Source organism: Opisthocomus hoazin, chromosome 6 (assembly GCF_030867145.1).
Source record: "Opisthocomus hoazin isolate bOpiHoa1 chromosome 6, bOpiHoa1.hap1, whole genome shotgun sequence".
Classification (NCBI taxonomy): domain Eukaryota; kingdom Metazoa; phylum Chordata; class Aves; order Opisthocomiformes; family Opisthocomidae; genus Opisthocomus; species Opisthocomus hoazin.
The window spans coordinates 44,722,767-44,786,649 of NC_134419.1; the positions used below are offsets into that span (position 1 = coordinate 44,722,767).

The window sequence follows — 63,883 nt, forward strand, 5'->3', positions numbered from 1 at the left end:
AGTGCCGGCAGCAGCCTTTCTGTCTCTTCACTTCTGGCAGCAGCGTGCTGCTGGGTTGTGGCCATGTGCAGCACATGCCACCTCCACAGCCTGCACGTCCATCGCCTGGAAAGGGAAGGACAAAGGGAGTTTGGGTGGGGGAGACAGGAAGAACTGGTGAATCTGGAGCTTTGTCTGTGCTGATGGAGTTGGGGGAGCGTGGACCTGTCTGCCACGCCAGTGGAGGGAAGGCTCCACCAGCACAGCTCAGAGTTTCCTACAGATCCCAGAAGACTATTTGATCTTTTGTTTCGACTCTCCCATCTAAAGCAGTTTACAATATTTCTCACGGTACTTTGGAGAGGGTTAGGTCACAGCTTGGGCTAGATTTTACCATGTTCTCTGTCTTGGAGGTTAAGATTTTATATGCTGTCAGCAGAAAGCAGAGGGCACTGAGGGACTACTGATGCCTGGAAAGGGACACCTGGTCAGTCCCCGAGCAGCCTGCGCTCCATCAGGGCTGTATTCCAGAGGAGAGGAACCCCGGCTCCCATCCCCGCTGCACAGCCGTCCTGCATCGGGAAATGGGGCACTGCCTCTGCTAATGCTCTCTCAGAGCAATGAAGAACAGACTTAGCTGGGGGAATTTACATCTGTTGCTGCAGTGTTTTCCCTAGACGATCTTTTCTATCTGTATGATCCGGATATCTCCGTTTTTCTGCTACAAGGACTTGTGGCAAGAAAAGATCCGAGCGAAGTAATTGATCTCCTCTGCACCTCAGTCATGATGACCCACGTCCCTTGGTGTGCTCCATGAAAGGATCCCTGCAGGTGACCCAGCCACCACAAAAAAGGCACCCTTTCCTTGCTGCCTCTGCCTACCTGAGTGCACGCCGTGAAGTCGCGGGCCCTACAGCAGGTCTAGATCATGCTCCACGGCTAAGCAGTACGTAACTAAAGCTTCAAGTGTCCTGCTAACAGAGCGTCACCCAGGCGTAATCCGGGCCATGTCTCAAATTGACAAGGACAGGTTGGCCTCTGAAATAATCTCTTTAAATAGCAGCAGCCATCGCTCTCAAAGGCACCTACCCCCCCGCCAGCACCGGAGAGCTGCTTATGGCACGTCACCCACTCGTTCCCACCCCGGCATTGCAGGGCTGGCACTTCTGACAGGCAAGTGTGTCCCCTGCCCACAGCCTCCCAGCTTTGCTTTGCATCGGGAATTACAATGAATTTCGCAGTGCAGTTTATCTACTCCAGGGTGTTAAAAAACAGAAGTCCCAGGGTCCGCTCCAGGGAAGACGAAGACTACGATCCTTTCTGGCAAAGGTTGGAGAACATTGCTGTCTGACTTAGAGCTAGAGCACTCCTTCCTTCCCCTCCGGGGTCATGGTCAGCCCTTGGGGTCCACCCAGGGCCAGGCCCACGGACATGGCGACCCCTGGACCCTTCCTGCCTCCTTACGGTGTCGTAGTTGGAGTTTTGCTTCGCCTCGTTGTTTATTTAGTCGCTGTGCTGTATAGGTAATGCTTTCTTTTTCCTTTCCTTATTTTCTAAAAAAAAGAAGGAATTTGTTTGTAATTTTCCAATATCTCCCAGGATTCTGTGGGTATGAACTGCTCTTGTGGGAGTCATCCACTAGAAGCAGCAGAGATTTTGAACACTTTAAGTCTGTGGAGTTCTGCTTTTTCATTTCTTCATGAGTATGGTATTAGAAATAACACTAGACAGGCCGATGGACTGATGAAAATTTATGTTGGGATAGCCTGTATGCGTTCCTGTTATTACAGGTGTTCTGTGGTTGTTGTGGTGCCTATGGTCTTCCTGAATTCCTGTTTTCAGGCTTGGATGGTGGAGGGGGAATTTTGGAGACGTCTAATGCCCTTGTGTAGCGCCAGCTGGGGGCTGTGCACACATGTGGCACTGCTGGGTTTGCACAGTCTCGCTCTTCACCTTTTCCATCATTGTTTTCTCCCGCGGTTTTATTATCTGGACACCGCTTGCAAGATCACAACCTGGTGTTGCCAGGTGTGGTATAAACAAGGGGCAATTCTCATTTCCTGCATCCTGCCAATAGTCACAGGTGTTGGTAACACTTAAAACATAAACGGTTTCAGTGGCCTCAATGCTGTTAATAAACCCTCATGGGACACCAAAGGAGAAGACAAGACCCTAGTTCTGCATTGAAAAAAGGGCTTGCCCAAAGTCACACATGGTGTGAGGTGTTCTGCGGCAACTGAGAGTCTTAAATCAATCCTTTCATCGCAGGACTGCCCTTGACTCTGGTTTGGGTTATGCTGTTCATTCTTTATTATGGGTGGGTTGTGGAGATTTGTTAATCGCCAGAGAACCTCCAAACTCAGAATACATGTAACTTAGAGAGGAAAAAAGTTTAGGTACTTGCAGAGTTTTAACTGGCAAATGGTGCGGTGTTTGGTAGTGGTCGTTTGACATTGACATTGACATTCTTTATTATAGGTGGGTTGTGGAGATTTGTTAGTCACCAGAGAACCTCCAAACTCAGAATACATTTAACTTACAGAGGAAAAAAGGCTTAGGTACTTCCAGAGTTTTAACTGGCAAATGGTGTGGTGTTTGGTAGTCGTCATTTGACATTGACAGCTGTGAATGTCCTGTAAGCACGGCTTGGAGGGACACTTGGACCTTGTTGAAGCAGAGGTAACCAAGAGGGGCCACCTTCTGAGTTCTTGCTGTCAGATTACCTTTTCTCATGGTATCTGTTCAGCAGCTGACATCCAGTTGCCGTTGCCAGCAGTAAGCAATGACATTTCAGTGGAGCGCACAGAAGACTGGCAATATGAGCATAGACAAAGGCAGATACAGTACTAGGCTCAGGCTCTGGTAAATCTGACTTACTGAAAGTAAGATGATGTTTTATCAGAAGTGATAATGTAGCTTGGTTTCTTCCTGCATGAGCCTGAGCTTGCTTTGCGTTTGTTGCTGGCGTAAGATCCCACGGTTATGTCAGACCTATATAACGTGAGTGGAGTTATAAACGCCTGCTCAGTCTCAGGGCTTGGGTATTATGTACTTGACTGTGCTGGATGGTCACAGTACATACGTCCCCTAACATTTGTGTCATACAAGCTAGTAACTAAGCCCTGATCTCTTCGTCTAAGACACTCTGATAAGCAGCCCTGCTGCGAACTTCCTGCGAGAGTCTTAGACAAGTGACTTGATCTGTCTGTGCCCCAGTTTCTATCAATAAAGTGGAGCTACTCTTTAATGAATTTGTCTTTCTGTTCAGGGGAAGATGTGGATGATTCCTATGTGATTTAGGAAAAATCACTTTGCTCAGGCTTTGGGTATCTCAATGTCAGAGATGCATTTTAAATTTCCATCCTGTAATTGCCGCTAGTTGGAGTGACACAGTCCTCAAATGGGTATTCCTAAGTGCTAGTGTTGCACAAAATAATGGTAGTTTGAGAAAGTAATGTTCGAGCGCAGTATTGTCTTTGATCTGATATAACTGTATTGTCAAAGAGAGATCTCGCCTGTTCCTTGCCCGTGCCTGGGGAGTTTTCTTGTCACCCTGTAGTGCTGCAGAGGACACTTGGACACGATACAGTGCAGTAACCCAGCATTACCAGCAGTGAAGATGACATCTGTTGTGATGCTTCTCGCCACTTGTATCTCAGCAAGCCTCAATTTTTCTATCATTTTTCTTTCATAGAGACACGCTTGCACAAGCTGCTGTCAGATGCTTTTAAGAATCGCTGCTGTGGCAGCATTTGGATGTGTTTGGGGAGTGGAAAAAAAAAAAGCAGAAGAGGATTGGGTGGGGTTAGCAGGGATTTTGCGAAAGTAGGGGAGCTCACGGGGATTGACACTGCCAAAAGGAGTTGGGATGGAACAGAGTGTTTAGGAGCTGTTGGGAAAAGGGATTGCAACAAATTGGGAAGGTATCAGAGGGGTGTGGAAGGATCAGGCTTTGGGGAGGGTTGGAGGAGACGGGGCTGGGGATGTGGAATAAGAAGCATTAATGGAGCTGGGGAGGCTCTGGCTAAAAGAGGGATTTGGATGAGGGAAAAGGCCCTCTCTGTCATATCCTGGGATGATGACTTTGTCACTCCTTCGAGAGCAGATCCCAGCCCTAGTCACATCTCCATCATAAGCCAAGCAGGCTGCTACCTGCAGCAGGCTGCTTCCCTCTGCCTCACCCCTCCCAGTATATGACCCGTCTCTGCTCAGCACTTTGAGGACCGAGGTAAAGTGACTCTAAAGTCTTTTTTGTTGTTGTTGCAGTAAGTATTCTCAACTTGCAGGCATAAGATCTGAGCCCATTTATCCAGAAAGCAGATGACAAGTATGTCTAAAACATTACCTTGCCGATATCTGTTGCTTGGTGTGCTCCAGGAGGGTGTTCAGGGAGGCTGAAGATGGTGGCTGCATATAGACATGAGCTTAAGAAACCCCTACCCCCAAAAGATTAAAAAAGAATGAAACAATGCAAGTGTGTTGATGAGTTAATCACAGGCTAGCCCAAATTCCTTGGGATGGTTTGAAGGTTACTCAAGCTTAACACTAGCCAGTTCGCACTGTGCCACCATTCAGTCCAAGTTAGGCATTGGAGTTTGAAATTCTTGTCATGACATAGACCTCTAAGGATGCTAAAATGCAATACAGAACTTGTACCCTGCTGTTGGTCCCTCTTTCTGGTGTGTATCGTTGGGAAAGCAGATGACAGAAACTGCTGGGGAAATGACAAAGAAATGCTAAAATACTAAAATGTCTTTGTTTCCTTTTGTGGCACTTGAATTCCTATCCATGAAGCAGCACAGTAACTTTGGAAAACACATCCATAATTCCAGCTTCATTTCTGCCTCAAAATGCCTTGCTGTGGCTGATTTTGTAAGAGGTGTAAAAGCTGCCAAATGGGCCAAAGCTGCTGTTGAGTCCTCTGCAAATCAGAACGGCAACGCTGGGTGAGACCAGAGAGCTGTCTGTGTCTTCTGTGTAGTGGTGGCCAGTAGTAGGAGCTTGGAGAAAAGTAAAAGCTATGTAAGATGCTTTCTCTCCTACACTCTCATGGAGTCTTCCAAGTAAGTGTTGAAGGGCTTTCTGAATCGCAGATTTCTTCTTGAACAACGGGTTTATTGGTCGCTAGTAGACCTATCTCCATATAGTTGCACAATATTTTTAGGGATCCATTTATACCGTTGCCTTTCATAGCATTCTTTGGCAATGAGCTCTGTGAGCTAATTATTTTCATAAAAAGGGAACTTCTAGATTTTCTACCAGATACTTCCATATGATATACCCCTAACTTTTATAGTGGGAGAAACATTGACTAATCTGTCCCAGTTGGCAATTTCCTAGACATCTGTGACTTCGTAAATTTTTTGCTCTTTCAGTTATAGAGGCTGAAGACAATCCAATATATCAGTTTAAAATCTGTTTAGTCGGTTGCCACTTGGATTCTGAGGAAGCCAATCTGCATGTGCTTCATCTGACTGGGTCATATAATTGTCCCATCATTGCAAGATAACTGCATGGGCATTTCTTTCTCCCTGCAATGAAGGCAACTATTGTGGCCTTCAAGTATAGTAGGTGCTACTACTGTATTTTATCGTCCCCAAATTATTTTTGTTGCTTTTGTTAATTTTTTTGTGTATTGATATTACTATTTTTCCAAACTTGGTTTCCCCAGTGCTGAGTAACTTGATGAAAATTATCAGTATATTTAAAAAAACGAAACTATTCATTCCAAGTCATTGCTTTTTATCATTCTAAGAGTACATTTCAGCACACTCTCTCTTTGCATTGGCTTTAAGACCTCAAACTGTGTAAAGCTATCTGCTTAAACAAATGATATTTTTTCCAGTTCCTTAATTATTTATGGAATTTCTGTATATGGATCTTCTCTTTTATTTTTTTTTTGCAGTTATGCTGAGCAGCTGTTCTTGAAAAAGTAGGTTTATAAACTGCATTTTCGTGTTTGCTTTTACTAATCACTTTAGAGGTAAAATATCGTGATTTATAACCACATAACAAAGCTTGCCAGCTGGGTGTTTGTTTCATGGCTGGAAATAAACAGAGTTTTTTATGAAAACTTTCCTAGACAAACTCCAAAAAAGGAAAAGCAATCCATCTGAAAGGAGCAATGTTTTTTAATGATGGGTTTTGTGTTTATATTGGCGCAAATTTTCAACTGGTGGGCACAATCGCTAGAACAGGGGCCGTATTTTGTTACTGTGCATGAGAAGTCACGTGCTGTCTTTTTGCGAGCACTTGCATGCTTTGCTGCTTGCTTTGACTGTTCCTGCAAAAGGAATTTGTACTGAGGTGTTCCACGCCAAGCATGCGAGCTGGGAGGAGAGAAATGTATCTGACCCAAAAGGGTTATACGTTGCCTGTTTGTGATGGATTATCCAACCTCAACCCACTCTTTACCTTGGGAGTTTGAGGGCGCTCAGTGGGTCTGTGGCATACTCAGGTGGGTTCAACAGGGAAAAATAACATTTGATAAGGTAAATGAAAAATATGTACATAGGAGAATAAAAATTCATCTGAAATAAATATTTACAACACATACATATACAATAGAATGATGATATTCCTTTGATAACGAGGCTGCTGACCTTTCAGATGCAAACGAATGATAGTTTCCATATTAAATGTTGAGACGGTAATGTTTCAGACATACTTTAAACCTATTCCAAGCTTGAAAAGCCTACACATATTTTACAGCTGTTTGACATTTGTTCTTTTTTTCCGATAGTCATCAGGTGTTGTCTCCGTCAGGGTCGTGAGCAGATATTTACTGTTCATGAAAGCAGTGCTGCAGATCAAGGACTGAGCATGTGATTTACTTCCCTCCTTTGTTCTGCCAAAAAAAAAGGGAATCCAAGAGCAGGGCCAAAAATCAGTATCCCATCTTGGTCTTTCTGTTTGCAGATAAAAATATTTGATGGCACTAGTGTGGTTAGGCATTAGCCTGCTGTTTGTACTTCCTAGCGGAATCCTGGTTCATCAATGGACTTTTTGTGGTCATCTTTGGCTGGGTTTTTTATGGACTTTTTGTAGTTGTTTGCAACAGATGGAAGGAAAAAGTGTGAATTTATCTCCTATCTCAAATGCCAGTCAGTAAAAAAAATTTACTTAAATCACAAATTTTTGATCTACCTGTATATTTTACCCTACATATACCTTTTAACCCATTGCCAGTGTAAGAAAGATCATTCATTGCTAATGCTTGCTAAGCATTTTGGGTAATATGTTTAGAGATAAGGTGTATATGTTCTTCTTTTTTTTTTTTTGGAGTGGTTATGGGCTACTGTGATATGGAAAGTGGGTTTTTTGGGGAGGAGGTAGGGAGTGAACTCTTAACATTGATGTGGCCTCTTAGATGGTGATAGCTGCTGTTTATGCCAAGGGCTGTGCTGTAACAAGTTCACGGGGGGGACATGCTGATCTGATTCTCATCTTTGCGTTAAGCTAGCTAATGTGCATGAGAACTAGCACTGGAAGCTTAACATCCTCGTGTAGTGTTCCAACCCTCTAACCCCAAAGGAGCAGAAATGCAGAAAAGCATGGAATGGAGCTACTTGCTAAGTCATCCAACTTGAAGGCGGAATGCCTGCTGTTGGGGTGTATCAGCTTTAAGACGTGGTATTGGGAAAATATTTTAAATCACGTACATCAACATAAACCAGTGATAAATGTGTGTATACTTTACTGATTTATCTTAGAAAATTAGTGTTGATCTTGTTCATTTTGGAGAGAGAAAACCTTGCTACAAAAATTGTCCTTTTTTGTCTCCTGGGAGGATATACCAAACAATTGATGCCACCGGTATATTACGTGATTCAGATAACAAAACTTTTTGTGTTGCCCGGATTGCTATGTCAAGTCCTCAGTGGAACAATTGGAAGTGTAATGGGAAGCAGAGCTACTGGCAGAGATTACTGAAAGAATTGAAAGGTTTTCCAAACAAAACAGATGACACTGAAAAAAGTGGGGCAACTGCTCAAACGGCAGCTGTTTCTAAATATTTTAAAATTCTTTTTGGGAATGATTGCAATGCATATTACAGTGCTGATTGCTGCTGTAAAGCTAGGCCAATGTTTGTTTTAGCCAGCCATGCTGATGAATAACTGCATAACTTAAATACAAATTATTTGATGAAAAAGGTAAATATTTTTTGTTGGAGATGATGCTGAAATCTCTGACATAATTGAACACATATATTTTTTAGAAAACCTTTTCATCCAAATAGATTAATATTGAGTGCTTTGTGTAGAGGGACTTATACCATCTGTGTAAGCGTAACTACAGACAAGGGGTGGTATCAGCTCCTTTCCAAATCACTGGCCTTCCGCTTATTGCTCCTTTTTCCCCACGTTACTCTCTGAATTCCATGAACACCTAGAAATTTTGCATTCATTTGTTAGTAGGGCTGCAACATCCTACGCTACAGTACATTATCCGTTGTTAACTCCTGAACACTGTGGATCGTAGACTAAGGCCACTGAAGGTAGGAAAACTGGCAAATTTTTGTGGCAGTGTTGTCTGTCCAAAGTCTCATGGGGAAGGAGTTTTGCGTGGCATGACGGTGTCATCTTACCTACAGGTGTTTTTATCTATGAGGTGTAAACTTGCAGATCTGGAGATGTAGTTCTTTAGCTCTGTAGGAGGCTCTAACTGCTATCCTTTATTGAAGAAATTTCCTTCCCATCATGAGTCACTTGACAACTGTCAAGAGTATGCTCTGCAAGTATGCAAGAGCAGAGAAGTGGACATCCTGTGTACAACGTAATGGCATTTGTTACTGCTATTAATAGAGCTGGGGAATGCTCTGCAGCAGCTCTTTGCCTTTTTTTGAAAAACATGGAGTTGCATACAGCAAATACAATTCCAGTTATTCCAAAATTTCTGGAAGCACTGAACAGGGGTCATTGCTGATTGAGACTGACTACACACCAGGTTATCTGTGGCTTTTCTGAAAGCTGGTTGGTTACACTAGCTTTCAATCCACCTACAAGATAAGGTAATATGACACTACTAATTCAGTCTGCCTATTCGAGGCTTGCAAAGAGAAACCGAGATGTGCATCCTTCTTAAATGCTAAATATCAAGCCTTTAATTATCCTAACAAGTTTCTTTTATTTTTTTTTTAGGGATGAAAACAAAATAAACAAACAAGATGACCCAGCACTTTGTGATCTTCACTGTTGTAAGGAAGGGCCAATAAGAAATGGCCCTATTGGGCAGAAGCCACCTTCTATCAACCCTGAGAGACTGAAAGATTTTGGTGAGGAGGATTACCTGAACGGGGATGTGAAGACCTGGGAAATGAAGATAGTGAGCCGTAATGAGGAGTTACTTAGGGATGCCCTTTCCCGCATCCCTCAGTCAAGCAGTAGGACCAGCCTGTCAAGCTGCAACAAGCTGATTCGGTTTGAAGATATTAGTGCAGCAGCTTTTAAAATCCAGTGCGGTGTTCAGAAAACCCCCTGCATGGTACGGAGTTTATATGGCTTTGCATTCTTTCAGTATTCCTTTTATTTTCTTTGTAAAAGTTGATCAGAAATGAATGAAGAGTATGTGTGGGTTGCAGGAGGTGGATCTGTGTAAGATGACTGATGTTCATATGAGTTGTTGTAAACGGTCAATAATAATTTTCTTCTTACCTGTTTAACCTAAATCCTCAAAGATTGCGATGACCTGTAAATAAAGGATAAACCACATTAAGCATAGAGCTAATGCACTGTGGTATTATGCTCCCAGTGAAAAGCTCTTGCTACAAGGAACCTGAGCTGGAGACGGCGGAATGTCAGTGTTTAGGTAAGCAGTCATGTGGAAGGGCCCAGTGTGGAACCAGCCCTCATATTTGGGGAGTCTGGAGGCACAGACTTTCTTTCCCAGCTTAGCCAACCTGGCAAGGCTGGATATGTTCTGTAACCAGGTGGTTCTGCCATGTGTGTCTTCAACAAAACGAGGACATGAAGATACACACACAAACATACGCACCTATGGACCAGTCAAGGTATGAAAATGACCGAGACACTCATATAAATGTACAAGCATTTGCTAAAGCGTGAGAGAGGTACAGTGGCAAGATGTTTAATTAGTAGTATTTCTACTGTTTGGAGCTCTTCACGAAGGCTACTGTAGGCACTCTGTGGTGAACCTCCTCTTCTCCCTGCGGTGGGTGAGAAGAGCATCTTTGCCAAATGGCAATTCATAGCAGCAGCCCCAAATTGCTGTCTTGATGAAGCCCTCCCTGTTGCTGACCTGGGGCACCTCGCCAGCCTCACCGGCCATGGATTGTTTTTTTGGTCTGCACAGGGAGAGGACCTCAGTGTCTGAGCCACTGCTTGGGGTTAACAGTCCCAGGAGCAAAGCGGCTGGGTCTGCAAGGCACAGCACTTGTGCTGGTTCCCAGATGGTGCCAGAGACATCACAATTACTTTCAGTGGGTTTTTCTAGCTTAGAGTTCCCAAATTAAGGATAGCTGTGTTTTTTTGCAGCATACTACAGAAGAAGTGTGTCTCGTGACAAAGGGCATGACACAAGACCTTTTACAGCTGTAAGGTGGCACGAAAAACTTGCAGGGTAGTGTTGGCTGGAGTGCAGGGAGTCAAACTGGATGCCTTTTCCGCGCATATACTGCCTGTTCAGAGTGACTCGGGAGTAAACCATACTGCCAGCTGTACCTGGATTTCCTTTCCCAGAGGAAAAGTTGGCTTGCTCGGGAAGGCAGCGGGGGGAGTGAGCAGACACATGTGCAGCATGGGTGGTCGAGGGGGGCAGGGCAAAGAGAGGGAGCCTACCAAACCCTGCATGTTGCATCGTTTGTCACCAAGGCTGTCAGGCTTGAGAGCACAGACAGTGCTCTAGATGGGAGTGTCAATTTTCTGCTTTTGTGGAGAGACTGTCCCAGGAAGAGAAGGTTTGCATTTATGTTGCAGGCAGTGAGCACTACGGTCCTCTGTAGTTGACAGCTCTGGTCATATTTGTTAGATGGGTTGAAACTTGCTGTGCAAAGGCAGGTCTATGGGCAGGGAGAAGGAGTGAGTCGGGTTTAAACTTGCTGTGCAAAGGCAGGTCTATGGGCAGGGAGAAGGAGTGAGTCAGGGCTTCATTTGGAAAGCAGAACTAACTAGCTCCATACCCTTTGATAGCCTGGATCCTTCCTTCCCTGCAGCTCATGGCATCATGCACTTCTGCCGAGCTAGTAAAACCTCTCTCAGCCCCATCCCCCAAGCCATGTCCTTGCTCCCAACTCATCCTAATGCAGGAAAAGGCAAGACTGCACTACTGAGTCCATCTTCTGCTCCTTTTGCATCTGTGAGACTCAAGATGCGAAGATTTTGCTAAACTGATCGTGCTCCTTCTCACGAGTAGTTGAGCTCTCTTTAGCCAGTTCACACCATTTGTTCTCAGGCAGCTTTGTCCCTCAGCTTAAATAGTTCTTTTCTCTTGGGTGTTCCTGGAAGATTTATGCAACATGGTTTTATCACCTTTCTGCATTTACTGTGCCAAGTTAAACAGGCTAACTTTCTTTAATCTCTTTTTGTGAACTATCCTTTAGGAATGATCAGAATAGTGGGAAGCCTATATCCCCACTTGCTTCAGTGTAAAAATAGCCCATGACTTTTGCTACTCAAAGTAATGTTCCCGCAGAAGTCATTAGTATATGTTTCATGCACCGATTCAAAAGGAAAGTATTGAAAGCACAGAGTGGTGTCAAGAAAAGCACAGATAACCTTTATTTTAACTTATCGCTGGGAGACAAGAGCCCCTTTCAGGGACGTTTGTTTGGATTAAAAAAGTGAGCATGACCATATCCATGCAGTTCATTGAATGGAAGACCCTTTCAACCCAAACCATTCTGCGAAATTGGGCACTTGGTTTTGTTCCTGATGTAGGAACTTTAAGGGTTGCTTTGTGTTAGCTTTTTGGATGACAAATGGAGGGTGTGCTGTGTGATGTGCATTAGACACAATATCTGTAGTCCTTAGATAAGATCACGGTGACAAAAGGGAGAAGTTACAGGCTAGTTCAATGAGTCTTACAAGGTCACACATCAGGTCAGTATAGCTGCAAATAGCACAAACACCTCCTTTGTTAGAAGTAATTGCTATATTTAGGCTCCATGAAAAAAAGCCTTAGTTAAAGGAAGCAGAAAAGGATGACCTAAAGAGTTAAAATATTGAGCATCTAAATTACAGAAAAATAATAATAATCTAAAGTACACCACCTCTGTAATAACAAGTGACCTAATGACAAATATTCTTGAATGTACGGGACTTCGCGACTTTATAAAGTCACAGGATTCATCTCCTTAAATCCTTTTTCTCATTGTCCATGCTAGAATCCAAGATTCTCTACAAACGCAAAAATTACAAAACTGGTATGGTATGTGAAGAATCAGTGAAGTAGTGTTTCTTCTCTATGGTTCTTGTTCTGTTTTGCACAGGCATTCTCCATAAATTGGGCTGTTTAGGATAGAAACTATTATCCTATTAGTGTACTAAGCACTTTCCATTCTTTCAGTTCTGCAGCCCGATTTTCAGAGGAGCAACAAGTGGTAGCTCCTATTGCAGGGTTTTCAGAAGCAAAATAGAGAATCTGGCCCCACCTGTGGGTGAGGAACTTAACATACGCTTGTAAATCCACTAAAAAGCCTGGAAACATTCATCTGAAACATTTAGTTCGGTTGTATACCTGAAAGTATCTGTTTTGAATATATTTAGTTTATATAAATTTGCTTTGAAAGTCCCACAGTCTGAAAAATATATTGGTACGCATTACTATATACACTATATGCCATATACATGAGACAGACACTTTTTGAGGTAAATATTTCAACTATATTTTTATGCTGTTTTTTAATCTCTCTCTCTTTGTGGCTTATCATAAATGAGGGTTTGATCCCCTAAATCCCCAGGTCCTTGTTTGCCTTGGCAGCCAGTGGAAGAAATGGAGCCAATTACAGAATAGTGACATAGTAAGCTAGGGAACTGGAACCCACAGGCTTACTGCAACTCTATTTCATAAGTTATCTTGTTTAAAACTCTTGTTTTAGATAATATAGTAACAGGAAATTAATATGGTGATGTGTCCTGTGAGTGTCTTACTATAGAAATTTATAAAGGTTTGCCATTAAGAAAACCAAACAACAAAATCATGCACTTGGACACTGCATCATGTGTCCCAGCTTGCTAGTTCCTCTCAGTTCAGGCATCCTTTCTGTTCCAAACACCGAGCGTTTTCAAACAGCTGCTGCTTACGCTTGCAATCCTTGGAAATATTTTTTATTATTTCCATCATTCTTCAGATAAAAATATCATTACTAACGTTGTACTGGTCTTAGGATGCAAAATGAACAATATTCAGTAGTGAATCAGTGACAGAAACCATAACAGAGTCATAATGAGACTCAAAGAGGAATTTTTTGACTGCTTTTGCATCTATTAGTAGATGACTTTATTTTTTAGGTATTCAGTTCTCACAAGTGCTAGAATATCAGACCATAGGGTAATTTTTGAAATAATTGAAAATACTTATTTTAATATCTGTATTTGAACAGTAAGACCAAAACAAGTGCTATTTTCAGAATTCATAATGTCATGGGGTACATATTTCACTGCTTTGAATTTAAAAATGCCTTCCATAAACCAGAAGAAGCTGGTAGGTAACAACACACTGTCATGTATTTCTGAAGAAACAGATGATGAAATCTACTTTTTAGAGCTCATATGTAGATGAATGCATGCCTTGCCAGGGAGCTGATGGGGTGTGGAAGGTTTGTCTTAATTTTAGAAACATCCCTATAATACTATTTCTATACTCCAGTATTCTAGGCTATCCAAACAATATGGAATGGACATCTACCTAAAGAAAGAGTTCCTCCAGTACACGGGATCTGTGAAGGAACGAGGTGTACTTTACCTTCTGACATCATTGCCTCAGGTATAACAAAATGTTAACTTTCAAAAAGAAAGAGATTAGTTCTGCTTCACAAAAATGAAGTAGAATTAAAGATAATTTTACTTGTAACATCCATGGAATAGGAGTGTTTCTTGCCTTTTGAACCATTGTGCTGAACAACGTAGATAGGTCTGCTAGTATCTGAATGTAAAATACTTCTTTATTTGCGCTTGGCAGATCTGCTGGTGAAATGCTTAAAACTATTTGAAACAAAAGGCTGTCAAATGTAAGCATCAGTGTTTTCTGTGGCATTTGGATGAAAGTGTTTGTATGCGTATTATGGTTCTGACATGTTGAAACCACCAAACTTGAAGTGATGATGAAATTGAGTTTCAATGGGTGATGAGAAGGATCTAGATCACTGGTTGATTTTGTAATGAACTTCAGTATCAAGACATGAAAAGCTTGTTTATAAATTGCCATAGGAGGTTTTTGAGTCTCTGCAGCAATAATAATTATAATTGGCATGATACAGCAGCCCAGAAACAGTGATTACTCCTGCACTTTTGTAGTAATATGAATAAATCCTTCTATTAAAGGGAAACCTGAAATGAGATAATTTCACACAGGTAGGGAAGAGGGGCCAGATACTGGCTTTGAGGGGCCAGATATCGACTCTTCTGGGATCAGCTGGTGTTTTGCAGCTAATTCCAATGGAACAAGAATGGAACCTGGAGGAGTGCAGGAACAGGTCTTGTGATGTCTCAGATCTGTGTGTAACTCCTGAGATCACGCCAGACATGCACATACTGTATTGTAATATCATAATGTGATCTTCTAGTAGAGGAAAACGAGGAAGTCAGATCATTAGAATGATCCAGGTTCACATGGGACAACTTTGTGACACTATATTATGTGCAATAAGCAAACCTGTTTTTCAGGATCAGCAAAGAAAGGGGGTGATCGTGGCTTCGGACAGTAACTTTTCCATGGCTGTTGCTTACCATGCCTCAGAGCTCCGCGTTCCAGTGTTTGTCATCATGTCAACCAGCACATCTCCGGGCAGAGTGAAAATGTGCCGTGAGTATGGTGCCATGGTCATATCCTATGGCACTACGGCTAAGGATTCCCAGACGCACGCAAGAAGGCTGGCGCAGGAGAATGGTTACCTCTACCTCGAAGAGTAAGTGGAAAGTCAGGCTGATTAGAAAGCTTAGATTAGATACTTGCGCAGCTCTGTGAAAACAATTAGTTTCATTAAAATTTGATCGCAGGTCATCCAAATGTTCCCACTAGCTGGTGTATGGACAGTTACTGATTTCCAGGTACAATTCATGAATCTTTCTATAACAGTTGGGAATGGAAACCAAAATGAAACACTCTTCCTACAAATTAGGCAAAGTTGCTGGTTCAGAATTATACGGGCTAGTGTGATAATGGATGTATGCTAACTCTTGATGAAGCCAGCCAGAAAGCATCAAGGCTAGCATTCATTTTTGGTCTCTCTGTTTGGAGTAAAATGGGTAAAATCTAACCTTTAATGCAAAAGGTTCAGTGGCATAGGACAGGGCAAGAGAAGGTTAATGCTGTAAAATTTTTGCCTTTCTGGTGTGAGTGACGAAACTGTGATTCTGACTTGAAAAAAGGTGATGAAGAGGCTACTTCACACATATCTTTAAAGTAGCTAAGGGTGAGTGTAAATTTGTTTGAACTATTTGAGGTCATTGAACAAGCCGGATCTAATAAAAAAATGATTAGAATAAGATAAGACAGGCAAAAATATTTCAAACTGATCCATTTCCCTTTTTTTTTTTCCTTTTCTCTCTGCAGTCTCTTTAGCCTTTCCCTTTCCTTTTGGGTGTTTTTTTTTTCCCTTACCTTTTTTCAAGTAAGATTTCCAAAAGCGCATAGGCGTGAATCATTAGCATGAGGTAGCTGGTGGTCCCTCTGATGCACTGAGCTGGAATGTTATTCTCACTCCCCATCACTGCCTCTGTGCAGGCTTTATCCGCCACTTGGTGGTTGTACAGCACCTACTGCAGTGAGTGCCCATTCCCCTTCGGCTCCTAGGCACCACGGCATTCAACACAGTAATAATCAGTAATGTTGTTTGGAAAGTGGATCCCAGAATGAGCAGAATGGAGAAAGTCCTCACTTCTTTCCCAGTTGGTTTATTCGGAAGGCAGTATTAAAAATTGTACTTTTCAACTGCGCTGTTAGCTCTGCCGACAGCAAGTGACCCACAGGGCTGGTTGGTATGCCTTGTCCTTTGTCCCAGACCAAGACTTTCAAAGAAACCCAAGGAAATGAGGTGCACTGAATCCCACGGAATTTTAAACCCATTTAGGCTGACTTTGAAAACCACAGCTTTCCATAACTTCATGATTTCCAAATTTCTGTCAGACACTTTTCAACTGATGTGTTAACTCCCAGCTGACTTGCATCAGCTATCATGTTTGCACATAAGAACTAAATTATTGTATTGGAATTTCATGTTTAATCCTCTCCTCCTTCTCAAATAGTTATTTATCTTATGTAATGTAGATAAGCTCCAGGGACAACGGACTTGAAGGACTTCAGCATCTAGCATTGAGAAACTCTGAATGTACACATTGCCATTAATAATATCAAAGAATTTGGATTTATTTCAGGTTACAAGAAACAGGTATTTCAGGTTACAAGAAACAGAGTTATTCAGTCTGTTTCTATGTTTAATTAACCTCACAGATGCAATTTTTCACACTTTGGAGGAAAAAAAAAGAGAACACCCCCCTCACACACACTATGATTGTGAGCCTTTTTATAATAGGGTGCCTGAAGCGTATTTTGTTAGGTGCAGACTGGGAGAGCTTTCCCAGAGGGATGTACGCATGTATGGATAGCCAGTCATCTTCAATGTGTGTCTGACACACTTTCATCGCAAGTTGCCCAAGCTGTCTGTAAAACATCAGCTCATCTCCTGAGCTTTAGAATGGAACTTCTGGAATGTCATTTTATTTTGATTTAATTCCAGCTTGCACAAAATCCCTAGCAATTTGGTCTCTGGATGTCCTTAACCAACAATTCATTCTTTCCTTCCTGAAGCAGACATTAGGTGACTGTCTTTGGTTTTACCTGCACGGGTGATGTCCTGCCGTTGGATGTGTCAGTGTGGGTTCTTCCCATTTCCTGAGTGCAATTAAAATACTGTGTTATGCAAATGATCACAGAATCACAGAATGGTAGGGGTTGGAAGGGACCTCTGTGGGTCATCTAGTCCAACCCCCCTGCCGAAGCAGGGTCACCCACAGCAGGCTGCACAGGACCTTGTCCAGGCAGGTCTTGAATATCTCCAGAGAAGGAGACTCCACAACCTCCCTGGGCAGCCTGTTCCAGGGCTCCGTCACCCTCAGAAGGAAGAAGTTCTTCCTCATGTTCAGCTGGAACTTCCTCTGCTTCAGTTTGTACCCATTGACCCTTGTCCTGTTGCTGGGCACTACTGAAAAGAGCTTGGCCCCATCCTACTGACACCCACCCTTCAGATATTTGTAAGTATACGTATACTTACTTACATACTTACAAATGGTCATGCAAGAGTTCTTTAATTAGAGGAAGGAATCTTTTTACCCAACCACAACCTCCTGTGAAATCCCAGGAAGGAAATGTGATTTTTCAAGTTGGAATTTGATCGTTAAACCTACCTAATTGCTCCCTAGGTAATGTGGGATCTTTAATAACTGTAGATATTCAGGACCTCATTACAAATGCAAAGTGAATATTGCCAGTAAGTAACACAGTACCTCTGGGATGATGCAAGAAAGATTGATTTGTGAATCAGCGAGGTAAGAGTGCTACAGATTGAATTACACATCTTGCTTCCCTGAGATTCCATTTTTTTCTTGTGTAGCTCCACATCCAAATGCTGCTCAGACTCGATCCTCATTAGTTTGCAATCTGGTTGGGCTGTTACTCTACTAAGCACAGCCGATAGCTTTCAAGCCCTTTATTTGGAGAGCGGGGGAGCAGAGTCTTCTAGCTGCCACATCAAGGTTTTATTGGGAAACTGAGGCCCGACAGCCCATATTTGATTGCTGATGTATTGCACATTTCAGAAAGGCAAATGGCCTGATTTCTAGCTCTGACTCATAAATGCTTGTGTAAATCCACAGTCTTTAGTTTTATCTGACCTTTTCCTTGATTTTCCTTCAAAGGCTTGTGATACTGAGATATGTTTGCTTTCACAAAGCAAAGGTAATCAGTCACAGTGCAAATAAAATAACCCATTTTATAATAAAAAGCTAAAGGCTGACAAGTGAACTGGTGTTTTAACTGATGTTAGCAAGGAAAATGTGATTATCTGAAACATTCATTCAAACTGCTAATAAATCTCCATGTCCAGAGCAGTCTCTGTCGGGCAAAATTTTCAGTTGTTAGAGAAGTTTTACTTGCCAATTGAATATCCCAGGCCCTCGTTTCTTCTGCAGGTCCCCGTGTTTTTCTGTGTAACCATGGCAAGGGTAACTCCACAAACTCAGTTCTGAATCTTATTTGCGAATAAGGGTCCGGAAGTATTGTTCATTGGACCAGTGACATATTTTATCACGGATGAGAAGGAGGAGAGAGCTCCTTCAAGTATCTTGATAAAGACAATAAATCCAAGGGTTCAGTTACCCATTCCACGATGATTTCTTGCCTTCGCCTTTAGCTGTGCCACAGGAGTGGAAGTTCATTCATGCCATAGTTTCTTGTGTAGTTATATAGACTCTCTCCCTGAGGAATTTGCTGTGTTTTGCTATATATGTGAGGCAACTTCTTAAGCCGGCCTTGGTCTCCACCTTCTAGGCATTCCATGCTCCTGTGCTGAGCCTCTCTGTGCATGTCCAACAGTAACAAAAGCGTAGCTTCCAGTACCCAAACGTCCTGGGTTAAGTAAATGAAGTCACTGGATCTGTAATTCTGTTTGCCTCTCCATTTGCCAGAAAAAGCAGAACACACAGGCATACAGAGATCTTATCTTTTTTTGTTCCTGTATCATTCTACTTTTATATCATTGCTAACTTTTAAATAAAAAGCAGAGCAGCTTTTAGAAATAGATCCAAGTCAATTGTGTGACTATACAGTGGACTTTTCTTCAATCTTTTGAGTCTATTTGTCCCTATTCTGCTCATTAAATTACCTTTGCCTGAAAATGCTTTACCAGTGAGTGTTTTGGCACACTGAAATGCTTCTCTTATCCTTCCAGAGTCTTCCAGAGTAATGTGAAGGTATCAGATATTGGCCCTGGATTGTGGAAAGACTTAACTGTAGCAATCTGTTTGGTATTCTCGAGGTTGAACGCAGTGCTTAAATTCCATGAAAATTCCAATTTATCACAAATGCTAAATTCGACTTATAAATTCAGAGAAGGAGATCTCCTGAGACTTTGCTTTTAGTTTCGACTGCCACGTTTAAAATTTATGAAGCATAAGTTAGTGATGGAAATGGGAAAATGACTTCTGCCTTACCTGCTCTGTAAACACCTGGTACTGGTAATGACAGATATACGTGCTCTTCGCCCTGAAGGCTATTTGGGGGGATTGTCAACAGCACAAGTTTTCTCCCAGTAGGCAACGTCACGCTTTACACAGCACACGGTGGTCTGTCTGATGGCAGTGTCCTGTTGTATGGCCTTCTGCCCTCGTGCTGGCAATTTACTCTCGCGTGTATCTTTTTCCGCTGAACGATGTCTTCAAAGCAGTAGGTTGAACTGTCATGGCGTGGACACCTGCGAGGTGATCGCTGCTGAGCTGTGCCCTTCATCCCTGCAGGGAGGACAGTGCTGCCTACCTGTCGGGTCTGGGGACCGTGGGGCTGGAGGTCCACGAGCAGGTACCCAAGTTGGACGCGGTGATTTTCCCTGCGGGAGGCCACTGTGGCTTGATGGCTGGGTCTGCTGCTGCACTCAAACACCTCAACCCACATATTTCCATCATTGTAAGTCTCCTTTCGCATGTAAAGTGTTGCGTCTTGATGGCTTTCACCGCAGATGTTTTCAAAAGGCACTGCTATCTCATGATACACTGGCAGAGGCTGCCTATGCTGGGGACCGGGACCGTCTGCGCCCCTGGGCTTTACCAAGGAGAAGAGCTACTGAGAGCCCAGGAAGCCTCCTGTCCCTTGGCTGCTTGCCTGGATTGAAGAAAAAAATGTGGGAAGACTCTTCTCAAGCAAATGGAATACAGCTCTGTGTTTTGAAATAATTTCTTACTGGAAAAGTTTGGCCCTAAATAAGCCACTGGGTAAATTTAGCAATAGTACAGTTGTTATGCAACTTTAAATTATTTGTTAATTCTAAGAGGAAACTGTGTGTAACTTTTTTCTTGTCTACTTTGGTGGTAACTTCTGTTGTAACTGGATCAGTAAAAAAGTGACAACACTTGTCTTCCCCAGGGGGTCGAATCTGAAAGTTTCCCTGTATTGCAACAGTCCTTAAAGGCTGGCCACCCAATTGAAGACCAGGCTTGCAGCAATCATCACTTTTACGGAGGTAAGAAAAGGAGTTATTCTTTTGGAGGTAAAATAAAGGCTTTCATTGATTTCTCCAATGATATTCTTTTCTCATTAATTCAGTTCAAACATACTTTAAATGAAACCTCTAAAGAGTGGGAATTTGATTCACGTTGTAAGAGCAACTTCTGCCACATTTCCTCCCCCACCACACTGGGGTGCAATAGAATCTCCAGCTGAATACTTCAGGTGAATACTTAGAAATATGAGAGTATTTATCTGACCATTGTGCTTACAAGCAGCATCTTAACCAGTGAAGTCAATAGCAAAACTCTCATATAAAAGACTAATTTGTGAAAAGGCCAGAAAATGCAGTGCTTAAATATTTACTCACAAAACTGTTCTTCAGACAACAGCGTTTATAAATGATACAGTTGTTTCCATATCATTTTCTCAAAAAGCCTCAGTGGTTAAGCAATTCAATAATATCCTGTTTATGTGATGTTCAAATCTCTGGAAGCTTTAGGTTAAATGCGACTTCTATAAGCAAACATCTTCTTGTCAGAAAGCTCTGCCTGTCTCTGCTCTCCTTTGCTAACTGTCCTGCTGCAGCTAACAAACCCAGTGCCACGCTGGATTCTTCTCTTCTCTGGGCTTCCTTGTACGGTGAAGCGCTGGGCTGCAGGGTTGCTCTCGCTGTGTGACCATGCCAGTGAGGAATCACAATTTTCTTAAAGTGGTCCAAAACAGCAAAATCTTCCTGGGAGATTTGGTCTTTCATTGCCAAACGTGCTTTTGTCACATGAAAAATCAAGCAGCTTAAGATCGTGTAACGGCAGTGCTGCACTCATTAAGGGCACAGAACAGTCAGGACCCCAAGAAACATTGAACTTGTCTAGGGCAGCCATCTTCATATTTTTGTCTTTTGTAATCTGCAGATGTGAGCGGACTTTGCTTTGGCAGCAATTCTTTGCAGCTGACCGGGAAACTTGTGGATAAAGTTGTTGCCGTGAGGTAGGGGAAGAAAACCAGTGAAATGAATAACACTGGGTGAGCGCTGCTGTGTATGAGAAATGTGCTGTACCACCAGGGCAGGGTGGTTCTTCATGTGCAGCAGAGAGCAGGTTAGCAGGAACTGCCATCATGCATACGCTGTGAGAGCATGGTGGTGGTGGGGTGCCTTTCCTTCCAAGAGGGGCACTGAAGGCGTTGAACCCAGTCCCACGTATCTGACCTCTTCGGCCAACCTTCACCTGCTGCTAGTACCTGGTGATGCTCTGGGTGTAAAACTTGTCCTTGTTGTGTTCTACAACACTTGAAGGCAGCTTGTGGCAAAACTCATCTAAATCTTCACTGAAAGCCCAAGTTGGCAGAATATATTTAGCACTGGGATTTTGCTAGCACAATGGTTCTAGCGAAAAATGCCATCCTGTCTATCAGTTAATAACAAGACTGAGATGCACATTCACCCCCACCAGCACAGCTTGCCACCTTGGGGTGTTGTGTACCCGGGAGGATAGAAGGAATCCCTTTGTAGAGAAATATATTGTCTTGTGCTTTCAGTAGCTCTTTCATTTTGACAGAACTCTTCTGCCTTCAGGGAGGAGGATGTCCTCATTTCAATGCTGAGATTGCTAGAGTACGAGCGAGCCACGGTTGATGCAGAAGGGGCCATTGGCCTTGCGGCACTGGTTGCAGGGAAGCTGCCCGAGTTGAAGGGTAAAAGGTATGGCAGCAATTACAAACACAGAACTGTGACAAAAGCCTGGGGTTGAGAATCTTGGTCCCAGGAAACGGAGACAAGGTACTTGTGTTACGAGTGATGAGGCAGTTCCTGCCCCTAAACTGGCAATGGGCTTATCTGTGGCATCTACTTCAGGGTGAAGGGACCATACACAGCTCAGAAGACCATGTTGAACAAGACAAACATCAGCCTGGAAACCAGACAAATCTTCTAATTTCCCTGTATTCTCAAAAAGCTGGGGGAAAGGCAGTTACACACAGCACCGCGAGGCATGGGACTATCTGCCAGGAGAGCATCCTGCTCTTGTCAGCCTGGTGCCTTCCCTCCTTCCACTTGTGGAAATCAGCCCTGTCTGTGGTCATACAGGGAGCTAGGTTGTCTTCTGCAGTCACCCAGTGACACCTACCTCCCAGCCCCGAGAATTCCTGCCCAGACAGTCAACGGGATTACCCTCGTGCTTAGCACTAAATGTGTGGGTAAGAGCCTGCTTGCATCTGGGCTTGAGTACCCAGTACTTAAGCAGATTGAGCCTTCACTCGGGACATGGCCCAGAATGTATTTAAACCTACCTGCACTCAAGACAAAATAAAATTTCCAATGCACAACGTTGTACGCTAAAATACCGCTGAGGCAGTTCTTCAGAAAAGGCTGACAGAGTACGCACAGAGTAGCAACAAACTGCAACTCAGTCCAGCTAAAATAAAAGGGAAAATGCACGTGTTTGGGTTTAAAGGGGTCACGGCTGACTCTACAGAGACAGATTATCATGGACTAGCCGTGTGGCTCTTCATTTGCTCTTCAAACATGTCGGTACTCATTTTGCAGGGTTGAGATGGATTTAATTAGTGGTTACAGAAAGCCTTAAATGTACATATTATCTAAGTGTTAAAAGGCTGAGACTCAGAATTTCCAGGGAAAAATGATGTCACATTTTCAAAATTTGAAATAGACCTGGACTTCTCCAGTTAATTATCTCTAACAGGACTGAAATCTCCAGTAAATGCAAAATGAAAACAAAGTTTCAGACCAAGTAATGCAGCCAGTTTCTGGGTTCCCATAATTGATACTGAGAGCCAGGAGCCCCTCTGATATGTAATACACATTTATTGAAGGGTGGTCCTAGCAGATCTTAAGCTGATAGTGAATACAGTGTCTGTGATGTATGGTTCCTTTGCACAGACAAGTGCTAATCAAAAAATCCTATTTTTCTCTCTGTTTTCAGAGTGGCAGTTGTTATATGCAGTGGAAACCTGGAGTTGCATTTGCTGCAACAGTGCCTAGTTCGTGCCCTGACCCTTGACAACAGAGTGTGCAGATTTTCCCTTGTGCTCTCCGACTGCCCAGGAGACATTTCAAAGCTACTGGAGATTTTGGCTCGGGAAGAAGCAAGGTAAATCAGGCTAAGAGTAGGGAAGTATAAACACAGAATAACACAACGATCATTTAAGATCTGGACATGTTTCCAAATGTTCTCTGAAGGCAAGTCTGTAAATAACTAATTAATCAAAGAGGGTTTTCTTGTTTTTGTTCGGAAAACCTTTTATGTCCTTCATCTTTGTTCCAATGTGAAAGCACCTTTGCAGCACAGAAGTGTCTAACACAGAAAGCAGCAAAGATAGCTACTGTCCAAATACTTGCAGAAACTGTTTTACAATGACAAGGGATTGTTGGGATCTCTAATTTATCCCTTATTTGATCTAGAGTTTTGGATATCAAACAAGAACGCACATTTGTGACATCTGAGCTCTTCACTGTCAAGGTAAGATGAGATGCGGCTTCAGATTCTCTAGCAATACTGACATCCCCTAGTTTATTCCGTTTTCCTATGTCTCTATATGACCATGTTGAAGAATCCCAGTAGAGTGTGCACTGTGATCTACAGCATCTAGCCCCACCAAACAGGAATTTAAATTATACAGGACCTGTTTTACCTGCTGTTGCGACACCATGGGTGAAACACTCCAGCCGTTACTATTGCAAACCTTCCATATGTGCGTGCGTGGTGGCGTGCCAGAGGTGCTGAGCAAGTTGCAGCATCCATCCAGAACTTGAAGAGCCAGCTGTGTAGGCTGGCTGTAATTATCAGTTTGCCTTACAGCAATGTGGAGAACACACTTACGGGAATCCTCACTTTTAACTATAGGGCCTCAGTTTTGTACCTTCTCCTCAACGAGCACAGAGAAAAATCATTATTCCTTTGTTGAGTATTTGATACAGGAACATTGAGGAGGTGTTCTCAGTTAATGGAATCTCTGAAAAGGATCATTTGTCTCCCGGCATATCTCTTCTTTCAACTGGTTTGGCAAAGGTGTGGCTCCAGTGATATTCACGCTCCTGCTGTCCGAGTCCAACGTGACTGAGTTGTGAAATCACAGCTGGAAGTCACATTAGAGATCTTTGCTGAACAGGTTCATGACTGGAATTTAGTAATTCTATTGAGTAAGCCAGTTCTTCCATCTTGGCATTTAAATCCAATTTCCCACCTGGATGCAAAAACCTGCTCAGTATTTTCACTTGTGGGTATAAAGAATAGGTTAGATTGAAGATGACTATAGCAAAGGACTAAAATGAAGTTCACAAAAGTCTTTCAGAACGTGATATTATCAATTTTCTCAAGTGCCCAGGACTAAAGCTACACTGTTCTGTGGTTTGCCACAACGATAGGTCAGCTTACTGGTTTGGGTAACTTGAAGATAACACAATGCTGTACGAGGTAGACAAATCCCTCTGATTCAGTGACCAGCTTTGCTCTGAAAAACCTTTTTACTGAAGGCTAGATTCAAGAAACCCTGTAACTCTCCTGAAGTTTTCAATGTGATTTTTTATAAAGTAAGCCTTGTAATTTTTATTAATACTGGTAAGTAAATTAACCAAAATCCACTCTCTTCAGTTTTGGTTGAGAATGTTAGAACAATTTGCCTTTGCTCTTGCAACATATCCCAATGAGGAAATAGCAGAACCTGTAGTCAATACAGTGAAGAAGTGTCACGTGCTGTTGTCTGCACTTTAAACACGATGTATTTTCACTGACTGTCCACTTCAATAATCTGACAGTGTTGTACTACAAGAGGGCTGAAGGGAGGAACTTGCATCTCTGAATAATTTAATTGGATGTTGGGTTTGCATGATGGCTCTTAATCAGCCTGGGAGAGGCTATTGGATAATTAGAAGTGAAGTACAATGCAGTGATCCAGATTTACAGACCTCAGTGACTTTGGAGAGAGCTCTGTCTGATGACACTTAGTGAATTGCGAAGATTTTCTTTGAAAACTAAAATGAATATAATCAAAAAGGGTAGAATACTGAATTTATCTTTAAGCACTGAAACGAATTCTCTCTAACGACATCTAGAACAATGTACGTATTTTCATAGTAAAGCTAATACTTGTGGAGGTTTTGCTTTTTCTTTGTTGCTTGTAAGGGGTGAAGCCCTGTGTCAGCGAAGCATTTCAATCATTTGCTACTAAAGGAGACCTGCAAAGAACTTTGTATCACTTTCTTCAGTGTAAATCATCGCACATTAAATTAAGCATGCACTTAAATCTGGATCAAGAACCAAAATTATCATGTCTTGAGCTGGTGGTAATAATAAGAAAGGCATTACAGCTCTAACCACTCCACACTAACTTTAATACCTACTTTCAACTGTGGATATAGATGAAGTGTTTGCCAGAACACAGCAGTAAGGGTAGTGGCTTCTTTGAAACAATAAATCAGTCCTGCCAAGGTTGTCATCTCAGTATTTAATCACCATTTTAGATTTATCCCTTTGTTTCCAAAGCAGAGAAACTTAGTTTCTTGTCAGTGATTATCAGGAAGATAGAACATTTTTTTCCCCCTCTAGTGAAATGCCTTGCTGGGTTAGGTTAGTGTTTATTCTTCTGGCCCATGCTTGGGACGCCCCATGGAAAGGTCCTTGCTGATAGTCTGATTGGGTGGAGAAGTTAAGGACTTCCTAAAAGGAAGCTGTGCGTTCAGACTACACCTCTGGAAAAGTAACATTTGGAACATTTTACTGGCAAAAATATGAGATTTTTTTAACAAAAATAAACAAACTAAAAGTATTATGGCTACATTAGATTCATCTGATTCTTAGTGAAGTGCCTCGTGCTGTGGAATCAGCTGGTCACTTTCTGTGGAACAACATGGGAGTTTCTTTTTTTTGATACTGCCTGCTCATACCTCCAGTTTAGATTCTCTTTCTTTGTGGTTCATACTGGATTTCTGTCTTGCAGAGGACTACACCCTAATTCACTCTTACCTGAGCAATTTGGAAATGGTTTCCAAAGTCCCAATATTGAAATAGATAACTCTCAGCAAATCACACAAATAACCAGTCTGGTAGGCTTCACATTTACAGCTATCGAAGCAGGTTAGATGACCAGGAATATCCAGATGGAACTAAAGGTCAAAGCTAAGGAACTTATCATCACCAGCTAGCTGGATATAGAGATCTGAAGGATTGCCCGGTTCATGGGAGGAAGCTACAACTTGCTTCTGTGAACTTCTCCTATTTTTTGTCAGTAATATTCCTCAGATTCAACGTGGGACAATTTATCGCTTAAATTGCTTTGATCTGTAAACCTCTTTTTAACCGTTTAAATCCCTTTAATTCCATATTATTATTGACTCAGAGAGAAGTCAATGAACAAAATCAATAAGCGCCTTAATAAAGTAAGAACTATCTTTGCTACAAAGCCATGCGAGGCTCTGCTGTAGATCAGCAGCTTGGCTGCTTAATGGGTGCCTTGTATTTGGACTCGGGCAACTCAGCTGAAAAAACGGTATCTTTGAACTCATCAAGTTTCTAGAAAAGTCTTTTCCTCATCGGTGCAACTGCAGCATAATCGGGCTGGCAGGTACAGGAGGGTCCTGGAACGGAGCAGCAAGGGCCTGCAAGGTCTTGAGGTGCTCCAGCAGCTTTGCAGAGAAGCAGCAGCTGCGGTGGCAGTTTTCCCTCTGACCTCGGTCCTGTTTGAAGTTATGGGGTTGTCTGGCCTGTTCCCTAAAAACTTCTCTGGAGCTTAACTCTGCTCTGGTTTTAAATAACTCAGAAGAGATCAGTTGCAAAAAGAACATCCGTCACATTACTTCTCCCTCTGACTGTGCAGCAAAATACTAATTCATAAATCAATGTTGCTTTTAATTTGTGACAACGTTACACGTTGTCCCAGCGGTGCTGGGTTTTCTGGCTTGCTTGGTGTGGTAATACCTGGTTTTTCCATACAGTTGATTCACCTCAGGTCAGAGCTCGTTAAACTGTTTTAGTCTGCTCTGGTCAATTTGAGTAAATTCCTTTGGGCCAATCTGCATTTTGTAAAAGGCTGGAGGAGAATATTTTGGAGTAGAGTCCCCAGTTGCCTCCATACTCCGTATTATTGTCCTGTGAAGAGTGTGTAGAGGAACACGCAGCTGTCCAGCTACGAGAAGGATGCTATAATTCCTAAAGCATTTCCTGCAAGACCTGGGCATGGCACTGTTTCCACGCTTCAGTTCCCCATCTGCAAATAGAGATATTTGGAGTGGGAAGGTCGACAATACATTTCTTCCAAGGCTGTCCAAAAGAAGTCGGTCATTTTGTTTTACGGCATTCCACAGCAAACTAATGCAGTACAGAGTAGCCTGCCCCAGTTGCAGAAATAAGAACCTGAGTCCGGGGAGGCCAGGATTAGACCTGCTGGGTTATTATCTCACTTAGGTAATGCGACAGTAACTTGTTCATGCTAGTGCTCAGTGACCTGAACACAAGAGGATGCTGAAAGCTGAGGGCTCCACAAGCAAGTGCCAGCTGTTGTGCTCTTTCTCAAGCCTTGCACTGAACCAGCCCTGGGAACTATCTGGCAGCTGATCCCCAAACCATAAACCAAAGTGCTGTTGCCAAATAATCTGTAATGTGCAGTAACCTACACTGGGTGTTTACTGAATAATTCAGAAAATTGCCCAGTTGTTGATTTTTTTTTTAGTAGAAATTAAAAGCCTTGCTTTATATATAGAACTGAAACCAGCATATATAAATAAAGTTTTGATTTCTAACTCCAGTGATTTTTGTGCAAACAAACCTATACTGTTGCTAAGCACGGTGTATCATGAATATTAAGTTTTGTGAAACCTCCAAGACCAACAGCTTAGAAGGAGAAGGTGAATGTGGTTTCTGGCACAAAGAAGTGAGATACAAAGGTTCAATGGATGAGTCAGGGACATAAGGAATTGCGCTAGCTGGGTACGATCTGTCTTTACGTGGAACCTGGGAAGGCACAAAAGACTGAAATCTTTTGCTTGAGCAATGCTATTCACATTTGTTATTATTTAGTCCAGTGAGGATATAATATGCAGGAGAGAAATGCATAAAATGCATTCATTTTTTGTTGCTGTTGGGTTTTTTTGGTACACAGAAAAGAAAGGTCTACTGCAGTCAATGAGAGCTCTGCTGGATCGCAAAGCCTATGTCTAGTACTGAGGGCTTCTGGGTTGGAAACAAATTTAAAGTAAAGTTTTCTCTAGCTGTCGTGGGTTATCTTGTCTGGAGTACAAGAAGCATCAGGCAATAGGTTTTGTCATTTGTTCTTAAATAAGAGCAATCTGGAGCACTTACTCTTAGTTCATCGGTAGGTATGCAACCTCCTGGAGCTAGTAGTACCTAGGTAACTAGTCATCCTAGACAAACATAATCCTCATGTACCTCCCCGGGAACAGGAGCATTGCCCTGTTGGACACTGATGTAAATCAGACTTCCCAGGTGAAGCAAAGAAAGAGGGAGGAGTTATGTGAAGGTAAAACTGCAGTGAAAATTGCCTTAGTCTAAGCAAGAAAGCAAATTCTTGCCTTCCTTGCTGTTTAGTTCTGTAGCTCCTCTAAATCACAGAATCATAGGTTGGAAAAGACCTCTAAGATCATCGAGTCCAGCCGTCAACCCAACACCACCATGCCTGCTAAACCATGTCCTGAAGTGCCGTATCGACATGTTTTTTTGAACTCCTCCAGGGATGGTGACCCCACCACTGCCCTGGCAGCCTGTTCCAATGCCTGACCACTCTTTCAGTAAAGAGATTTTTCTTAATATCCAATCTAAACCTCCCCTGATGCAAACTGAGGCCATATGTAGTGCGATTCTCTGTTCACTCCTACTGTGAGCAAATGTTCTTTCTCCCTCTATTTGACAAGTGTAAAAAATCAGGTAAATTTATGGAGTTATTATTGCTGCTGCTGCTCTTATTACTTTTATAGTACACTACAGAATGTTAATGGCCATATCACGTGCGGGATGCTGTGCGTGCACACAACAAAAGGACAGTACTTATCCAAGCTGTTTACAAGCTCTCTGGCTCCAGTCTATCCAAGTCTGCCTGGCTCCAGTCACTAGCAGAAAGCAAAGGCCAGAGAGGAGGATAGTTAGCTCTCTGAATCAAAATGCTTTCCCATGCTTGCTCCCAGGGCACAGCAACTGCTTGCTGCCAAACATTCAGGCTGAACCCAGCAGATCCAGACTGGTTCCAAGTGCAGCATTCAGTTTCTCTCAGGACAAAACCGGTGTGATTGCTGTGGAAGGGGGAAAAAGGTTGCTTATTTTTAATTGCGGACTCAGTGAAAGATGAGTATGCGCTCTTGCAGATATGACTCCAAAGCTTTAGGGATTTTATATGAGTCATGGAATGGATAATGGGTATTTGGTACTTTGGTGCCAAGATATCCTTTAGATATTTTTCCCCATCTTTGTTTTCTTTCCTCTTCCCTCATTATTATCTTCTCTGAATGTCCTTCTCGAGACGAAATCCCACTTTTTCAGAGGAGAAATAAGTTAGCATCTAATTTGTGCTCCGAAGAACCAAACAAGTACAGACCTTTGTTCCAGATAAGAGGCCAAGAATTACAGAAATGGATCAGAAATGTGGCTTATTTAATGACAGATATTTAAGAAGCTATGGACACTTTTTGAATTAAGTAAGCTTGTGGCTGTTTAGAATAGCCTGGAGTTAGTGTTTTATATTCTCATTCAAGAGTTATGCTAAAGGTTTATTGTTATTTTAAGCTTATTTCCAGAAACACGATTTCACAAAGTTCTTATTTAGAAATGTCCTCATAAACATATTTGAGTAGAGATAATTTTATTTTTTGCCTTGTTGCTTTCTGTAAAGGGTGCAGCTCCAAGGGGAACATTACGCAGGGCATCCATCGCCAGTAGTCTGCCTTAAGGTTACCACGACTAGTTTTTCCTCTACTCTTTGTAGATCTGCCTGTAACAATCATCTCTCTGTTGTTGCACTGTGACTCATCTTGGGTCTTTTCCTCACTAGATTTCCATGCTTCTGTGAGGTCTTTTCTCCACGTAGTACTTTCAACACCAGTGATAATTCCAGCAGGGTCAGCAGTGATGGAAGCTGGTAGTCTAAATCTGCAAAGCATAATTTTCCATCTGCACCTTCGCATTAGTGCCTCACCTTTGGTAGTGCTCAGATTTTCAAATCATGCAGTAGAGATGTGAGTATGTAGAAAAGAGGGGTTAAAGAAGAACAGAAAAAATGACACTGAAGTTAGCGTCTTCAGTGGCTTCAAGACAGGATCGTCAATAATGCTTGAGGAGGCAAGTGAAGAATAAAAAGAAAACTATCGAGATGAAGTTTTCCTAGGTTTAGTTTGATTTAGCAGCACAGCAACTATAACAGAAAGCTAGAAGTGGATCAATGAGCAAATGAAAAATCAGAGTAAAATAAGAACGCATGTGAGTAAATGAAACCAGCCACAATACTGCAGAGACCGTAAAGTACTGGGGGATAACTCCACAGGAGAGAAGAGGAGGAGAATACAAAGAGCTTCAAGGGTGGAACAAACGCTGCCCAGAATCACGAAAAATGGGGTGCGGTAAGAGTCGGAGGTGGGTGAGCTGGCAGCAGCACCACGCACATACCCCAGGGAATGGAAAAGAGAACCTGCTAGTGGATGGCTTCAGGGATGCCAACAGTAAACAGCAGACAAGTACTTGAGTAGGAGCCAGCAGAGGATAAGTCCATCATCTTCACACTTTGAAGGCAATAAAAAGGGCTGTTTGAAGGTTTTAAGACTGTGCAGAAGGGCTGGAAGAGCCCCAGATGTCTGCTATGTCAGTTTTCTTACCTGCGTAGACAGTGGATGCGAGGTCCAGAGACTTTATGTTGAACTGATCATTTTGGTTTTATGAGTGTGTTTTCAGACTGGGTTGGAAATGCGTTTGTCTGAGATTGCTGCCACGTCATCAGGAATGTTCCTAATTCTTTTCCCAGGTCACCTGCACCGTGGAGACCAGAGACAAGATCCACACAGCCCAGCTGAGGAACGCGCTCCTGGAACGCTACCCCACAGCCACCTGGATGGAGCGGTGATGGGCACGGCACAAGGGAGAGGGCTGAGGTCTTTGGACGGATGTTTTACAGAGCCCTAACCTCGAGGCATTCAGAACAAATACTATCTTTCAAAGCTGAACCATTAGAGAATAGTTTCAGGATATTTATTTCCTGCCCAAAACGTAGTGAATATCCTTGGGAATAAAGTTAAACTCAAAACTTTAGCTTAGGGAAAGGAAACCTCTAGTCTCTGCTGATGCTGAAAGTCAATATTTCATTATCAGCTGGCTGTCTGGATTCTGGTTAGTATGTAGGATCCAAAGACGTTCAATAAATAAACAGGGAGAAGGCATTTTTCTTTACATCTGAATATAGACAGATAGACCTCTCAAAGGTCTTTTGTTTTTGATGCCCCTAGTTAAAGTAATGGAGCTCCTTCTGCTGGACTTTGCCATATTATTCGTATAGTAACTTTCTGTTTCCAAGCCAGAAGCAGTTCTCCATTTGCTGAATCTGCTTCAGGAGATCTATGTGTGTTTCTGGGTGTGGGTTTGAACACACTTCTGTTCTGATCTTTGCTATCACATGAGGAAAAGTTCTGCTAATAAAATGTGCTTTAAACAAAAGTGAGAAACTCTTGGAAGATAGCCAATATTGTATTCATTTCTTTTTCCGAGGGAAAATGATGCTATTTATAAAGTTCCAAAAGATGTTGCCGCAATTAAAAAAAAAAAAAGTATTCTGAATATGATTAGACCTCATATGCAGAAAACATAATATAATTCTTCTGAAACACAAATGTAATTCTTCCCTCTGCTTTTGCGGACTTAGTATAAAAAGTAGCATATAAAATGGCTTGTGTTTGTTTATAAAATGGGCATCTCCACCCAGGTGAATTGTGTACTTAGCATTCCACTGATCATCTTAGTCTGCCGAAAACAGACTCTATCCATCTCACCTGACAGATTAAGTACATTCTGAAGAGTGAAACATGTTTAAAGACCACATGTTAACAGCCAAAGGCAGTGCCAGGAGAAGAGCAAGCCTAAGTCTTACGCACATGGCTAATGCAATTAACAAAGAACACATTGACCTAAATACCATTTTTATTGCTGCAGGCAGAAACCAACTGATAAGGTAACAGAGTGAGCAAGAAACATAAGAGAAATTCAGGCCCGCTTCTGCGGGTGCATACAACAGCCACCTTTCCACTCATGCAAAATTCAATTTAAGGCCAGCTGCAACTGGCCAGAGCCCATATGTACCATTCCACTTGGTTAAATTTAACCAGGATTGACACAATGTTTTGGTGTAGGTGTTTTAATGAAAGGTATTAATCCTGCCTCTAGCATATCAAGATGATAAGTAAGTATGTAAAATAAATACGATGTATTTAGCAGTGCCCTAGCAGAGCCCAGCTGAAAATCCAGCAAGGTCGGAGCGAGCGTCTCTGTGGGCTGCGTGGGATCCAATCATTCCAGTCCCCACATGCAGAGCTGGGCGAGCTGTTGTAGGTGTCCCTGAAAACCAACTTTTACTATAGCTTCTTGGGGAGCAAGATGGTGCAAGCCTATAGTGATGCTCCTTTGTTGTCATATTGGGATTCATAATCTGAGCTTCCATTTCTAGTCCTCCCCTGCAGTTCGGAATGGGCTTGCTGGTACATTTCCTTTCCTGGTTCCGCAGTGGGAAACTTTGTCTCTGAAGCACAACGAAGAAGTCACGTGTGGAAGAGGAGATGCCCTGGGGTAGGTGAAACCTGCCTCCGCCCTCTCTTAACTCCAGTCCATCTGTAGGCTAGGAAGGGCATCATCCAGGGCGTTAGAGCAACCTAAAGAGAGGGCCCCTATGGACTAAGAAGAATGAAGGGCATATCCAATCTTACGCAGATCTCATCTGTATTGTGTCTACTACTCATGGATATCCAGCTCTATCTATAACTTCACTTGTGCCTGCAAGGTGGGACAGGAATGGCAGCATTCTGGCTGTCTCTGGAGCTTTTTTTCTGGGAAATAGTCTGTTCGTTCCTTCTTATCGTGGTTCATAAAGGAGCAGGAGTAGAGAAAAGACTCACAAATGGTGGACAAATAAAAGAAATTCACTAATTTGGTCTCTTTTTGGAAGGACTGTGTTGGTTTGTACACGGAACTAAAAATTACTGATGCCCCAGAGGTTAGTTTCTTTCCCATGTTGCCATCCAGAATGACGGGTATAGGACTTGGTCTCCGGAATGTGTCCTGCAAATCACAGCCAGTCGTCACAACTCCTTTCTTCATGGTCAGAAGAGTATAAGAAATCTGTATAGAAATACATGATGACAGATTACGTATTGTGTATGTGCTACTTCTATTGAAACAAGCAAAGAAGCACATGATCAAAGAGCAGATGTAGGGATGTGAAACCACTGTAAATAAAGGTCTCATTATCCTCTCATCTCGTTTGGCAAAACTCTCAGGAGATTTTGAGGATGTCTCAAGTATCTACATGAGAAGAAAATGGGACTTTATAACCAATGTTCTCAGTAGTGGCCAACAACTTCTGCCGAGTCCTTGGTTTATTGTCCTGCATTATCCCGGACTGTATATTTCTAGAAGTTCAGAGCATTAACAACTTATTTTCTGATCAGTGGGAACTGCATTTAGCAAGCCTTCACAAAACTGCAGCAAGAGAGGTAGCAGACAGAGCAACCAAAAATCAGTGCATTCAAAATCACTGCGTGATTTTTGAAGATGTGTTTTGGGGGAAACACAGGAAAAAACAAAAAAAAAGAAAAAAAGAAATAAAAAAAGGAAATGATGCCTAGAAGTTACTTAAAATGTCAAATGTGATATATGCAGTTTGGTTTTATTTTTATTGTATTAAACATAAACATAAATTGCGAATCACTCAGTGGTAAACACTGGACATGTGAATATGATGACACCAGGGATGATTTCTATTCTATACTGCCTTTAACTGAGTTCATTGGCTTTAAAGATAAGATTAAATACTTCCAAGACAAAAAAAAAAAAAAACACCAAATGAAACATTTAAATGAGTGTATGCTGTTGGAAAGAATACTGAAATATCTGTGCTGCTAACATTTTTGCATTATGAAATATAATAGGACTATGGCATTTCAAAGATTTAATAATGTGTTTTTAAATGTTTCATTTAAAGAACTATTTTTATACAGAATGTTCTTATGTACCTTGAAAAAAAATAACTTTAATGGTTATGTAAAAATCTCACAAATTGTTAAATCAGCAAAATGTAAATCTAAGCATTATATTTATTTGAAAAATAATTAAAATTATGCTGTGCCACCTCAGCAATTCTCTCATATGGTACCGATAGCAGCCTTGCATTAAAAATTCACAGTTCATTCTTTTTTCCTTTCTCTGTTGTTGACGTGGATGCAAAACCCATGTTGCTGGTGCATGCGGAGCTCAGGGCTGGCAGGGAGGCGAGCGCAGCCAGGCAGCATTGCAGCTGCAGCCCTGTGGAGCAGGACGGGAGACTGCCAGCCCGCTCCGCAGTGCGGCTGGGTCAGCATAGAATCACAGAATCACAGAATCACAGAATCACAGAATGGTGGGGGCTGGAAGGGACCTCTGTGGGTCACCCAGTCCAACCCCCTGCCGAAGCAGGGCCACCCACAGCAGGCTGCACAGGACCGTGTCCAGGCGGGTCTTGAACATCTCCACAGAAGGAGACTCCACAACCTCCCTGGGCAGCCTGGGCCAGGGCTCCGTCACCCTCAGAGGGAAGAAGTTCTTCCCCATGTTCAGACGGAACTTCCTCTGCTTCAGTTTGTGCCCGTTGCCCCTTGTCCTGTCTCTGGGCACCACTGAAAAGAGTTTGGCCCCATCCTCCTGACACCCACCCTGCAGATATTTATAAACATTTATAAGGTCCCCTCTCAGCCTTGTCTTCTTCAGGCTGAACAAGCCCAGCTCCCTCAGTCTTTCCTCATAGGAGAGATGCTCCAGTTCCCTCATCATCCTCGTAGCCCTCCGCTGGACTCTCTCCAGTAGCTCCTTATCTTTGTTGAAGTGGGGAGCCCAGAACTGGACACAGTACTCCAGATGGGGCATTGCTCCTTCCTGGCTCGGAAGGAGATTCCGTGCCACGTCCTGGGCCAGCTGCAAACACCTCCTTGCTTGTACCTGGCTGTGTTCCTGGGCAACATGTAGAGGCTGGGTGCGGAGGTGTCCTGGGCTGGGCTTGTGCGCGTGAATGAAGTCGATGGTGTCTCGTGAATGGGATGTCAGAGATACTCGTCACAAATAGTGTGAACTTTGGCAAATCAGCCCTTCAATTTCAGGGTGCAGCAGACTCCACCAACTAAAATGCATGTTCGTGTCTCCAGTGGAAGAGGATGCTTTGAGCCAGGTCATTCAGCTAGAGCTAAGCTGCTTAGCTTTGAGAGCAGCGCTATGAATACAAGGTTTGACAGAGACACAGCAGAACTTCTTCCAAGGACTGATGCAAACAAGTCATATCTTTAACTGAAACAAAATCTCTTCCCACATTGTTTCCTTCATTTTTTCAGCCAGGTCCTGTCAGCTCTGGGTTAACATCTAAAGCTAAATATGTTTAGACAGCATCAGGAAAAGTTCACCTCCCCATGCAGGTGACGCCACCTCCCAAGTAGCACCTTGCCACCTGGCCTACTACTTTTGGAAGCTTTGGAAACGTGTTCCTCCTTCCCCTCCCAAAATGCCGTGAGTGCGTTTGACACGCTGTATCAAAGTTTTGCTAGATCCAGACCTAGGCATGCAGTTTAGGAACTGGAAAAAGAAATTGCAAGACTCTAGGGTTGGGCTGTAACTTCTTCCAGTCATTTATTTGATGACCTTGGTCCTCCTGTCACCTGCTTTGCTCTTTGTTTAACTGTAAGCAATCTGCCATGTGTAGGATATTGAAGTTTGCCAAGCTTCTTTCTATTGCAAACCCTTGCTTTCCTGCGCTCCCAACTTTTTGCTACATCCCAAGGGAAGGGGAATCCTGCTGAATGTTGTGCCCTCCTGAGCTGATGAATTTCACATCATTCAGAAGCACTTTATTTATTTTAAATAATGCTGCAGCAAAAGTTGGTGGCTGGAAAACATTCTAATAAAGTATGAATGTTTTCAAGTAATTCTGTAACAATCATACAAAACAAGAGGACCCCCTAACCCATACAGACTGTCCCCCCTCAAGAAAGGGAGGGCTGGGCAAGCCCTTAAGGAGCAGGGCCAGATCAGCCACACCTGAGTGCATCCACAGAGAGGATATGAGAGGCTTGCTGGGGAGGGAGCTCAGCTGTGCTGCTGGTGTTGTCTGAAAGCTTTTCTACATACAAGTACTCTTACTTGCTGGTTTTGGGGTTTTTTTGGTGGGACTGTGAAGTTTTTAATCTGAAATTTGTGGAAAAGAGTGTTGCTTGTATGTGGTTTTCTTTTGATAAGAAGTCTAGAATGTTTTCAGGAGGAGATTTTTAACTTGTGTGGTTTCTAGACTTGGTAAATTGGTTTTGTTGTCTGTTCCCTCAAGGGGCACCAAAGAGGTATTTATTTGAGAGAACAGTCTTGAAGGATGCTGATAAATGAACCAACAGTATGTCTTATACCTCCTTTCCCCCTTCTGGGTCTGAATGTGCTGGGGTAATGCCTGGAGCTGCAGGGGCCTTGTGAGGGCTGGGCGGTCCAGCACAGCATGCGGGTTGTGCCGTGTTGCTGCCTCTTGTCTGAAGAACAATAGTAAAGGAAAGGTTGATGGCTTTTTTTCTTTTGCTTTCATCAAGGCACGACAATTTCTTGAGCTGTTCATAGAGGCACCAGTCTGAATAGGCACATTGCTGACAGGATAAACTGAATGAATAGGCTGTTGACCACATGCCAAAAGTTTTCATTAAGTCCTCAAATGAGTGGAGCCATTAAAAAAAACCTTTAGAAAAATCTCTTTATTTTGTATGTGGAGATCACCTGTTGGGTGGTAGGGGAATAAAAATCTCCAAGCTTGTAACTAACAAGCAAAAAAGCAAAGGATTTTTTAAAGTGCTTAGACTTGTAAATAGTGATGCGAGACTGACAGGCTCGTTAAAAAGGGCTCGTCTAAACCAGCACTGTAATTAAAAAATGTGATGTTCCTCTCTATTCAAACGTGAAGTACAAATACAGTAGACAATTCAGATTCTCTCGTTCATGGAAACATTACTTTTATTTACTTTTTTCTTTGCAAAAGTCATTTGCCTGGAGGCCTTAAAATCAGTTAGTCGAAAGTTGCTTTCCGTAACACCTTCCTCTAAAATCTTCTGTGTTTCTGTGGAAGGTCTGCAATTTCTGTCCCCTCCACCACAGAGAGGGTGCCCAAAGGCCCACAAGCAGGAGACTGCAGGCTTCAAAGACATGGCCTGCAGTGGCCAAACTTACTGCAGACTCTACCACATGGCCAATGAGGTGGTTCCCCCAGCCTGAACTGGGCTCCATCACCGGTCGGGAGACCAGCTGGCCAGCCCCAGGGCAAATAAAACATCCTTAATGAACCAACACTTGGGCATTTCCAAAGGCTGACCCAGCTGACTCCTGTTGTGTTTAGAAAAATCTAGGTCAGAATGAAAGAAAGGCAAAGCAAGACAATGTATGTGGTGAGTTTGAGAGGGTTTTTCATTGCTCCCTTGCAAAAATGAGCTGCAGCTCTTAAGGCTTTAGAAATAGTTGTTGGAAACAGATGGGAGACGTCTCATGGCCTCTCTTCAGGCCCAGCAAAGTCTCTGACCTGATGCTGCATTTGCTGACCCGGCTTCTCACCAACACAGCGTGATTTGAGCAGTGGTTTGCCAGAAGCGCTGATCTGGAGGTGACTCGACTGTAAGGAGGATACTATGCTTATTTCCAAATATTATGATTTAAAGGTGAAAATGGATCTGGGTAGTTTCTTTGTGGTTTCCCCTGCAACAAATTTACCACAGAATCGTAGCCTAAAAGCACTGTTGTAAGCGATGTGATCATTTGCAGCTCATATGAAGTGATATCTTTCGATCACCAATGCAGGTCAAATAAATAATGTCTTATTTTGGTATATGCCCAGAAAAAACAGGCACTGTTGTTTTAGAGTTTCTCAGCATCTACTTTACATTATTAGCACAAACTTTCCCGATTTTGCACATAGACTTTCTCAGCAAGGGGATATTTTTTCTTATGGTTTCAATTTGAAATGAATGGTTAAACCGCATTTATTTCTCTTCAGTACTGTCAACAGCCTTGTCAGGAGAAATACTCACCCTGAAAACCTTTCTTGGCTTTCTTGGTGATTTACCTTCTCGCAATAAAAGCCCTTCTGTAAGTTTCATTTGGTTTTCCTTTTGGTGGGAAGTAACACTTTGAAATGTGGTTTGGTTTCTTTTTTTGCAGTGAAGTATTAACATTTGGAAGTGCTTTCTTTTGGCAGTCCGGGTGGTTTGGGTGTTGATGATGTGGGAGATGGTTTGATGCTCAGCCTAGCCTTCGAGCTGCTGTGAGAACGTATGGCACGCTTCTGTTGCCTCCCCCCTTGGCAAGGGTATTTTGGTTGCAGTGGGAAGAAATGCTCTACATGATGAAGAGTAGTCCCTTATTGTCGCTATTAGGGTAACCTGGAGGAATGCTTATGCCTCGTGTGACTGGATTTTGAGTTGGGGATTGCCCAGGCTTCAAAAATATTATAAGACAGGCATCGGTGCTTCTGGCAGCTCTGGGACAGAGGCTGAGAGTAAATACTTGTTAGAAAAAAACAAGTGAGCCGGCTGGCAGTGGGAGGGGAAGCCAGCCGAGTAGTTGTGACCTTATTTACAGCTTCACTGATGGAAGGTGAACAGTGGGAAACCGGAACAGACAAACATGACTATTCAGAAAAAAGTCTCTTGCCACCTCTCCCAAGTCTCTCACTGGCCTTGGCATTGCTGTTACACCTCTTTCTCTGTACAGGAATGCTAACACGAAAATGTTGAATCATAGTTACTCCTTTTATCCCTTCACATTTTTAAGTTAATGTCTATTAAGCATTCAATTAGAATTCACACTGAAACACACAGTATTATACATGTATCTGTTACATTGCCCTGGGAAAGTTTTTTTTTGTTTTTCCTTTTTTTGTGTAGAGACAAGTCCCATCAATACCTCACCCTGTCAGAAATACCAGACTTCTGGGGGACTTCTTTGGAAAGCATACAACCAGCTGATCCTCTGTGTTCCAAGTACAAATACTGCTACTGGTGTAAACATGATGCCTGTATGTTCTGTATAGACATTTATTTCCAGGATAAGTTAAAAACAACAACTTCACTGTTTTAAAATCTTTATTCCAGGGTCACAGACTAAGATAAATAGGTTAAACAGTAAAACATAGCTCAGGCCCTCGACATTTCTGTTGGATTTCTAGCTGCTAAACATGAGTTTATACTTCTCTACAAAACGTTTATATAATCAGTTCACCATCAAAAAAAAAAAAAAAGAAAAAAACATAAACCACCATTTCAAACCCTTGGCTTCTCTACCCTTTTAGTACCCACTGAAAAGCAAAATCTTTATGTACCTGTGCTTGAATAAGACCTCTCCATCAGAAGCGTTGCAGTCTGTAGGTACTGCAAAAGGCCTAAGTTTCCTCGCTACTGCGTTGTGGAGCTCTTCGTTAGAGGAAGAACAACCTCTTCTTGTCCTTTCTTCCAGAATGGCAGCACCACAGGTGCTGTGGGAAAACTCCTCCCCACACCATAGTTAGTATTTTACATAGTTCTTAGTTTTTAAAGTATTAAAAGAAGATGGGCTAAATTCTTGTTCAAATATGCAAAAGTCCAAGATAATATGATAAAAGGCTCGCTACATAAATAGCAAGTAGTCTGAGGGGTGTTGATGGTCTCTCTGGACATCCGCATGTGGGAAGCAGTGGTGTATGTTTACTCCAGCTAATTTCATTCACAAATGTAAAATTTTCAGCTAGGTTTTGGAATGCTAATTGATTTTTTTTTCTTGAATAATAAATTACTTTTCAATAAAGTTGCCTTCAAAGCTACAGGATTAGTGCTTTACATTATACTAACTCAAAGATCAAAATCTTAATTCAAAAGATGAGGTCATGCTGCATGAAATTTATGGCACAGGTATTAAACCAAGTTGCAGTGCTTCATGGTATCCAAGCTCATCACTGCACCTCAACCTGAACTGAGACTTCTGTCTTTTTCATGTGCCGGCAGCAATAGTGGTCTGTTCTTTGTGGGAAAAAAAATAAGCTGACAAAACAAAGTACGAAGACCAGGCTCTAACAACAACAAAAAAGCCAGTAGAACATCCTGTAGGGAAAATATAGGTAAATTTAAGTCTTATCACAAAACTGGTGCCTTGTGGCTGTAAGTAACTCTCTCTGTTGTAGAAGAAAATCCCTCCACATGAAAAGGTAATTTATCAACCTCTACTACCAGCTGTCAGGGACTTCTCAATGACAATCAAGGTATACAGTCTATGTCAAAAACTGCAAAGGAGCAACTTTTGGCTTCTTGCATAGTAAATGGGATTAAGCTTTGGCAGGGCCAAGACTGAAGGGCTGAATTTCTACTGAACTGTCCACAGGGCCCTGTGAATGATAATTGTCTTGTTTAGTAAGAGGAGAGTTACTTGGGTACAAGGGCACTGCATCATGTAGCAGGAATGTAATTTAGCTAGTTAGAGCACCTAGACATGTAAATGAGGGTATCTTCTGAAAAATGAAGATGCAGAGTGCCAGAAGTGACTTCTGCCGCTGTCTTCTACTAGTGCTTCTTGGCTGAAGGTTTGTAGGATACCAGAAGACCAAAGGAAGCATACCCAAACAAAAGCGTCTGAATGAACCACTGAAACTGAATTCCTGGGTCAGTGATTCCTTTAGATCTGGAACATTAACAAAAGCATAAAATGTGTCAACAAACTTCTGGTCTTGCAGACTATACTGTGATGCTTACAAAGTCAGGTTAGATATTTTTACCCATCTTTGGTACATCAGACTTGATTAGAACATTTGATCCTAGTGTCATTAATTTTAATCTGCTGAGGCTATTTCCTGCACCAATTAAACATACCAGTTCTTGTGATTTTAGTGGATTTTAAGCTATCTACGGAACAAAGGGTCTTTCAGAGATTTCAGGCATACAATTTCCTCAGTAACACATAAATTGCAACTTCAGTCTATGCTATTTGAGATGACTTATCCTAGAAGTTTATGCGCAAAGATCAAAAAAATTAGAGCAGTTTAATACTAATATTAATATACAAGTCTGTCTGTAACTCCTGTTGACTACAGTCACTGCAGGTGGACTGTGTGCTAGCAGGGCAAAGAGGCCTGACAATTACTGTGCGATGCAGGATGGTGGAGCACTGTTACCTCAATTTGTGGCTAGAAAACACGGGTGCAAGGGGCTGATGATGCCTGATGCGATTTATAAAGCAGAGACCTTCCTATGTCAGTTAGTTTTAACTTGGCATGTGTGAATTTTTCTGTATGTTACAGAAAATGTCACTTTTTCCTCCACTTCATTGTTGTTGGGAAATACTAGTGAATTTCCAGAGAAAAGGAGTATAAACATGATAGCAAAACCAATTGATTTCACATTTCCAGTAGACTATATCAAGCATAATCATGCTCCAGCTCATTAGTTTACAAGGCAGCTCCCTCTGCTGACCTTTGCTAGAACAGTTCAGCTGTTCATTGTTCCAGCAAGTGTTGATTAACACATTTCTTAATGTTCATTCTTAACCTGTCTCACCGGCTGTGAAAAACTTTTTTTTATAATCTCATCTGTAGTGTTTCCAAAAGAGTACAAAAACTGGAAAAGTAGGGCTTAAGAAATTTACCTGCTTATATAAAGCAAGTTTACTTGAAGAGACCATAGGCAGAAATACAGGCCAACAGCCAATGGCAGTACTACTATTGATTAACAAATTTCTGTCTGCTTCGTCCCTAGTTCTTCCTCATGCCTCCCTTGTGATATTCCTAAGTAGACATTGCTTTTATATCAGTAAAAAGGATATAGTGTTTGGTGCTCATAGTGAAGTACAATTACTTAGTAACCTACAGAAGTGTGCCTGAAGAGATGATAGGCAGACAACCTATGCTCTCTTCCTTCTGGGCTTTAACATTGGTCTATAAAACTTCATCACTTCATTACAACAAACCCATTTGGTACATTCATTGGTAATCAAGTTCCCTCATACTTAAAGTCACCTTAAGCAGAATCAGAGTTAAAGTCTTAACTTTAAAGCTACATAATTTAAAACTGAAGCCCAGTAAAAAATTTACTACTAACTCCCATTCTGAAAGCAGAAAACCTTCATCCACATTCTGTTATCAAAAGAAATATCTCAAATAGCTTTCCATGGAACAAACAAAATTTTTCCAATGGAATAAAATCCCTCTGCCTCCACAGCTGTGGACTGTCCACAAATGAAGTGGAAAACCACCATTTTTACAATGGCAAACAGACAGGCCATCTACTCTATACACCTTGAAAAACAGTATCTACATTCTTCTGAATTATTACAAATAAAATTCAAATGAACAGACGGATTATGTGTTTGCACAGCACCCTTTCCAAATAATTTGTTATCCTAATGTAAGACTTAGCTGGCCTTACTTTTATAGTCTGATTAGTCAAAGTATTTTATCCCACAGACATGCAGATACAAGTAGATCTTCAATAGCCCAAACAGAAGTGTCTAATTGTAATCTCACGATATAGATACAATCCTTTAAGCAGGTAATGAGCAGTCTTAAAATTTGGATGAGGTAAGATAAAGTTTTAATAACTGAAGTTACCAGAGTATTTCTACACTGTCTATTGTTCGCTCTGCTTCTTGAAGTGCAACATTACCCCGTGAACAGTGAGTTCAGTGGCGGACAGACAAGCTCTGGCAAACCTTGCTGCTGCCAGTTTGGCAAGCTGCCATCCTTTGCTGTCGCCACCCTGTACAACAGGAACCACTAGCAGAATTTGCAGGAGCCTCTTTTGGAGGGTAGCAAACTACCACTGCAGCAAGAAAGTTATCAGTATTGTCTGAACTAATGCTGCTGCTGAGAACCACCAAAATTGGCCTGTAGCTTATGTCACCTGTATCAGAAATCCTTTTCAAAGAATCTGTGTTGGGGTGGGGGGAGGGAATGACTTACTCGCATAACTTAACACTGTAGAAGGCTTCCACTACGTGAATCAACCAGGACACCCAGAACCTAATTAAAAGAAAACATGTTTTATTTTGTTGAAACCTTGGGAGAAGACTGTTGTATCTGAGATGTGTTATGCAGAGAATGTAAAACTGGAAGCACAGAAATGACACCTCACTTTAACCTAGCAAGTGAGGCGTGTATCTTATCTTGGGGAAAAAACCCATGCGTAGTCTTAAAAGAAACTGAAGTCCACTGAGAAAGTTAAAGGAACTGTAACTCGTGCAATATGCCTGGACCTGAGATTTCAAGTATCTGCTGCATGTTTCCAAAACTTTCAGCACTTGGATTAAGCCAAAGACACAAATGTTTAGTGGAAGAAGTACATGTTAATCGTAGTTAAGCATGCAAAAACTATGCTTTTACTTAGACAAGCATTTTTAGAGGTCCTGAAGTTTTGACAGGTTTAGTTCTAGGAAAACAACTGTATGTACAGATTCAGACTACATAATATAACTTGATTAGTCAAACTTGGTTTACAATTTTTCATATAGAAGCTTTTTTAAAAAGAAGTTACCCAGGATATTCAGTTAGGACCAACTCAATGCCTTGCTAAAGCAAAAGATGCTCTGAGCAAAGATGAAGGCTTATCTTCTACGTGACGCATGGTAAAAATAAACAAGCAAGTCTTGCTGTGTTCTTGTCTTTACAGGAAGTCAGGAAGTAAGAGATATGGATACAGGGAAGTGTTTTCCAGCACTTTTGTTAATTAAAATAACAAAAACTAAGTTTTGTAACCCAGCAGACTTTAGCACTATGCAGTTTTTTCAGCAGGTTCTCTCTCTTGTGGACAGGATCAGGATAAGTTAGTAGCAGGGTGTAAAATGTTGCTTAATTGAAGCTGGAAAAAGAAGACTCCTAAAGAGAGAACTGGACCACTTGAGTAACAATTTGACAAAAGAATGACTTTTACGAGGTGTTACAATACAATTTTACATATGGACTAATAACTGTCTCCAAAAGTAGTATCTTTTTTCCTTTCTCACTATAAAAACACAGATGCCAAATTCTAAGTTGAATTTTTAAATTTTCACACTTGTCTTAGCCTGTCTAGTCTTCTACATAGTTATTACCCCACACCCTTAGTTGTAATGAGGTCGAAAGAGAGCTATTTAAACGTAATTAATAACCAGGTGACAGGAAAGCTTGTTAACACAGACTAAGCAGAAGAGTCCAAGAGAGGCAACAGGAAAGATGCAAAATAATTATACAGTCAAATATAACTTACCCATAGCATACCCATTTGTGGTGGTTTTCTACTAAATAAGTAAGGAAGGTACCAAATACTCCCAAATAACTATAAGGTATAGTTGAAGGCCAAAGCGTTACCCACTGGAAAAAGAAAAGGTAGAATTACTATCAGTTTCACTTTGAAATTAGCTTTCTTTTAGCTCCCCCCACTCCCCATGGCTGTCAAACATGGTTTAGGGCTCACCTATTCATAGTACTTCAATTCTTTCATTCCATTTACTTTGTCTAAGACCCATATTCTTCAACAACAAGACCACTAGCCTTCTAAAGCACACCTACTTCAGAAGATTCAAACTTATGAAACTTCTTTTCCTTGACATGGGGTTTAAGGTTGCTGCCTGTGTACCAACAGCGCAACTGCATGTTAAGTGGCATTTAAGCTGTAAGATCATTACCTATTACACAGGACAGCAGCAAAAAACACATTGTCTCTATCCCGAAGAAGTTAATCTGGTGCAACTGACCTGAAGAATTCAAACAATGACTAGACTGAGAAGGAGGAATCACCACTTGTCTATAACTAGGGGATTGGTCTGTCGTCTTCTGTCCCTTAGGAAAGAACAAGTCAGATTTTGTTTTATTTTGAACAGGGCCCAGCAGATAATTGAGCATGAAGCCCAAGACCAAAGACGCAGGGAGTGTTCAGGTATCTTCCCTGTCATTGAGCTGTCCCCAGGGCTTAGCGCTGTCCCCCTTGACTTTAATGAGCTGTGCAGGAGAAGCAGGGGTTCAGTGAGCTGTGCCCTTCAGAGTCCATGGGGGATGGAAGGTAAACACTAAGCTGGGCCAAAGTTCACGCTGGCTTATCTTCCCCCTGGCATCGATGCTGTGGCTTCTAACTATATGGAAATTTGGCTCTGCGAAGCATGTGGCAGAGGGACGGATTTAAACAAGGAATCTGCTTAAAGCTCATTTTGTTTCTCAAAACAGTCCAAAAGCTGTTTTGTGAGCTGTTTGGCCTGCCTTGACCGTCATTTTTTCAGCAATGGTTCTCATGTGTCGAAAATCCTTGCAAATAGAAGAAAAACTACCACGCGTGGAAATCAATGGATGACCTTCGTAAATTTGTCATATGTACCAAAACTGCCATTGATCTCCCCAAGCCAGTAATCTGACCTATTTTAGCTGCAGTCCATTTGCACAAGTTAAGCCAACAGAGCGACAGAACCAGCCTGTTCTCCAATGCCAACAGAGCGACCGAACCAGCCTGTTCTCCAATGCCACCGGCTGAGACGGCCTGTAGCTACAGCCATCGCTTGTAAATGCACCTTATCATTTACCGACACAACTGACAGCTGTCCTACAGCATGTTCCACTGATGCCCAACGCAGTTCAGGCTTTGTGAAGGCTGAAGAGGCTTTCCCAGGCCACCCACCACACCGGGGATGCTGCACGCCTCCAGCACCACAGCCTTACTTCGCTTCGAAGCCAAGAATTCTGTTTTTTCTCCCCTCAGAACCTTCTTCGGGGACACATTCAGCTCCCTCACAAGCCAACCAGTCCATAGCAGCGCTTTAAATCTCCTTTTTCTCCCAGCTTATTGCTGAGGCGGCCGGTTCTGCAGCCTCGAGCTACCTGAGGGCCGCGAAGCCGCCAAGGTCCCCCTGTGCCGCCCCAGCTCTGAGGGGGACTGGGCCGCCTCGGGCCCTCCCACCTCACCCCGGGCCCTCCCGCCGCCGCCGCCGCCGCCGCCGCCGCCGCCGCCGCCGCCGCCGCCGCTCCTTACGCCGAGGACGATCATGCCGAAGGTGATGGCGATCATGAAGAGGAGCCGGGAGCGCTGGAAATGGCAACTACCATCGCGGAGACGCTCCATGCCCGTCATCTCGCCGCTCTGCGCCCCGCGTCGCCGCCGCCGCCGCTAAGGCCGCCGGGCCAGGGGGGCGTGGCCAGTGGCGGGGGCGTGGCCACGGGGCGGTCCGCCGGCAGCGGGTGATGCGGCCGGGACCTCCCGTGACTGGCGGGTCTTCCCGTGGCGAGCGTGGCCGCGGCCGCGGACCGAGGGTGCCCTCTGGTGGCACGGCGGCGAACGGTCGCAGGTGGAGGGGAGAAGGGGGATGCGAGGCGTCTTCCGAGCGTCCATCGGGACGGTGCCGGGGGCTGTCTGCGCTCCTGGTGTGCGGTGTCACCGGCACGGCCCGCCTGTGGGCCACAAACCAGATATCTCCAGAGAAGGAGACTCCACAGCCTCCCTGGGCAGCCTGGGCCAGGGCTCTGTCACCCTCAGAGTGAAGTTCTTCCTCATGTTCAGACGGAACTTCCTCTGCTTCAGTTTGTGCCCATTGCCCCTTGTCCTGTCGCTGGGCACTACTGAAAAGAGCTTGGCCCCATCCTCCTGACACCCACCCTTCAGATATTTATAAGCATAATTAATTATACCGGGCTGAAATAATCAGGTAGTGACATTTCTGTCACTGAGCAGCTCAGTCTTTGGGAGGAGCTGCGAAGGGCCGAGGAGTCCCAGGGGGACCTTCATGAGGGTCTCAGCTGAGCTGGGGAAGCCCAAGGCGTGGGGGTGCTGGTTGATGAGAAACTCCACGTGACCCCGCAATGTGCGCTGGCAGCCCCGAAGGCCAACTGTCCCCTGGGCTGCATCCCCAGCAGCGTGGGCACAGGGCGAGGGAGGAGACTCTGTCCCTCTGCTCTGGTGAGACCCCCAGGAGTCCTGCGTCCAGCTTTGGAGCCCTCAGCACAGGACAGACCTGGAGCTGTGGGAGCGGGGCTGGAGGAGGCGCCAGCAATGATCCGAGGGGCTGGAACCCCTCTGCTGGGAGGAAAGGCTGGGAGAGCTGGGGCTGCTCAGCCTGGGGAAGAGAAGGCTGCAGGGAGACCTTAGAGCAGCTGCCGGTGCCTGGAGGGGTCTATAGGAAAGATGGGTAAAATCTTTTTGGCAGGGCTTGTTGCAATAGGACAAGGAGCAATGGTTTTAAACTAAGGGAGGGTAGATTTAGGCTGGATATAATGAAGAAAATTTGTACAATGAGGGTGGTGAGGCACTGGCACAGGTTGCCCGGAGAGGTGGTAGATGCCCCATCCCTGGAAATGTTCAAGGTCAGGCTGGATGGGGCTCTGAGCAACCTGATCCAGTTGAAGATGTCCCTGCTCACAGCAGGGGGGTTGGGCCAGATGGCCTCTAAAGGTGCCTTCCAACCCAAAGCATTCTATGAAGTCTGCAGACATCGCGCCTTTAGATGGCCCTCACCTTAAGGCAAAACTAAAAGGAGCTAGGCAGGTCTAAGTTAATTTCTCATGTGTTTGTGGTTATAAAGCACGTTGAGATCCATGCTTTAAATGAAATAAATTATTTGAACTACCGGTAAAAAAATGCATATAAATATACATACGTACAATGCTATATTATATAAATATGTATATATATGAGACGCTCCTAGTTTAGAATACTACATAACACTTTTCTTTTTGAAAACTAGCGATGTAAAGTGTATTAAAACCATCATTTTCTATTCTATGCCCCTTTTGGCACTTTGGACTCGGCAGTGAGCTTGTGCAAAGAAGGACGTCACTAGGGCCTTGGGAAGGGTGCCCACAGATAGAAGTGGTGGCGGTCAGGGGGTCATCTCGTGCTTTCGCTTGAGCTTTGCTACCTGTTTACTTGACAGTGACTTTGGCAGGGTAGAGGATAAACACAGTGAGAAATGTGGACTGTGCTGTTCTCTCTCCTCGCCTGAAGGCTAAATACAGCTGCTTTTTAAACTATGTGTTAATGACATGCCTGTAAAGCTGTTTTCTTCAACAGCTAAAGCAGCAAGTCCTGACGTTCTCCTAGCAGGAGCACCGCGTTTCAGAAAAGGGTGGCTACAGAGGGGATTGACTTTGCACGTGCCTGGGTTAGGTTGGTTCTGTCCGGAGACTGTTGTGTCCCTGTCTCTGTATTTAATTCCCAGCTATTCCTGCCCAAAGCACTATGCTTTTTGGTGGCATGTTCTATGGAAACTACAGGAGACTTTGATAAGAAATTCCTGCAGTGGTAAAACTTGCTGGGAAGGCCATCTGTAAAAACCATGGAGGTTGGCTACGTGGAATGCCAGCTGCATGATGCACTCACCTGGGTTGCTCCGCTGATGCAGGGGGAAAGCGTGTGGCTCTACAACATCTTGGTATCTGGCAGATAAAAAAAATTCAACCTCTTTTTTTTGTAGCCCGTTACTTAATTTCTTGCTCTTTAGAACATTCTATGCCTGTAAATCCACATGCAAAGGTGGTGCTGAGATCCTGGGATGGCCTGAGCTTTGCCCAGAAGTGTGGGACTGCCCCACACCAGGAGATCTGCCTACGCACCGGAAAGAACTTCTGAAGGCACAATTAAAGCAGGTTTATTAGACTGTAGAGCAACCGAGTTGTGAGACGGCAGGCTGTGCTGCTGACGTGGAGCTGGCTGGAGAGGGCAGTCACGGATCTGGGAATGGGTTGGCGCTTGGACTTGATCTTAGAGGTCTTTTCCAACCTTAATGATTCTTTGAAGGAAGGGGGCTGGTGGCCACCAAGAGGAGGAGAGCGATGGGGTCTCAGCCGTGGGGTATGCGACCCCCAGCTGGGACCCTTCCCCTTGCTGCTGCCCCTCGGGGAGTGACGCACAGTTCTGCTGCTCACGCATCTCGGTGGACATTTGCTGTGCTAGATGGGCTTTGGTGGCCAAAAGCGGCCAGGTGATGTCAGAGACGAGGTCATGATATCGTTCCTGCCACACTGTGTCATCTTAGGCAGAGGAGGGGTAGCTGGCTTACTCTTCTTTCCTTTTTTTACCAACAATAATTGGTTTACCTTTTTTATTAACATTAAGTGATATTCCTCCTGGCCTGGGTAGACCATGGCCACAAAACCAGCGAGCGCAGCATGTGGCCCACTCGAAGGGGCCTGTCTTCATGCGTGACAGCAGCCCTGCTGGCTGCCAGCCCTGGTGACCCAGGTAGCTCTGCCAGCCCTGGGCATCTCCACAGCCTCAGGCTTGGCAGTGAAATAGTTAATGAAGACAGTTCCCTGCTCAGCCTTTTTGTGGGGGTGGACTTTCAGCGGTCCCATTTCTAATCCAGGGCAGTGTCTTTGATCTGACTTTTTAAAAAAGGCTATTTCTCTTGACAGAGAGAGGAGTCTTTGGAGTATTTAAGAAGGTGAATATAGTTCCAGTTTTTTCATAATTTGAAGCCAGAAATCCTGTAGCATCATCCAGTCTGGTCAGCACAAGCCATGAAATATTACCTTGTTTCTCTGAACTGAGCTCAGTAACTTGCACTTAGTTAAAGCATACTATTCAAGGGGCATTTTAACTTTGAAGACGTCAAAAGACAGAGAATCCACTGCTTTCAATGATTAGTCTTTCTTGTGTCTTTTCTTACCTGCTATTAGTATGTATCTAACAACTACTTTTGAGGGAGTCATTTTCCAGAGTCTCGCTGAAAAGCTTGCTCTATCATATTTTGCAAAATGTTTGAATTTATGCCTTCATAATTTGGACCACAACACTGGAAATGTTATTTGTCAGTGAATTGCATTTATTGACAAATATAATCTAAATTAGAAACTACAAATCCCAAACAGTTATGTGAATTATTGAAAAAAATTCCAAACTAATTCACTTTGCCAAGTTTTCAGGAAATAAAACAATTTCTGCACGCTTTACTTCACCAACTATAACCTTGGAGGTTTCTACTTTTTTCCTTTCCTTTCTTTTTTCTCGGTGCCACGAAGCGACTGGACGAAGACCTGGCATGCCATTACGAGTTGGCAGCTCTCCACAGCATACAACACACCACAGTGTCACCAAGGCTGAGTGCAGCCAGCCAGCTTGGGCAGCTCTGGCCATGCTTACTAGAAGCCACGTTTAGATTTGTAATTTGGAACATGTACTTGTGTTGTGACAGGATTAACGCAGCTCCATGTTCTTTCTCAGGCCTTGCCTACGCTGGAGAACGTGCAGATATTGGTATCTAGCAGCCGGCAGAGCTCATCATGATGACAGAGCTCGGTAAGCATTTGAAGAAGATGAGCCAATTTATCTTAACCCTGCTTGCTAAACCAAGTCTATTTTTGTAGTAGTCAAGGCCACAGAAAAGAGAGGCAGAGCATGATCTTAAAAACAAGTTGGAAAGAAAAAAAAGCGTGCTCCCTCATAATTGCATACAAACATTTTTTCTTTTGCTTGCATCGCTTGGTTTAGATTTCAAATTAGGTTGGTAATTAAAGCCACAAGTACTTTATAAGAATCTAAGACCGAAAGAGATGTTCATTAGGCTACTAACCATACAGTAACATGAAAATGGGACGGATGATCCTTTTGGAGATTTCAAAGACAACTACATCAGTTTTAAAAAAAAGTTTTTTCACTGAAATTGTGGCCGTAGGGTCCTGAGGTCTCCCCAGTGACTGGGTGTGTAAACGGAGACGGCTTAGTTCTGCTGAAAACAATAAAATGGACCTGTGCATTCTTCCTGCCTAATCCCTGAGTCATAGCTGGCTCATTTCTCATACTGTTTATGTTGAGATAAATTAGATTTTCAAATACTAAAGTTTCTGTTGTACCTAGTCGTGGAGAAAACTTGCTCCCCCTTCAGTTCAGAAACATTTGCTATCTCTAACTTAGAGATATTGACTATCTCACTTTCATCGGGAAGTACAAAGGGTATTTGCCAGGTAGTCTGCCTCTTTTGTTTGCTGTTCTTGGTAGATGCCAGAGACTAGATAGAGACATGTTAGCTCTTCTGCGTCTCTTAAAATTCTTTAAAAAAAAAAAAAGAGGGGGGGGGTGGTGAGGATTAGTCTAATTCAGACCAGCCTTTATGGCGTGAGTCATCCCAGTGGAGTCAGCGATGTGACTTGCATAAACAGCAACTTTCTGTATAAGCAAGGATTAAGGGATCGGGCTTCTTGTAGGAAGTTACTTGGAAATGAACTGCAGCCAACTTCAAACTGGATTTGAAGCTCGTATAAAAGAGATGAGATGCATTCAGTGAAAGTTACCTGAGGAGATGGAATTATCAATAAAAAATTTTTTAATCAGGGTCAAACGACACAATGCTGTAACGAAACTACTGCAAGCAATGTCTGATTCCTAATGTAACTAGTTAACGTGACCGTTCCTCTGAACGGTTACATTTTAAATTTTTAATGGGGAGTTAAAAATTATTTCACTTTAATCTTTTAGTTCTAAGACTAGAGAAGCTAAGGAAAAGTACCATCTTTAAAAATATTTCATGTTGCAGTTTGACAAGCATTACAGTTTTAAGGTTACTGGTCAAGATTTTCAGTAGATTCCCACACTTCCAAAAAAATTGGAGAGTAATGAGACGTGCATAAGAAGAAACCATGGGTATAGTAATTCTGCTGCTTGTTGTGATAAATATCCTTTGTGACTTGGAAGTAAATAAATCGTTGCACATATCTCTGCTGTGTCGTTCTTGTAGGTAAATGGATTCCTTGGATGTTTTATAAAACTAATTCTCTTCTATCACATTTTTAATATAATTGGGAGCATAATTCAAGCATTGGAAATTGTCAGCTATAAAAGTCCCAGCTAAATACTTTATTCTTTGCAAAGATTAAGAACTAAATAATACCTGTAAGCTATAAGGTATTAATTTCTCATCAATTTTACTACAAATTCAGTTTGTGCATTTTGGAGATGAATTTATGTCACAGTTCCATATGCTCATCCTAACACTATCACTGTGGGGTTTTTTCTGTTGCTAAAAAGGAACAGAAAGGTGAAACAGACTTTTTCATCATGATGCACTTCAGCCAACATTGCATTAATCAGCCCTTCTACATAGGCAGCCACAGCTCACCAGTTTGAAGTCCAGGTTGCACGAACAGCTTCAGTTTTGATCACAGTTGTGTGTTTTACAGTTCTATATTTGTTTTTACTGATGTCTGCTGGAAATCAGTAACTTTAGTCCTACTAAAAATATTTTGTGAACATCTCTGATGGCTTTCTTTTATTGTGTGAGGTTTCTTTAAAAAAATCAAAGAGTAACAGATAACATCCATTTGAAATTTCAGTTTATCAAGGTTGGATTTATGCTACAAGTATTTGGTGGAATTTTTTAAATTGGACATGTGCTACAGGTATTGGGCAGGATTTTTTTTTAAAGGTATGTGGGCAAAAAAATATTTGATGTCACTTGGGGTGGGTATCTAATAATGCTGAACATACCTTGCAAGGATAAATTACATGCGACCAGACAGCCTTGTTCATATTGGTCACGTTGGAAAAGCCTGAGAAGTTTGGACTATTCAAAACTAGATTGCATACGGATAAGGGTCCATGAGTCTGCATACCAGCATCCTTCAGCATTATAGACCGAGTGGTTAAAACGGGCCGAAGGAGTAAGTCTCTGGCAAACCACCAGTGTTTTGATGCCTTGTTTTGTCCCTTAACCACTTGATGACAGTGCGTGTGTATTTTAACACATAGCATTTGGTATCTGATAGCACTTCTTGTTTCTCTCTGGAGGAATTCCTAATTCTTTATTTCCACTTCCTATTTTGAAAGACACAGTTTTAGGTTGCCAAGTTCTCCACATGTGTGGTAGTAAACACAGGAGCGCAGTGTTGGGGAAAAGAAACGGTTTCCAATTAATTCTCTGTTCTTGAGGGTCTGTTGGGACCAGCTAATGCATCTTTATCGTGTTTCTCAGTTAATGAACAAGTCATGTCAATTGAGGCAGTTTTCTAGCTCTGGGGGTTTTTTCCCTACATGTCTGGAATAGGAATATTGCAATGGAAAAGCTAACTGCAGTACAAAAAAGCCAGCGTAGGTCTAGCAAAGAACTGGGGTCACTAGCAGATGGGTGAGATGGGTGGGAAGCACATCTCAGTACAGCCCCATGGGTGGGGATGTTATTTGGGAGATGAGAAGGAATAGGACTGACAAGGGAGGTTAGAGCGATAGTTCTTTGAACAGGGAGGAGAAGACTCCAGACACCTTGTCTCCAGTCCCAGCAGACTAGCCTTAAGGCCAAATTCACTCATCTTTAGGTGACTAGTATCGTAATCAAGTCCCGCAGACTACGATGTTGCGACTTGTAGTATTTCTATACTATCACTAGGGTGTGTTTGTATTCTGCCAGCACAAGAAAAAGATATAGTCCTCGTCCTCAAACATCTGCAGCCCAGAGGTCTGATCCTCTCAGGTGCTAAGAGCCCACAAGTGTTTCTGGAGCTGATCAGTCGCGGGGCATCTGCCAGTTACACAAACGGCACGGCTGAGGATGATGACAGGCAGTCTCTTACAAAGGAAAGAGACGGGGAAGGAGATGGCAGGGAGTACGAGGGAAAGGATTAGCATAAAGTAATGCAGGCTGTGAACCTGACCGTACCGGGCATGAAGTACTGCTGCATTTGAATGAAGTGTTGCTGGAGCAAGAGAGGGCTTGCCAGACTGAGCCGCACTCGGCAATACTCCGGGGCCCCGGGCGGGATTTCAGGACAATATTTTAGACACAATTTTTGGATCTTTCTTAAGGCAGGATTTTAGTGAGCACAGGTTTGCTACCACATGGGTTCCTATGCAGCTTGTCTACTCGGAGTTCAAAGGGGTAAAAGAATACTGGTAATCTATGCCTTAGGCTTACTCCAGCCCATTGCTGCGCTGGTGCAGACTCTTTACACACTCAGGCTTAGCCTGTCCAAACTCTAGATCAGTGTTCTGTGTGTCTGTGTGAGGCGGATCTGTCCCACAGAAGAGAGATTTCCCTCCACCAGAGCAGGAGACATTGTATTATGTGAGAGTGGGAACTACCTCCCCAGCAAGCCTCATCTCGCAACACTACTGCCCACAAGAAAAATGAATGGTGTTGGGCACTGCCGGGCTACAATTTAATAAAAGACACAAAGTGTACAAATGTTTTGGCTTCAGTTTTACCAGAGGTCTTATGTCCTTTAAAAGTTAAGGCAATCTTCTCTTTGAAAGCGGTGACAATTTCTTTCAAGATTGTCATGGGACTCAAAAACTCACCAGTAGGCAGCATGACAGTACAAGTAAGGAACCATTTTCAGGTTCAGACAGCAGATGACCATTACAACTCAGAAATGAGATCTTGGAGTTTGGTAGAGAGTCCTATGAGAACGCCAGCTCGGTAATGGTCAGAAAAGCAAAATAAACATTAGGAGATATTAGGAAAGCCATGGAGAAAAAAAAATTATCACCATAATAATTCTTAAAACACCATGATTCGTCTACATCTTAAATACTGAGAGTCACTCTAGTCTTCCTATCTCAGGAAGAATACAGTAGAACTGTAGAGTACAGTAGTAAAATACAGAAAAAGTTCTGAAGCGGGCAAGGTGAATGATGAAAGGCAGGGAGCAGTTGCTGTAGGGTGAGTAATCATGGACCAGATACGGTGAGTGAGATGGGATTCTTCAGTCTGGAAGAAAGGTGGCTGAAAGGGGGAAGTGATGGGGTTTGATGAAATAATGGGCAGCATGAACCACTGGAACCAGTGGAGGTCATTTCACATGCTTGTGTGGGAATCGGCGAGCATCAAGTGATTCTAGCAGGCAACAGGTTAAGAGCAAATAAAAGCGTTATTTCATATTGCACATGGCTAAGCTGTGGAAGTCCTAGTCAGAGGATACTTTGGAAGGTAAAACTTTATTCAAAAAAAGACTGGATAAATTCACAAAATAGAAGGATGTTACATTTTCTGTATGCTTAGAAACTCTCATCCACCTCAGGAAGTCGCTGGGCTGAAAATACACTAGGTAAAAGTACCAGTATGTCGCTGACTGACTGAGCAGGCTATAGATAACCTACCTTCCCCAGACAGCTGCCTATTTTGGCCATTGCTGTTTGAGTCAGCAGTGTGCCCTGGCTGCCAAGAAAGCTAATGGGATCCTGGGATGCATTAGGAGGAGTGTGGCCAGCAGGTCGAGGGAGGTTCTCCTTCCCCTCTACACTGCCCTAGTGAGGCCCCATCTGGAGTACTCTGTCCAGTTCTGGGCTCCCCACTTCAAGAAAGATGAGGAGCTACTGGAGAGAGTCCAGCGGAGGGCTACGAGGATGATGAGGGGACTGGAGCATCTCTCCTATAAGGAAAGACTGAGGGAGCTGGGCTTGTTCAGCCTGGAGAAGACAAGGCTGCGAGGGGACCTAATAAATGCTTATAAATATCTGCAGGGTGGGTGTCAGGAGGATGGGGCCAAACTCTTTTCAGTGGTGCCCAGCGACAGGACAAGGGGCAATGGGCACAAACTGAAGCACAGGAAGTTCCGTCTGAACATGAGGAAGAACTTCTTCCCTCTGAGGGTGACGGAGCACTGGCCCAGGCTGCCCAGGGAGGTTGTGGAGTCTCCTTCTCTGGAGATCTTCAAGACCCGCCTGGACAAGGTCCTGTGCAGCCTGCTGTGGGTGACCCTGCTTCGGCAGGGGGGTTGGACTAGATGACCCACAGAGGTCCCTTCCAACCCCAACCATTCTGTGATTCTGTGAGTTAAATACCACGCTAGACAGACATATGGTCTTAGCGAGTATGGTCCTTTCTTTACAGTTACCCCAGATTTGCAAATCGGTGCCACAAATTATTTTAAGGGTTAAATATAAGAAAATCTTAAGTGAGAGCTTACTCAAAAGTTATGTGACACTGGCCTAGTGCCCTTTTCACCTTGAAATCTATTGTTTTAATGAGAACTGAGTCAGAGCAAGAGTTAACGGTTCGTTTTGTTTTCAGCAATATTGTTTTCCTCCACCTTCAGGTGTTAGAAACAACATGCATTTCATGTAGGAAAAAAAGGCTGGAGCAATGCTTTGGCACAAGAAAGGTGCTTACTGTAAGGGAAAGCTCAGCGGTGCAGGTGACAGCTCTCAAGAGCTAGTTCTGGACTGGGGAGTTAATGCTCTTAGAAAGCAAGGATTACCATGTTTCACCCTCTTTTCGCTCAGGGTGAAAACGTGCCTCTATCCTGTTTGCCCTGACACATCATGGAAGTGTGCCTGTCTGACCACTGAATTATTTTCAAAAGAAGACAGGTTGCTGTAAATGCTCCTTTCCCTGAAGAGCAGGTGAGAGCACAAGCATCACTTGGCTGCTCATGTTCTTTGGAGGGTTCCTGGGTGTCTCTGGCTCTGACAGTACTGTGCAGAGGGACAAATCTTTGTGGAACAGAATCCAGGTTATTTTGCTGAGTTCCACGGTTTTCCGTTTGAACATGAAATCTCTTTGCAATTCTCCAGGGTTGCTTTGTAGCATTTTTATTTCAGTGATGTAAGAGCTGCCTTTTACTGCCAAGCCCATAATTAAAGCAGTGTTGACTGGTAAGTAATGGGCTGCAAAAGGTGTACCAAAAGATAATTAAAGATGCGCTCCAGATAAGCAGGGCATGAGCATCCTTTTTATGAGGTGTTAATGTCTGAAGACCAACTAGTGAAATTGATCTTGCCTGCTTGAGGATGAAAGTTGTGCTTGAACATCAGTGGCATTGTACTGCCCTAGAAAATGTTTGATGTAGGGATTTCTGCAGGGCTGTGCTTGTCCTAAGGCTCCCCAGGCAGGCGCCTGGTGACAGAGCCCATGCTGCACTGAGTAATTCGGCATCCCATTCATGCTCGCGTGATGGTGGGGCTGCCTTTGCATCTCCTAACACTACGGCTGCTCTGGGGGGAGAGAGGAGAGGAGCTCCCGATGCCCTGGTCTGGACTAGGATAGATGCAAACCTTTTTTCAGAGCCATTTTAAAGAGCACTGTGGCTAGTCCCTGTGTTGCCTCTCCTAAATATCCTTTACATGCATATACTCCCCACCTCCATTCCCCCTGCCCATATTTTTAGCATATTCCTCATGTGATTTGGATTGCTCTATAGATGCACTCATACCATGACTCTGGCATAAAGGGGCATTGGCAGGGGACACAGAGGGTTTCCGCGTTTGGACCCTGCTAAAATCTATAGCAAAGTTCTTTGGATTTTGGTAAAAGCCTGAAGACAATCTGTGAACCAAAGAGATGCTGGCTTTAAGCACGCTGTTTTCGGTATTCCTGCTTTCCCCACACTCTTCCCATTCCTCCCTTTCAATTCAGCTGGCATCAGGTTTTACAGTGCTTTGTGAAATGAATCAAAAATACAGGGGGAATACTGTTTCACCTGATAGAGTTTAGAGATGTGATTTGAAGATCTGGTAATAACTCAACAGTACAATGTATACTGTTAAGCAGGTATCCTTTATTGTGGCGCCGGGCACACGTTTTCACGTTTCTTATCATCTCTTCTATCAGATGTGGGAGCTCACAAACAGTTGTTTTGATTATGACTGGCAAGCAACAGCATGATGATGTCAAGGGAACATGGGCAGCAAGGGCTGGCCAGTGTTGTTGCCTGGACCGGGGTATGGTCAAGATGCAGCAGAAATGAGCTCTTAGGTTAGGCCAAGTCCTTATGTCTCAGCAGAAGAGGGGGAAGAGGAGGGGGAGGAAAAAGATTGCCATCTTCTTTCCTGGAATCTCACTTAAAAACAAACCTCGCAATCTAAAGTCTCTATCAATTAGCATTGCAAAGAAAATCTCTGAAAATGAAGGGTGTAAAGAGGCTGCCTGGCAGAGTGCCTGAAACAATAACTCCGGGAAGTGTGAACTGCTCTCTCCATAGCCAGAGGATGTTAACAAAAGCCTGGTCTATTTGACCTAGCTAGCAGTGATGGACAGTTGCTATTAGCAAGCAGTGCAAGTCTGCGCAAGCCTCTGCTGACTCCTGCTTATCTCTTCTGCGCTGGCTGTGGCTATAAGGTGTATATGTGTGTGGTGGAGGGGGTGGCTTCCCTCTTGAGATCAATATTGCAGGCTGCCTGCAGGGTCAGCTTTGTGCTGCAGTTATTCCTATGAGATGATGTTTTCTGCCATGAAAATTGGAAATCCAGAAGGAAAAACGATGGCATTTGTTCTAGCCTTCCCACAGCCAGACAGAGGAGTGAGCTCTCTTTGTACCCCACAAATGTCCTTGCTATCCTTGATCCATTTTATGCACTTCACGGACAGTTGTGCTGGAATTGCAGAGAGAGGGAAAGGTCGTATGCAATTCCATGCTTTCTTGTGCCAGTTTAAATCGGGGCTCCCCAACTCTCTTATACCCTCTGCTCCTCTGCGTCCCCATCCAATGCTGGTGCCTGAACTAAGCTCACCAAAAAAGATTGATCAGTTTTTGGAAGGAGTATCTCTCTGTGAGTTGGCTCCTTTTCTAGCCAAGTGTGTGCTGGAAGTGGCACGCACAGGTGGAATTGCACCCTGCGTACTTAGAACAAGAGGGAGTAGCTGCAGCTGGATTTGCTGTAGAGAATACTGTCAATAAAACTATGCCACCAAGCTTTATACGTCTGCTTACTGTGTCTGAGTCTTCATCTGCCCTTCCCTACATATGTATCTGAGTATTAAAAGTGAACTAAAACCAAAGGACTAGCAGCACACCTTGACAGTACCTAGGACTGCTGAACCACTTGCCACCTGGCTGCTTTTTCCCCTTCTCCCACATGCAAATTCTTGCTTCAATACAAATTTTATTGTTCACATGGAAAGGAAAAATCTTCGAACTATCCTGGAGCTCTTGGGGAGAAAAGCAATCTTGTGCAATGACAGTCCAGGCTTATGGGCACAATACGGCAGAACGAAGGGGAGGAGTACTGAGAAAATGCTTCAAGCTGTTGTTTCCAGATATTTTGAACTACACGCTGCTGTCACCCCTCTGAAATTCTCACTGCCTTCATAGCCACTTCTGCTTGGAAACATTATTTAGGCAAAGTGGTTTCTGAGGGCATCTACCTCACCGTACGGACAGAGCTGCTAAAGAAATGCAGTCTCTGGAGTACTAGACTCGCAGGGACCAACTGTCATCCCTGTCTGGGAGGGCATTCATTTCTGTTGTGAACCCCTGCGGTGGTTAAGGTTAGAACCCTCGCCCAGCTCAACCCAGCAGTGGCTGCATGGATAGCAGATGTAATGGTCCCTGCAGGACGCCACTGCACGTACCAGCTCGCAGACTTTGTCCCTGTACCCTTTAGCTTTGGAACAAGCTGGAGCTGCTCCCAAGGCTGAAGAACGAATGGGGACATGTGGAGACGAAAAACACGTGAAGTAACGATGCTGTTGTTCTTGAACACCTTCAGTGTTAGCTGTTAATGGCCTCATTTGACAAATTATTATATTAAGTAATTGATTTGCTGCTGTTCTGACCCTGTTCTAACATTTAATCATTTTCAGCATTGCAACTGTTGTTCCCTGTAAGTCCTTATGTCACTCTTGGCACTCTTAAATAATATTTCTGGCCTCTCTTTTGGATTAATATGTTGGTCATGATTTCACCTTGGGCTGAAAGCACAGACCTTGCTTGTTCTGTACATGACTTGGATGAGCAGAGCTGTTTGGAGGGAAAAAAACGCAGCTCTGGGAAAAGAAAAGGTTGTGTCGAGCTTGGGAGGGAAACCGCTGCTTCTCCCCCAGGTGACCCAAGAGCAGGCTGGGGGAGGCTTTGTCCTTTGCTGTCAACGCTGGGGTTTGAGGCAATGTCTAGCGAAGCCACTGGCGTTCTGCTTGCTGCGGTTAAGTTGATGAGAAATGTCCCGTGGATGGGAGCAGGAGCGGGGTGAGAGAAACATCCCGTGGATGGGAGCAGGAGTGACATGACCATCGGGGAAGGTGAGGACCTGTCACCCGGGCGCAGTAAGAGCTGGGATGGTCTCCCTTCGGGAGAAGGGTGCTGGGGAGGCTTCCCCGCATCCCCGGGCTTCCAGCAGAGCCCCAGGCCTGCGGCGCTGAGAGGAGGGGAGCTTTCTCAGCGGGCCGAGCCGGAGGTGAAAGATGACTTCACTAAATGGCCCCCTCCCCATCTGAATTCCAAGAAGGTGGACGGGTTTGCGGCCGGGAGACGCACCGGCTCCTGGGACGGGGCGAGCCCTCATTGTGTGTGTTGTGGTGATGGGATGACAATGGAGGTGTGGGAGACGGCTCTGAGTCACCCCCGGCGGCCCCGGGCCCCATTGGCGGGGCCGGCCCGGGGCGGAGGGCTCATAAGGCGGGGAGCGGCCCGGGGCCGTCCCAGCGCCGCGGCCCCCGGCCCGCATGGAGCTGGCCAGCCTGCCCGCTGCGGCTCCCGGGGCGGCGCGGCCCCCGCCGCTCCCCGCACGGTCCCACTCTCCCCGTCTGCCCTCAGGCGAGGCGCGGGCGCGTCCCGGCGCGGTGCGGGACGGCGGCCGGAGGAAGCGGACCACCTTCAGCAAGGCCCAGCTGGAGCTGCTGGTGCGCGCCTTCGAGGAGGAGCCGTACCCCGGCATCGCGCTGCGGGAGCAGCTGGCCGGCCTCACCGACATCCCCGAGTCCCGGATCCAGGTGAGCGGCGAGGGCAGGGCAGGGCAGGGGAAGGGATGGCGGGTTCCCCCGGCCGGGCGCTCACCCTTCCCGCTGGCCTCGCAGGTTTGGTTCCAGAACAGGAGAGCCCGGCAGCTGAACCACAAGAAGAGCGAAGCCAGCGCTTACCCCAAGCCGGGCAAGCAGAAGCTGGCCCGGTGCGTCGGGGGCTGCCAGGAGAGCGGTGGGACGACACGGGGGCTCGGGCCGGACCAGAGCTTCGTCCACACGCAGCCTGGCTTACCGGGAGGGAACCAGAGTTTCTCTGGCCAGCCGTCTCCCTACTCCGGGCAGCCTTACTCGAGGCTGGACGCTCATTTCAGGAGCTTGGATAACGCTTTCGGAGCGCTGGGTCATAGCCCGGCTCGCTTCGGTCTGGACTGCGTGGGGGGTCCCCCCCAGCTCCCACTCCCCGTGCAGCCTGCACAGGAGTATCCCTACCCGAGGACGTCCTTCCCTGAAAGCTGCTACTCGGATGCAGTTGTCTTCCAGCCTTGTGGGGAAGACCACCAGTACCTGGCAGCTAAAGAGAACGTGTACAGGAGGCCTGTCTTTAACTACCTAAACGCTAACCAGGGCCTGGGCGATGACAGCTGCTCGTACCTCAGGTCACACACCTCCCCCTTTGGGAAGGGCTCCGCTTTCGGTTACGGTGAAGGGGAGGCGAAGCTCGAGGCGAGGCGCAGTCCACCTCCGGTTGCGGGCAGTCACGCTAGTCCTCCCTTGGTACCCCCGAAACTCGACGAGGGGTACCAAGGGACGCTTGCTGCCCCTGCCCCGCCGTACGGGCAGCCGCTGCTGGAGGCAGGCAGTGACTGCGACCCTCCCTGGCTGGGCCTGAGAAATGAGATGTTGGGAACGGGGTTAGAGTCGCTGTTCGAGAGCGAGGAAAATGGGGACCAGGGTGGGATGAAAAGTTACCTTTTCACTTTTGGTGGCCAGAGTTCAACCTGTCAGTTGGGTCACACATGAAGCTGACAGTGGCTCTGCTTGCCCGATGAAAAATTCACGTGGGGGTTTTTGTTTTTGTTTTTCTTCGTTGTTCGATCATCAGCGTCGTCCAAAGCGGCTGGAGGTTTTGCAGGTCTGAGTGTGGAGCACTTTGAGTTCCGTGCACTGTCGGGAGGGGGAAGGAAGATAAGTGGGCTTAGCAAGGGCTAGAGGAGAACAACCTGTGGGCTGCCTCCCTGCCCTGTCCTGCCCTGCTGCTCGCAGCGCTCCTGCCTGCGTTTGGCTGTCGGCAGCCTCGCGTGGAGACGCGTGTACACACCGATCTTCTGATAAAGATGTCGGTACCGGAGATTCAGTCTTTCCGTGTCCAGGCTGTGCTGGATTAATTCTGCCAGGAGGCTGGGGACTGTGGCTTTGGTTTTGTGGCCTTGCTGTGCCGAGTTTTGTTTCTGTTCTGGTCAGAATTCACTCACCGTAACGTAAGGAATCTGTAGAAAACAGACTTATTTATAGCTTTTAGTGCAGAAAACATTAACAGGAGAGGGGTACAAGCACGGGAAAAGCAGCCTTGGTGGTGGCAGGGGATGGCTCACTGGGTGTGTTTGTGGTTTAGGTGTGCTCCTGATAGAGAACACTGCTGGTCTTTTCCTAGGTACTTAATGTATAGTGTTTTCATTCAGAAACAACTGCATGTAGCCTTTTAAAAGGCAGAATTTTTGTGATTTTCTTTTGTATCGTGTTTTTCAAATTGTCTTTTTTATCAACTTTTTGCATTCGCACACTGAGCCTATTTTTAGACCTCTCAATATCCATGGCCATCTGGACGATCACTGCAGTCATGGAAGCGTTCTTCATGTGTATTTCTGGAGAGCTGCCGTGGTTGTGCATGAAAGCAATAGGAAGGTGAAAACTAGACATGCAAATCCTTTTTTTTGTTTAAAATGTGGCTCTGGAATATTTCAAGTATGCCCAGATTTTAATACATATGTTATTAATTTCATTTTGTTTATAGAACAAAAGAAATGTAATAAATGTAAAATTTAAACACAGACTGTTATTTTATTAATAAAGTTGGTATCCCTGTGAAGAAGCTGTGTATTGAGAGGTGTACACAAGAAGCCCAGAAAATGACTCCTAACTTTTGTCAGTGATTTTTAGCTGTGGCTGTGAAGAAGTCATTTCACTTTTCCACCTTGACCTGAAGAATTAGAACACACTCGTGTATTAGGGAAGAACCATAGCTTCAGAGAATAGCTACGAGGCACTTTGAACACCAAAAGTTGTATCCGAGAGCTAAGTACAAGGTGATGATTGTATTTATGATTGTATATATGACTCCTTTAGTAAACTTTTTTAAAACTTTGCATTAAGACTTATTTCTTTATTTACACATATCCTCTCCCTCATAAGACCTATTTAATGAGAAGTGAGACTTGGTCCTAGGCACAGTCAGAACAAGAATAATAATTTTACCCATGAAAAAGACAAGAAACTGGTGCTACCTTCTGCTCAGCATAGAGCTTTTCTGTAAGTTACTGGGTTTCTTGATTTTTGCTGCAAGTTGCTTTTTAACAGACCTACTTAGCATACATTTCATAAACAAGAAAAATCAGTGCAGAGCGGTCGGATGCAGCGCTCTCTTGTGACTTTTCTGTAAACTTTCACTCCTTGCCACGAGGTGGAGAATGCCAGAACACAAATTACACGCTTTTCCAACACATAGGAGGTGCTTTCACAGCGATGGTATTGGTGGC

At 43.8% G+C, this 63,883-nt stretch overlaps 3 protein-coding genes across 4 annotated transcripts; 2 read left to right on the forward strand and 1 right to left on the reverse strand.

The window, feature by feature from the left end:
- Positions 1-1,214: 1,214 nt before the first annotated feature.
- LOC104333638 (L-threonine ammonia-lyase) lies at positions 1,215-34,415 on the forward strand. Of its 2 annotated transcripts, XM_075422959.1 has the most exons (12): positions 1,215-1,502; positions 5,885-5,911; positions 9,120-9,462; positions 13,804-13,920; positions 14,820-15,061; positions 19,665-19,830; positions 20,287-20,383; positions 21,282-21,357; positions 21,944-22,069; positions 23,310-23,477; positions 23,789-23,846; positions 31,342-34,415. In XM_075422959.1, the coding sequence occupies exons 1-12, from the start codon at positions 1,369-1,371 to the stop codon at positions 31,438-31,440; spliced, it is 1,653 nt and encodes a 550-aa protein (XP_075279074.1). In that variant the 5' UTR covers positions 1,215-1,368; the 3' UTR covers positions 31,441-34,415. The 2 variants fall into 2 exon arrangements, with proteins under 2 accessions (XP_075279074.1, XP_075279075.1); XM_075422960.1 differs by lacking the exon at positions 5,885-5,911.
- Positions 34,416-39,682: 5,267 nt separating this feature from the next.
- TMEM254 (transmembrane protein 254) lies at positions 39,683-46,735 on the reverse strand. The gene is made up of 4 exons (XM_075422963.1): positions 46,568-46,735; positions 44,819-44,922; positions 43,537-43,596; positions 39,683-41,264 (listed from the first exon to the last, which is right to left on the reverse strand). Exons 1-4 carry the CDS (start codon positions 46,664-46,666, stop codon positions 41,147-41,149), a joined length of 381 nt encoding a protein of 126 aa, XP_075279078.1. The 5' UTR covers positions 46,667-46,735; the 3' UTR covers positions 39,683-41,146.
- Positions 46,736-60,893: 14,158 nt separating this feature from the next.
- Positions 60,894-62,150, forward strand: LOC142361709 (uncharacterized). Its single transcript, XM_075424116.1, has 2 exons — positions 60,894-61,160; positions 61,245-62,150. The coding sequence occupies exons 1-2, from the start codon at positions 60,894-60,896 to the stop codon at positions 62,148-62,150; spliced, it is 1,173 nt and encodes a 390-aa protein (XP_075280231.1).
- Positions 62,151-63,883: the final 1,733 nt, after the last annotated feature.

Excerpts from the sequence above, each read along its gene's own strand:
- LOC104333638 (XM_075422959.1), top strand. The coding sequence starts at position 1,369 with ATGGTCAGCCCTTGGGGTCCACCCAGGGCCAGGCCCACGGACATGGCG. Across the intron at positions 9,463-13,803 it reads TTCAGAAAACCCCCTGCATG|TATTCTAGGCTATCCAAACA; the intron begins GTACGGAGTTTA and ends TCTATACTCCAG. Across the intron at positions 23,847-31,341 it reads CTGAGCTCTTCACTGTCAAG|GTCACCTGCACCGTGGAGAC; the intron begins GTAAGATGAGAT and ends TTCTTTTCCCAG.
- TMEM254 (XM_075422963.1), bottom strand. The coding sequence starts at position 46,666 with ATGACGGGCATGGAGCGTCTCCGCGATGGTAGTTGCCATTTCCAGCGC. Across the intron at positions 44,923-46,567 it reads TCGGCATGATCGTCCTCGGC|TGGGTAACGCTTTGGCCTTC; the intron begins GTAAGGAGCGGC and ends TTCTTTTTCCAG. Across the intron at positions 41,265-43,536 it reads TACAGTGTTAAGTTATGCGA|ATCTAAAGGAATCACTGACC; the intron begins GTAAGTCATTCC and ends TTAATGTTCCAG.
- LOC142361709 (XM_075424116.1), top strand. The coding sequence starts at position 60,894 with ATGGAGCTGGCCAGCCTGCCCGCTGCGGCTCCCGGGGCGGCGCGGCCC. Across the intron at positions 61,161-61,244 it reads TCCCCGAGTCCCGGATCCAG|GTTTGGTTCCAGAACAGGAG; the intron begins GTGAGCGGCGAG and ends CTGGCCTCGCAG.